A 66,489-nucleotide genomic window follows, 5' to 3' on the forward strand; every position below is an offset into this window, starting at 1 on the left:
AGAATAAATCCATCTATTTGATATTTTCAACTTGGAGTGCTGCCTCTTTCTCTTGTTCTTCTCTGATGGGAGTCGTTCTCTTTTCTTTTCTACTTCATCCGATCAGGGGCGTCGATAGCACTGGGCACTCGGGGCTCATGCCCCGGATTTTTTACCTTGTGCCCCGGATCTCCAGTAAGTGCTTCTTTCACATAAAATAAAATTGGAAACTGTGGCTCCATGCCCCGCATTCAAGTAGCTGCATCACTGCTATGGAAGTTAAATCTGTCTGTCGTGCACCAGGTATATCTGGCAGTGTATTTGTTCAGACAGATATCGGAATGAAAGTTAGTGACATCAGCACAGGCGCCTGGGTGAGCAGAGCTGTAAATACTGTCATCGGGCGCTAAACTGCGTGGGGAAGTGCAGATAAGGATTAACCCCTGACCTATCCTGTGTACACTTCAGCTCTCAGCAGACAGTCTTTGTTAGTTTACCAGAGCTGAGATACATCTTCTTACCACAGTCTCTGCCCGTCAGACCTCTGTTTGTGATCATATAACAGGAGTCTGTGAGTTAACAACCAGTTTTACACTGCACACTTGCTTCTTTTTTTCCTTTGCTATTTCTTTTACCCTCCCTCTCTGCCCCGTCTCTGCCCACTGAGGCCTCCTATAAGCAAGTGACTATAGACACTGCACATAGTGCATAGTGTGATAAGGTCGCTGTCTATTTTATGTGCACCATCTATTTTCTTTGAAGTGACCTCTGCTGCTTTAGGAAAAGCACTTTACAACAACCATTGCTCACTCACAAGCACATCAGAGTCTTGGCATGTAATATTGCAAAAAATGTACAATAATCTAAGTGCTCTTTACACTAAAACCTGATTCTTCACAGCATACGGCACTTTTTAAGGCCTGCACTTTTTATTCACACAGTGCAGTTTTGGTGCAATTTTTTTTATGCCATTTTGAAACCACACCCAGGAGTTGATTATAAAGAGGGGGGAAGTACATAGGAAAGATTCTACTTCTTCTCTATTTTGTTTTTGTACTAGCTAAATAAAATGAATAGCACTCTGTGCAGTCTAACCTCCACTTTTTAGATAAGGGGAACAGGTCCTGTACATTTACTTAAGAAAATCTGGCAAAGGAGCCAGGGGAAAAGGCCATGAAACAATAAAAGACCCATTACTCACCTGACAAATCCCCCGACGTTTCAAGGCAGCCACTCTGGTGCACATATGTTCTTTGTTGATAGTGCTGCATCAATGACATGCCCATACCCAAGTTATTACTGCACCCAAAGGTCAACTAAGGTCAGTGATTTGCTGCAGAAATCACCTGCGTATACAGGCATGTTACTGTGCAGCACTGTCAACAACGAGCGGCAAGGAGCACCAAAACGTCACTATGTGGTGGTAATATGTGGTCTCGATGTGGAGGTATTCTTCAGTAACAATATGGGGTATTATTCAGTCACTGTGTGGTTATGGTGTTGCAGTATTATTCAGTATCAGTATGGGGTATTATTCAGTCACTATGTGGTTATGTTGTGGCGGCATTATTCAGTAACAGTATGGGGGTATTATTAGTCACTATGTGGTTATGGTGTGGAGGTATTATTCAGTAACAGTATGGGGTATTATTCAGTCACTATGTGGTTATGGTGTGGCAGTATTATTCAGTAACAGTATGGGGTATTATTCAGTCACTATGTAGTTATGGTGTGGTGGTATTATTCAGTAACAGTATGGTAGTATTATTCAGCCACTATGTGGTTATGGTGTGGCGCTATTGTTCAGTAACAATATGGGGGTATTATTGAGTCACTATGTGGTTATGGTGTGGTGGTATTATTCAGTAATAGTATGGAGGTATAATTCAGTCACTATGTGGTTATAGTGTGGCGGTATTATTCAGTAACAGTATGAGGGTATTATTCAGTCACTATGTGTTTATGTTGTGGTGGCATTATTCAGTAACAATATGGGCTATTATTCAGTCACTATGTGGTCATGATGTGGTGCTATTATTCAGTAACAGTATGGGGGTATTATTCAGTCATTCTTTGGATATGGTGTGGTGGTATTATTCAGTAACAGTATGGGGGTGTTATTCAGTCACTATGTGGTTATGGTGTGGAGGTATTATTCAGTAACAGTATGGGGTTATTATTCAGTCACTATTTGGTCATGATGTGGTGACATTATTCAGTCACTATGTGGTGGTAATATGTGGTTATTCTGAGGAGGTATTATTTAGTAACAGTATGGAGTAATATAAAGTCACTATGTGATTATGGTTTGGTGGCATTATTCAGTAACATTATGGGGGTATTATTCAGTCACTATGTGGTTATGATGTGGCAGTATTCTTCAATAACAGTATGGGGGTATTATTCAGTCACTATGTAGTTATGGTGTGGAGGTATTATTCAGTAACAGTATGAGGGTATTATTACTTCAATATGTGGTTATGGTGTGGTGGTGGTATTATTCAGTAACAGTATGGGGGTATTATTAATTCACTATGTGGTTATAGTGTGGAGGTATTATTCAGTAACAATATGGGGTATTATTAGTCACTATGTGGTCATGATGTGGTGATATTATTCAGTAACAGTATGGGGGTATTATTCAGTCACTATGTGGTGATGATGTGGTGATATTATTCAGTCACTATGTGGTGGTAATATGTGGAAAATATATATAGAAGGAAAACCTCCAGCTCACCTTCAGAAGAATTCAACTGCCAGCTGTGCCCGGGTCCTCGTGTCGGCACACGGTGTATGGAAGTAGGTAATAGTATAAGGCGGATTCCAGCGCAAGAATAATTCCTGGAAGGTTGGTAGTTTAAAATGGAAACATGTTTCAATTTTATTATGAAAATAGTGAAACAGGGAGACAATATCCCACGGAGAAAGGTGGATGTAAGATTGTGGTAATATGTGGTTATGGTGTGGCAGTATTATTCAGCAACAGTATGGTGGTATTATTCAGTAACAGTATGGTGGTATTATTCAGACACTATGTGGTAGTAATATGTGGTCAGGATGTGGAGGTATTATTCAGTAACAGTATGGTGGTATTATTCAGTCACTATGTGTTGGTATTATTCAGATATTATGTGGGGGTAATATGTGGTCATGATGTGGAGGTATTGTTCAGTAACAGTATGGTGGTATTATTCAGTCACTAGGTGGTGGTAATATGTGGTCATAATGTGGAGGTATTGTTCCGTAATAGTATGATGGTATTATTCAGTCACTATGTGGTGGTAATATGTGGTCATGATGTGGTGATATTATTCAGTAACTATGTGGTGGTAATATGTAGTTAAGGTGTGGCGGTATTATTCAGTAACTGGATGGTGGTATTGTTCAGAAACAGTATCGTGGTATTATTCAGTAACTATGTGGTGGTAATATGTAGTCATGATGTGGAGGTATTGTTCAATAAATGTATGGTGATATTATTCAGACACAATGTGGTGGTAATATGTGGTCATGATGTGGAGGTATTATTCAGTTACAGTATGGTGGTATTATTCAGTCACTATGTGCTGGTAATATGTGGTCATGATGTGGAGGTATTATTCAGTAACAGTATGGTGGTATTATTCAGTCACTATGTGCTGATAATATGTGGTCATGATGTGGAGGTATTATTCAGTAACAGTATTGTGGTATTATTCAGTCACTATGTATTGGTATTATTCAGTCACTATGTGGTTGTAATATGTGGTCATGATGTGTGGAGGTATTGTTCAGTAACAGTATGGTGGTATTATTCAGTCACTATGTGGTGGTAATATGTGGTCAGGATATGGAGGTATTGATTTGTAACAGTATGGTGGTATTATTCAGTCACTATGTGGTGGTAATATGTGGTCATGATTTGGAGGTATTGTTCTGTAACAGTATGGGGGTATTATTCAGTCATTATGTGGTGTTATTATTCAGGCACTATGGGGTGGTAATATGTAATCATGGTGTGAAGGTATTGTTCAGTAACAGTATGGTGGTATTATTCAGTCACTATGTGGTGGTAATATGTGGTCATGATGTGGAGGTATTGTTCAATAAATATATGGTGATATTATTCAGACACAATGTGGTGGTAATATGTGGTCATGATTTGGAGGTATTATTCAGTAACAGTATGGTGGTATTATTCAGTCACTATGTGCTGGTAATATGTGGTCATGATGTGGAGGTATTGTTCAGTAACAGTATGGTGGTATTATTCAGACACTATGTGATGGTAATATGTGGTCATGATGTGGAGGTATTATTCAGTAACAGTATGGTGGTATTATTCAGTCACTATGTGTTGGTATTATTCAGTCACTATGTGGTGGTAATATGTGGTCATGATGTGTGGAGGTATTGTTCAGTAACAGGATGGTGGTATTATTCAGTCACTATGTGGTGGTAATATGTGGTCATGATATGGAGGTATTGATTTGTAACAGTATGGTGGTATTATTCAGTCACTATGTGGTAGTAATATGTGGTCATGATGTGGAGGTATTGTTCAGTAACAGTATTGTGGTATTATTCAGTCACTATGTATTGGTATTATTCAGTCACTATGTGGTTGTAATATGTGGTCATGATGTGTGGAGGTATTGTTCAGTAACAGTATGGTGGTATTATTCAGTCACTATGTGGTGGTAATATGTGGTCATGATATGGAGGTATTGATTTGTAACAGTATGGTGGTATTATTCAGTCACTATGTGGTGGTAATATGTGGTCATGATTTGGAGGTATTGTTCTGTAACAGTATGGGGGTATTATTCAGTCATTATGTGGTGTTATTATTCAGGCACTATGGGGTGGTAATATGTAATCATGGTGTGAAGGTATTGTTCAGTAACAGTATGGTGGTATTATTCAGTCACTATGTGGTGGTAATATGTGGTCATGATGTGGAGGTATTGTTCAATAAATATATGGTGATATTATTCAGACACAATGTGGTGGTAATATGTGGTCATGATTTGGAGGTATTATTCAGTAACAGTATGGTGGTATTATTCAGTCACTATGTGCTGGTAATATGTGGTCATGATGTGGAGGTATTGTTCAGTAACAGTATGGTGGTATTATTCAGACACTATGTGATGGTAATATGTGGTCATGATGTGGAGGTATTATTCAGTAACAGTATGGTGGTATTATTCAGTCACTATGTGTTGGTATTATTCAGTCACTATGTGGTGGTAATATGTGGTCATGATGTGTGGAGGTATTGTTCAGTAACAGGATGGTGGTATTATTCAGTCACTATGTGGTGGTAATATGTGGTCATGATATGGAGGTATTGATTTGTAACAGTATGGTGGTATTATTCAGTCACTATGTGGTAGTAATATGTGGTCATGATGTGGAGGTATTGTTCTGTAACAGTATGGGGGTATTATTCAGTCATTATGTGGTGGTATTATTCAGGCACTATGTGGTGGTAATATGTAATCATGGTGTGAAGGTATTGTTCAGTAAGAGTATGGTGGTATTATTCAGTCACTATGTGGTGGTAATATGTGGTCCCGGTGTGGAGGTATTATTCAGTAACAGTATGGTGGTATTATTCAGTCACTATGTGGTGGTAATATGTGTTCATTGTGTGGTTGTATTATTTGGCCCTTCTATAGTGGTTTTACATGGTAACTGTGTGACCGTATTACTTAGAGGCATACTATCTTACATAGATTCGTTTTTATAACAGGGCAAATTATTTGGGGACAGGTCTACTATGAATACATGTTTCAGGCAGCAAAGAAATTATTTTAATTCATCAGTGTACTATGCCCGGACAGTTTACTGCTGAGACATTGTTTTTGTCAGCCTATGATGTGTTATCAAAGTTGTCTTCGCTATCTATCCATCTCTCTATCTATATTTGAAGGAGGGCATATGTCTTGGGCCTCTGATCTTTCAAGACCTTAGCAACGCTCCTGCATCTGACACAGACCGCTATGGCAACTTCTCTTGATGACTGCATAGTTTCCTGATGAGAAAACTTTGCCCCTCACTTCTGCAGCCATTTCCAGCCAGTATAGAAACACAAAAATTCAGACACAAAGGCCGAGGCCCATACATTAATAAAAGGTTTGTCCGGGCACGGACCAGTTTTTCATATTGGTGACCTAACCACAGGATACGTCATCATTATATGATCGCTAGGGATCTGACACCCAGACCCCGCACCGGTCAGATGCTCCAGCTGCCTCTGGGCATCAGATTTCCGTGCCGGAAGCAGATCTGCTTGGTCACAGTATAGTGGGCATACTGCAATACTGCAGCTCTGCGCCTATTCAAGTAAATAGAAGCTGAGTTGAAGTTCTGCAGCACGGTCGCTATGCAGTGTATGGAACCATCTGCTGCCAGCACTATGAGCACTGAACACGGCATAACATCTGATGCCCGGAGGCAGCCACATCAGCTGATTTGTGCGGAGTCCGGGGGTCGGACTTACACTGATCATATACTGATAAACTATCAGGCACTAGAGGAAAATGAACACATAGATATTGGCTGTAAACAATAAAAAATGGAGATATAGTAGTAGACTCACTTGTGTGATTATTGTAATAGAATTCGGCCCATGAAAGAAGATGCACCCAATTGTCGTGTTGAACAGATATATAAAGACAAAGATAATTTTCTAGCACTTGATTAATCCTTTCAACTTGGCCGTTGGATTGTGGGTGATATGCAGAAGAAAAGTTACATTTTATATCCAAACGTTTACATAGGGCTCTCCAGAACTTAGACGTGAATTGTACACCCTGATGAGACACGATATGTAGGGGAAATCCGTGCAAACGTAAAGTATGTTGAACAAATAAATTAGCCAGGCGAGCAGCTGAGGGAAAGCCAGACAGAGGAACAAAATGTGCCATCTTGAAAAAACGATCCCCCACGAACCAGACAGTGGTAAACCAGCAGAAGGAGGAAGGTCTATAATAAAAATCCATGGCAATATGTTGCCAGGGACCATCAGGAACAGGCAGACTTTGGAGTAGACATGCAGGCTTGGAATGGGTAGCTTTGTTTTGGGCACAGTTTGTACACAAGGAGACATAGTCCACAACATCTTTGGGCAGCGTGGGCCACCAGTAGTGCCGAGAAATAAAGTCCAGAGTCTTACGAATGCCCTCCCGACTTAGTATTATGACCCCAGATGAGAAATTTCTTCTTGTCAGTAGGACGAACAAAAATCTTTACAGGAGGAATGTCTTTAATCTGCAGAGGGCTAACAGAAATAATCCTAGAAGGGTCAATGATATGCTGAGGATCCTCTTCAGAGTCACCTGTCTCAAATGACCGAGAGAGTGCATCGGCCTTTATATTTTTATCAGCAGGATGGAAATAAAGGAGGAATTTGATTCTGGCAAAGAATAGCGACCATGTGGCTCTACGATGGTTCAATCGTTGTGCAGCCTGTAAATAAGTGAGGTTCTTGTGATCAGTGTAGATGATAATATGGTGAGCCGCCCCCCTAGCAAATTCCTCCACTCTTCTAAGCCTAATTTTCCGGCAAGTAACTCACGGTCCCCAATGGAGTCGTTTCCTTCTGCAGGAGAGAAGAGTTTTGAGAAGAAGCCACAGGATGCCGCTTTACCCTTGGAGTGTCTTTGAAAGACAAGTGCTCCAGCACCAATGGAAGAAGCGTCAACCTCCAACGGGAATTTCCGAGCCACTTCAGGATGGTGAAGAACGGAGGCAGAAGTAAAGGCTCTCTTGAGGTTGGTGAATGCTGACTCTGCCTCAGGGGTCCAGACTTTAGCTTTCACTCCCTTCTTGGTGAGAGCAGCAATAGGACAGGTGAATAAATCTCTGTATGGCACGGTGACCTTGAGTATGTGGCCACTCTAAGACAGACTTCACTTTCTCTGGATCCATCTGGAGTCCAAGATCGGAAACGATGTAGCCCAGAAAGGGCAAGGATTTCCTTTTGAATACGCACTTTTCAAGTTTGGCGTAAAGGTTATTCCCCCTTAACGACAGGACTTGGCGAACATGCTTCCGGTGAGTCGTCAGATCTGGCGAATAAATCAAAATATAGTCCAGGTATACCACCACGCAGACATACATTAGATCCCGGAAGATGTAGTTTACGAATCCCTAGAACACAGCTGGAGCGTTACACAATCCAAAGGGCATCACAAGATATTCATAGTGACCATCTTGGGTGTTGAATGCAGTTTTACATTCGTCACCTTTGTAGATACGGATTAAGTTATAAGCCCCGCGTAGATCCAGCTTTGTGAAAATCTAGGCCCCATGAATTCTGTCAAATAGCTCAGAGATTAGTGGCAAGGGGTACTTGTTCTTGACAGTGATTTGGTTTAAACCACCATAGTCAATACATAGCCGGAGAGATCCATCTTTCTTTTCTACGAAGAAGAATCCGACTCTGGCTGGAGATGTAGACTTGCTGATAAACCCCCTCTCGAGGTTCTCCTTGACGTATGCTGATGTGGCTTGGGTTTCGGGCAAGGAGAGAGGACAAACCCGTCCACGAGGAGGTGAGGCTTCAGGGAGCAATTCAATAGGACATTCGTAAGGACAATGGGGAACTAACACAGAGTTAGACACAATATTTCTCAGACAATGTGGAAATGGACAGAGTTCTTCTTAAAGTCCCGGGTGTGCTGAGATTGATCAGGGATAAAGTTCCTGGTGCGCGCACTGGCCCTTTAAGACCGGGGACGAGCGCGCGCACACACACCATCCAGGCATCAGCAGGAGTACAGAGCAGTGTGCACCAGCGTCTCTGGGGAAGAAGACACCGACCATGTTTCAGAGTACTGTGGTCGCGGCTCCCGGTAAGTGGGAAATGCCTGCAGTCAGCGACCGCGGGCATTACACCAGGCAGCAGACGGGAGATTCCCGAAGCCCCACATTGTACTATGGCTGCAGCCTGGCAGTGTGCTCCTGCATCTGCCACGTACCATATATTTGCCACGGACTGGTGGAAACGAGGTCCACTTCTAGTACAGACACAAGGCACGGATCACTCAGTTTTGATGCAGTTTTTTTACTGTTTTTTTTAGCCAAACACAGGCGTGGACACAAAACAAAGGAAATGCATAAGTCTTTTATCTATGCCTCTTCTGGCTTTGGCTCAAAAAACTGAGCCAAAAACTGCATATAAACTGTGTGTTTGAAAAACAAAAGACAAGCCAAGTAAGATAAGTGACTTCTATTTCTTTTAAGGAACAGACAGATACAAAAATAGTGAAGATTATTTTCAATCCCCATCTTTTAAAGAACATACTGTTGAACAGCCAACCAGAGACGAAAACAAACTTGCAGAAATTTCTCAAAAATATGTTTCCAGCTTGTGACCCAATTGAGCTCACAATTGACAGAACCCATAGAGTTTCCCTTCCAAAAGGTCTCCCTGATGCCACATAGAAAGATGTTTTTCACATTAATGAAAATCTGTAATATGTTGTGTTAATCACCCTAAGATATACCACAAGAAATGACCACTAGTGGTTTTGGCCAACACGTTCAAGGGACTCCAGAACTTCTGCCGACATCATTGTCAATATATGGACAGTGACAATGACGTTGGCAGAAGTTGTGGAGTCCCCAGGCAGAGCATCAGCTGATGCTTTGCTCGGGGACTCCAGTAGTGCTGCCGACGTCATTGTCCATATATAGACAGTGACAGTGACATCGGCAGAAGTTGTGGAGTCCCCAGGCAGAGCATCAGCTGATGCTCTGCTCTGGGATTCCAGCGATAGGAAACCCCTGGATTGACCAAATATGGACGTTGGGAGCAGTGCAGGAGTCCCAAGTAAAGCGCTAGCTTATTCTCTGCTCGGGACTCAAGCAATAGGCAGTGTGACAGCCCCTTGCGGTCATGTTCACGAACACCACATGAAGCAAGAGCTCAGTCATGTGGGGCCGTCTCGGAGAGTCATCACTATTAGAAAAGCTCCAGTACTTCCTGAATAATTCATGAGATTTGGACTTCACCATTTAGTACAGAATTTTTAATTAAAGTATATTAGTAAGTTACTTAGTTTCACATAAATATATTATTGCAATGCAATTTTTGGTTCCCAGATAACCCCTTTAAGTCCCCTAGTTGGACCAAAAATAACATGCGAAAAAAATATTATTAAATTACAAAAAATATTAAAAGTTTAAAAAAAAAACTTTTCTCATTTTTTCCTAAAGTAATGTAAAAAATAAACATAATTTGTATCGCCATGTCTGTAAAAGTCAGAACTATTACAATATAACATTATTTAACCCACAGGGTGAACGCGGTAAAAAAAAATGGCCACACAAAACAATGTTTTTTTTAACAAATAAACATTATTTTGTATAAATCTGGCATCGACGGAATTGTATTGACCCACAAAATAAAGTTAACGTGTCATTTTTATTGCGCGGTGAACGCTGTAAAAACCAAACAGAAAAATCAATGGAGGAATCGCTGTTTTGCTCCATTCCACAAAATTATTTTCAAATATTTCTCAGTACATTACATGGTTCATTTAATGTTGCTATTAACAACTAAAACTTGTAACGAAATAAAAAAAAAAAGCACACGTCTATGTCGATGGAAAAATAAAAAAGGTATGGCCTTTGGAAGGGAGAAGGAAAAAAACTAAAAAAAAAAACTAAAAAAGTGGCTGCGACTGGAAGGGGTTACGGGTGGCACAGTCATAGGATGTCACCTTTGCCACAATTAAGTTCATGAAATTTATGATCTGCTACATCTGCCTCAGTCAACTGTAAATGCTATTATGGGGAAGTGGAAGCATTTAGGAGTAACAGCGTCTTAGCCACAAAGCGGTAGACCACACAAACTCACAGAGTGCCGCCGAGTGCTGAAGCGCACGGTGCATAAAAATAACTCCTCCTTTGTTGCATAACTCACTACAGAGTTACAAAGAGTTACAAATTTCCTATGAAAGTGACACCAGTCAAGCACCTATACACAAGCCTAGGGCTCCATGCACACGAATGTGCTTTTGCGGCCGCAATTGCCCCGAAAATCCACGGGAGAATTGCGGCCCCATTCATTTCTTTGGGCCAATGCACAAGACCGTGGTTTCATCGGTCCGTGCATGGCCTAGGAGCCTGGACCGCAAAAAGAACGGACATGTGTTATTACGGCCGTGTTCTGCAGTCCAGGCTCATAGGAAATAATGGACGTGGCCATGTGCACGGCCCGCGATTTGCAAGCAGCTCGGGGGTGTCACTCCGCGACCGGCCGACCCAAAAATCACGGCCGTGCACATGGCTACGGTCATGACTATCTGCAGTCTGTTGGACAATTCCGGGTTTGGCGATAGTTTTTGAAACATGCTGGACTGTTGATCAGAGTCCTTCTCACTGCAGTTGTGCAGATGAGGAGGAATGAGATATTTCGGAACCCTGTTCTAGTGATTGTTGGAGGTCCCGCTGATCATACACTTATCACCTCTCCTGTGAATAGGTAATGAATGTGATTAGTGGGAAAACCCCTTAAATGAAACTGTGAGGAATTGATACATAGTTAGTTAGTTAGTTAGTTAGTACGGCTAAAAAAAGACACATGTCCATCAAGTTCAACCAAGGGAAGGGAAAAGGGAAGGAAAAATTTCTACACATAGGAGCTAATATTTTTTTGTTCTAGGAAATTATCTAACCCTTTTTTAAAGCCATCTACTGTCCCTGCTGTGACCAGCTCCTGCGGTAGACTATTCCATAAATTCACCGTTCTTACTGTAAAGAAGCCTTGTCGCCTCTGCAGCTTGAACCTTTTTTTCTCCAGACGGAGGGAGTGCCCCCTTGTTTTTTGAGCGGGTTTTACAAGGAACAGGATATCACCATATTTTTTGTATGTGCCATTAATATATTTATATAAGTTAATCATGTCCCCCCTTAGTCGTCTTTTTTCAAGGCTAAATAGGTTTAATTCTTTCAATCTTTCCTCATAACTTAAATTCTCCATGCCCCTTATTAGCTTCGTTGCTCTTCTTTGTATTTTTTCCAACTCCAGGGCATCCTTTCTATGAACTGGAGCCCAGAACTGAACTGCATATTCTAGATGAGGCCTCACTAATGCTTTGTAAAGTGGCATTATTACATCCCTGTCCCGCGAGTCCATGCCTCTTTTAATACACGACAATATCCTGCTGGCCTTTGAAGCAGCTGATTGACACTGCATGCTGTTATTGAGTTTATGATTTACAAGTACACCCAGATCCTTCTCAACAAGTGAATCCGCCAGTGTAGCGCCCCCTAGGACATATGATGCATGCAGGTTGTTGGTACCCAGATGCATAACTTTACATTTATCTACATTAAACTTCATTTGCCAAGTGGACGCCCAAACACTTAGTTTGTTTAAATCTGCCTGTAATTCATGAACATCTTCCATAGTCTGAACTATATTACATAGCTTGGTGTCATCTGCAAAAATAGAAATAGTGCTATTAATCCCTTCCTCTATATCATTAATAAATAAGTTGAATAATAGTGGTCCCAGCACTGAACCCTGGTGTACACCACTTATAACCGGTGACCATTCAGAGAAGGAATCATTGACCACAACTCTCTGGATACGGTCCTTGAGCCAATTCTCAATCCAATTACAAACTATATTTTCTAAACCTATAGTCCTTAATTTACCCATTAGGCGTCTATGGGGGACAGTGTCAAATGCCTTTGCAAAGTCCAAAAACACTAAATCCACAGCGGCCCCTCTGTCTAGACTTCTGCTCACCTCTTCATAAAAACAGATTAGGTTAGTTTGACAACTTCTGTCCTTAGTAAAACCGTGCTGGCTGTCACTTATAATGCTATTTATTGTCACATAATCCTGTATATAGTCCCTCAATAGCCCCTCAAACATTTTCCCCACGATGGATGTTAAGCTTACTGGTCTATAATTACCCGGGGAAGACCTAGAGCCCTTTTTGAAAATAGGCACCACATTTGCCCTGCGCCAGTCCCTTGGCACTATACCAGTCACTAGAGATTCTCTGAATATTATGAAAAGGGGGACAGAAATAACTGAACTAAGCTCTTTAAGAATTCTAGGGTGTAACCCATCTGGTCCCGGAGCCTTGTGCACATTTATTTTATTTAATTTAGCTTGGACCATCTCTACATTCATCCAATTCAGTATATCAACTGATATATTAACAGCACTGGCACCGGCTACATCAGCTGCTCTTTCTTCTGTTGTATATACAGAGCTAAAGAACGCATTTAGTAACTCTGCCTTCTCTTGATCCCCTGTGATCAACTCCCCATTACCACTATCTAGGGGTCCTACATGTTCAGACCTTGGCTTTTTTGCATTTATATGCTTGAAGAATTTTTTAGGATTTGTTTTACTATCCTTGGCCACCTGCCTTTCATTTTGTATTTTTGCTAATTTTATTACATTTTTACAGATTTTATTAAGCTCTTTATATTTTACAAAGGCTACAGCTGTACCCTCAGATTTGTATTTTTTAAATGCCCTTTTTTTGTCATGTATTGCCCCTTTCACAGAAGGTGTAAGCCATGTGGGGTTTAATTTGAGTCGTTTATACTTATTACCTGTAGGAATAAATTTTGCACTATAATAACTCAAAGTAGATTTGAAAATCTCCCATTTATCATTTGTTCCATTATTTGACATTAGTTCTTCCCAGTCTATATCCTGAATTGCAGCCCTCATCCTGGGGAAATTGGCTTTCTTAAAATTAAATGTTTTTGCCCTCCCAGCCTGCGTTTGTTTTTTACAGTATAGGTAAAATGTAACTATATTGTGATCACTGTTACCGAGGTTTTCACGAACATTGACATTCCCAACAAGCTCTGCATTATTAGAAATGACCAGATCCAACAGAGCTTCACCTCTAGTCGGGTCTTCCACAAACTGGCCCATAAAATTTTCCTGCAACAGGTTGAGGAAATGTCTCCCCTTTGCAGTTGAAGCCGAACCATGACACCAATTAATATCCCGGAAATTAAAATCTCCCATTATCACTACAGTACCCGCCTGTGCAGCCCGCTCCATCTGTTTATATATCTGACCTTCCATCTCCTCAGTTATATTGGGGGGTCTATAGATTACACCAAAAGTAATTTTTTCAGTGTTTACCTCCCTTTCTAGTTCCACCCACAAGGTTTCAACCTCCTCACAGTCTTCACCCACTATTGTCTCTTTCACACTCGCCTTCATATCACTTCTCACATACAGACATACACCACCACCTTTCCTATTTGTCCTGTCTTTACGAAAAAGTGTAAAACCCTGTAGATTTACAGCCCAGTCATGTGAAGAGTCCAGCCATGTTTCAGCAACACCAACTATATCTATATTTTCTTCCAGTATCAAGGCCTCCAGCTCCCCCATTTTGCTTGCTAGACTTCTGGCATTTGTGAACATACACTTTAACTTGCCTGTCAGTTTTTCACTTTTATTATCAGAAATGTGATTTGACATTAATCGGTCCTTTTTATTTCCACTGATGTTTTGTAACGAAAGGATCTCCTTATCTTGTTGTCTAGTCCTCTCCCCACATTCTGTTTCTCCCCCCACCAATATAGTCTGACCCCTCTCTAACCTGGCTACCCCTTTTTTTTCTACATTGACCTCCCTCCTCAGCCCTAGTTTAAATACATGAAATATAATAGAAAATTGTATAACTTTTCATTATACTGGTATAACAAAGTGTATGACCTGTTATGGTATCTAATAAACCAGATATTAAAACCAAGAGATGCACCAAAATGGACTATTATTTTATTTATTTATTTTTTATTTAAATATTCAAGCTATGGAAATAAAAATATCTTCTTTTAAAGCATTCATTTTTAAAATATACAATACAGCAGCAAATATATGATATATGCATTCAATATTTTAGGACTTTTACAATAAAATAGACTATGTAGTCCTGTCCCCATGCATATTCCCAATATGTATAGGCACAATGATATTTGCCCACTTGTGTATAACAGGGATAAATAGAAATATGGACCCAAGAACTGAAACCAGAAGAAAAGTCCATAGGAACACCCGGTCCAGAACTTGGGCAACAAACTTCCAGTCTTCAACAACCTGCAAAATAAACAAAATCACATGCTTTGGTGAGCAGCACCGCTATATTTGCAATGTATGACAGCGCAGAATTTAAGAACATTTCTCATAAAGTGAACTGTTCGTTTTGAACATGTTCATATAATGGATCCATGTGGTATGGATAATATGGCGTTCATAGACTACAATGGGCCCATACTGTACTGTACCATATAAAAGTGGATTGTTAAAGTATTCTCCTCTAAGGACAGATTATATAGGACTAAGACAAAAGTAAAGTGAATTCACCCACTTTGTTCACATACCATAAAGTCAGCCTATGTGGCAACTATGGGGCTTATGGAGAACTCAATTAAGCAACATTCACCTTCTATAGAGACATGGTTAATTAACATGTGGTTTTCACTCTACACACCCCTGATGTTACAAAACAAGGTATAGGGGTACTAGTATAAGGGTTAGATAAGGATGGAGAAAACGAAGGAAAGGCTCCTCAGTCCGAGAATGAGAAAATGACAGAAATGTAAAGATAACCTGTTATCTCTCCTGACATGTCTGTCTTGCTGTTAATAGTTGCATTCCCCACAGAATAACAATTTTGGAGCATCTTTTCTTAAAACTTTTCATTGTGTCGTTCCTGTTTATAAATAATTTGACAACTGGGCATTTCCTTTTCCCTTTTCAATAGGGTATGTCACTACACCGTTTAACACTGTCAGCACTGATTGGATAGTTTCAAAGTGTGTATTGATACGCCACATTGAAAAGATTAATGGTAACACCCAGTTGTCAATTTATTTATACATTTCCAGCGGAACCACAGGGGAACAGAGTAGAGTTTTAAGTAAAAGATGCTTCAAAATTATTATTCTATGCGGGAAATGCAAGTATTCACTAATAGAGACATGTCAGAGGAGATAACAGGTTCACTTTTATTTCTTTAAAGAGTAACTGCACTTTCCTCAAACATTTGATATGTCATAGAGACATATCAAAAGTTTGGATCGGTGAGGTCTGGGTCCTGGGACCCCCACCGTTGCTGAAACCAAGGTGCAGAAGCGCTCAGGTAAGCGCTTTGCACCTTTGGCTGAGATCAGCGATCCATGTCGGCCTGAAGATGGCTCTTATAGAACATCTATGTGAGCTGTCCTCAGGCTGACGAGGAGCGTTGACCACAGCCGAAGGTGCAAAGTGCACATCTGAGCAACGTTGGGGGTCTCAGCACCCAGACCCCCACAAATCTAAACTTTTGATATGTCTCTATGACATATCCAAAGTATGATGAAAGTGCAGTTACTCTTTTAAGTTTCCTAATTTTTTCACCCTTGAAAATACTACCATTTGTTCCCTGATGGTAGTAAAGAACAGGCTAATGGTAGAATTTACTCAATACTTTACTACTCCGGCACATTGTATAACATTAAAGTTTGCCGACCTAGGACAAACAGGAAGGCTCACAGACAATATTTGTAAAATAAATATATTATGTGTGTATGCATAGTATCAGTCAGGATATACTTTTTTTTTGGTTATTTATTATTACATATAGTTGCTGCCTTCCCGTTTATGAAGCACTGCAGAATATTTTAACGTAGTATAATGCTGAGTGATAATGCTTGTGTTATGGTGTATAAAAGACAAGAACAAATGTATTAGTATTACAGATATACTGTCACATGGTATGTGGGATACCATAGCTGCAAGATGAGTACTCCCAAGAAATAACTAAGCAGGATTCTTTAAGTGAAACATTGCTATATTGCATTAAATTTGTACAATTTAGTATATTATAAAGGTGTACCTCAAGTAAAAGGGCAGTATAATGAAGCAGAGTTACCTTTAAAGTGTAACTCCTGTTTCAATAAAAAAAAAAAGTAGGACTTTACTAAACGTCCTCTGCCGCTGAAATATATATCAGCAGCCAGTCTACACAGGGACCATGCTGCATTCAGTATGGGAGCCTAGATGTAATGCGCCTTTGCCCCTTCTTGTAATAGGAATCATAAAGAAAGGTTTACCTTGTCTACGTGTTTACGTGTCTTTGAAAAGTACTTGTAAACCGATAACAAATAAAGTTTGATGTAACCTGTATAACTGTATAGAAAGGTATACATACCTCACGAACTTCATTTTCCTTTACCACATGCCTCGTTATATAACGAATAGAATCCAAAGCAGCTTCTAATGTGTTTCTAGACTTATCTGGTCCATTCACTATACCAGTGTCTTCATTACGTGTAAAGTACCTGTCTACATGGCTCCTCATACAAAGCAGTTTAGGAAGTCTGTGAAGAAAGATCTTCCGGACCCATGGTGCCATTGCATTATGTGTTGAAGAAGACCGATTGTGAATATTTATGGCAAAAACTGTTATAACAATTGATAAAGTCACAAATATCATAGTAAACACTAAGTATTCTCCAATAAGAGGGATGACTTTAGAGGATGAAGGAATGATTTCTTCAATCACCAGGAGGAAAACAGTCAGAGACACAAGTACAGAGGTGCAAAGAGAAATCTTTTCCCCCTCGTTGGAAGGAAGATAAAAAACAAGAATTGTTAAAAAGGATAGTCCAATACAAGGAATAATAAGGAAAAGAGTATAAAACAGTGGCAAACGTCTGATGATGAATGAATAGGTGATGAAGGGGTACCAACAGCAGCCATCTGTTCGGTTCCCCTTGTTTCCTGTAGCAGTTACTATTTCCCATTCTCCGTTATCAAAAAAGTCTCTCTTGTCTACATCAAAGTCTTCAAGGATGATATCAACTTGTGATCCATCATAAGTCCAAGAAGCAAACTTCATGGAACAGTTTTGTAGATCAAAAGGGAAAAAAGTTACATCAATTGTACAAGAACTTTTGTAATTTGCAGGTGGGGTCCAGTTTATTGTGCCATCATATCTCACTACGGCTTTTGTCACGGATCCTTCAAAACGACCGTCAGCACTAAAATATAAGACAATTATGAACATTTAATTGTAATGCACAGCCACCAATTTTTTCAACTTTATATTCACTTTCCATTCTGTAACGTGTTTTTCTCATTTGTATTACTTTTATATGAAGTGTACTTTAAGGCGGGATTCACACGACCGGGTCGTTCCCGAGCCCGAGTGTCGGCCGGTAAAATCGGCCATTTTGCCCGGCCGGTTTGCATTAAGTTTTGCATCCGCGCCGGGCCGGGCAGATCCGGACAGTGACATCAGCGGCAACTCCTGAAGGGGAATCCCCATGTGTTCGGGGATTCAGCTTCAGGAGTTTCCCCTGATGTCACTGCCCAGATATGGACAGAGACATCAAGCGCTCTGTCCAGGAGCGGAATCCCCGAAAACACGGGGATTCCGCTCCTTCAAGGAGCTAAAGTGCGGCTAGCACATAGCAGAGCGGGGAGATACCTCCCCGCTCTGCTATAGTGGCGTCGCTACAGTAGTAGCAGCCGCCGCAGCAGCAGCAGCTGCTAGCGGCGCCATTGAAGGTGTCGCCAGGCCAGGGTGCTTTTAAAACAAGCAGGAGAAGGGAGCCAGCGCAGAGCTCCCTTCCACCTGCTGTACATCCCGGCCCTGCCACACAGTGTACAGCGATGCCATTCGTCAGAATGGCATCAACTCCTCCTCCTCACATGCACTCTGCGCTGTGAGGAGGAGGAGATAGAGCGCAAGCTCCGGAAAACCCGACCATCACTCGGGACACATCCCGGTGATGGCCGTGTATTACCCGGCCCCATAGACTTCTATGGGAGCCGGGCGGCCGGGTACCCGGGCGAAGATAGAGCATGTCCTATTTTTTGACGGCCGGTTTTCCCGGCCATCAAAAAATCGGTCGTGTGAATAGCCCCATTAGGGGTCTATTATTCCTAATGCAGCCGGGTGCCGGCCGGGAAACCCTGCCATGTGAATGAGGCCTAAGGGTTTCCCGGCCGGGTGCCGGCCATTCATAAATCGGCCGACACCCGGCTGCATTTGGAATAAAAGACCCCTAATGGAGCTATTCACATGACCGATTTTTTGACGGCCGGAAAAACTGGCCGTCAAAAAATGGGACATGCCCTATTTTCGGCCGGCCCCCATAGTAGTCTATGGGGCCGGGTAATACACGGCCAGCACCGGAATGTGTCCCGAGTGATGGCCAGGTCTACCGTCGCTCGCGCACTCTCTCTCCTCCTCCTCCTCACAGTGCAGAGTGCATGTGAGGAGGAGGGTCTTTTTTTGCTCCCTGTAGGAGTCGGAATCCCCAATCCCTGGCCGGGGATTGGGTATTCCGCTACAGGAGAAGTGAGTGACTACACTGTCCATATATGGACACAGCGAAGTCACTCATTTCTGCAGCGGAATCCCCGACTCTATGGCCGGGGATTCCGCTACAACAGAAGTGCGTGACTACACTGTCCATATATGGACACAGCGAAGTCACGCACTTCTGCAGCGGAATCCCCGACTCTATGGCCGGGGATGCCGCTACAGGAGAACTGAGTGACTACACTGTCCATATATGGACACAGTGAAGTCAAGCACTTCTGCAGCGGAATCCCCAACTCTATGGCCGGGGATGCCGCTACAGGAGAAGTGAGTGACTACACTGTCCATATATGGACACAGCGATGTCACTCACTTCTGCAGCGGAATCCCCGACTCTATGGCCGGGGATTCCGCTACAGGAGAAGTGAGTGACTACACTGTCCATATATGGACACAGTGACGTCACTCACTTCTGAAGCGAAATTCCCGACCTGTGGCAGGGAATTCCTCTTCAGGAGAAGTCAGTGACAGGGGGGGGTGCAACCTACAGGGGGCAGAGTGGCATCGCCTACAGGGGGCAGGGTGGCATCGCCTACAGGGGGCAGGGTGGCATCGCCTGCAGGGGGCAGGCTGGCATCGCCTGCAGGGGGCAGGGTGGCATCGCCTGCAGGCGGCAGGGTGGCATTGCCTGCAGGGGGCAGGGTGGCATCGCCTGCAGGGTGCAGGGTGGCATCGCCTACAGGGGGCAGGGTGGCATCGCCTACAGGGGGCTTGGTGGCATCACCTATAGGGGGCTTGGTGGCATCACCTACAGGGGGCTTGGTGGCATCACCTACAGGGGGATTTGTGGCATCACCTACAGGGGACTGGGTGGTATTACCTACAGGGGACTGGGTGGCATTACCTACAGGGGACTGGCTGGCATTACCTACAGGGGGCTGGGTGGCATTGCCTACAGGGAGCTGGGTGGCATTGCCTACAGGGGGCTGGGTGGCATCGCCTACAGGGGACAGGGTGGCATCGCCTACAGGGGACAGGGTGGCATCGCCTGCAGGGGGCTGTGTGGCATCACCTGCAGGGGGCTGTGTGGCATCACCTACAGGGGGCTGTGTGGCATCACCAACAGGGGGCTAGGTGGCATTACCTACAGGGGGCTGGGTGGCATTACCTACCAGGGGGGCTGTGGCACTATCTACAAAGGGCTGTGTGTGGCAACAAATTTAAATGAAATTCATCCGATTTTAAAACGGACAGGGAAAAAAACGGATGCAAATCGGGTCCAAATCGGCCGGTAAAAACAGCAACTTGGCCCGGAACGGAATCGGAACGGATGCAAACCGGCCGGGAAAATCGGCCAAAAACGGCCGATTTTCCCGGCCGACACTAGGACCCTGTCGTGTGAATGAGGCCTAAGATGTTGTCCGATTTAGCAAACCCATTTTCAAATACCCCATTAGGGAATATTGAGTTAATAGAGGGAGGTTCTAGTTCAGTCCATTATTTAACCGGTATAATGAACAAGCACAAAGAGAGTCTCTCTCTGGGGGACACAGTATGTGCATCTAGTACATGGCAGCCCATTTATTTCAATGAGAACGGTGTAATGTGGGGGCACTGCAAGGAAACTGAATGCTTGCAGATGGTTATTGGAGATCCCAGCAGCAGAAAAAACCATAATCAGCTTTTTTTTGGCCACCCTTCTAACAAAAGTTTTCACCAAATGCCAATATTAATGGCATTTGGTGAAAACTTTTGTTAGAAGGGTCTCCAAAAAATAAGTTCTACATTTTAAGCTAATGTAAGACTTACTGTCATACAGTTATTATTTTTTTATATATTAACATATTATTTACATATATATATATATATATATATATATATATATATATATATATATATAAAGAAAGAAGATTTGCAGCACTCCAATGTGAAAAAAGTGGTGGTTTATTCAATCCAAGAACAACAGCAACGTTTCAATCCTACAATAGGATCTTTATCAAGCCTATTGTAGGATTGAAACGTTGCTGTTGTTCTTGGATTGAATAAACCACCACTTTTTTCACATTGGAGTGCTGCAAATCTTCTTTCTTTATATACCAATACACGTCCGAGGATCGGGACGTTTTGCTGGGCACCTGATCGATTGATTCCGTGTGAGTGCTGCTGCTTTCTTGTTTGCTACATATATATATATATATATATATATATGTGTGTGTGTATATATATATACAGTGAAGGAAATAAGTATTTGATCCCTTGCTGATTTTGACAATGTGATTTTCTTTTTTTTTTATATATATAATCTATCTCTCACTGGTAAAATTAACCTAGCCTAAAAATTATAGACTGTTCATGACTTTGACAGTGGGCAAACTTACAAAATCAGCAAGGGATCAAATACTTATTTCCTCCACTGTATATATATATATATATATATATATATATATATATATATATATATATATATATAGTGACTGCCTTCATTTTTTGATCTTGCACTCCTCCCATTCTGCCCTCCATGATTTTAATTAGTTTAATGTTGGTTCATACCGTCCCCAGATATATGTAGGCTTAGTCCCAGTTCTGGGTGTATGTGCAGAGTAGGTCCCCACCTATGGAAGACGCCTTGTCGTGGCAGGTGGGCAAATACAATTTGATCAAAATATGCACTAAGAACCTCCCTATTGTAAGTAGATTTAGCAGTAATGCATATTTATTTCTATTTAGTGGCTTAGGTGACATTGGTGTTCCCAGTGTTCTGTCGCCATTATCTTGTGTGCTGTATAAATTTGCAGTCACAGGTGTTCTTGCACCTGTAAACAAGTTTTGTTTCATTTTGTTGGAATGTGCTGTTCAAACTTTGTGTTGTTTATGTGATTCATATATGTGGGGTTAGTGACTGCCTCCATTTTTTGATCTTGCACTCCTCCCATTCTGCCCTGCGTGATTTTAATTAGTTTAATGTTGGTTCCTATCATCCCCAGGTATATATGTAGGCTTAGTCCCAGCTCTTGGTGTATGTGCAGAGTAGGCCCCCACCTTACAGAGGTCGCCTTGTCGTGGCAGGTGGGCAAACACTATTTGATCAAAATGTGCCCTAAGAACCTCCCTATTGTAAATAGATTTAGCAGTAATGCATATTTATTTATATTTTGCGGCTTAGATGACATTGTTGTTCGCAGTGTGCTGTCGCCATTTCTTGTATTACATTATATATTAGGTGGCCGTGGATATTATACAGATAGATTGTTCTATCATTTAGCAGCTAATGTAATATTGTGATGTTTCTAATGCAACACAAGAGGCGTCATTGTCATTTTCTTTATTTTAAAGATGTAATGAACTTACTTATCATAAAGAACGATATCAGGAATCCAGATAGAATCTGATGGAACACGTATTGAAGTTATCCCAGCAAATTCACTAGGTGCCCATCTTAGTTTGACATCAACCCATTCCTGATAAGAAAACAAAAGAAAAAAATATATAAGAAAACTAAAAATGTTATGAGTTTCTAAAAAATCCTAAAAATGTCCTCTGCTCCGATAACTAGGAAGATAAATAAAGGGGTATATTCACATTAAAAGATTGTTTTGCTGATACAATAATTTACCATTGTTGTAACAATAAAGACAAATAATCATTATAGCTTTGCTAATAATCAATTGCCAACATTTTATGCTTATGATACATATATGTATACTTTGCTTCTGAAATGTATTTTATATAATCGTGCTAGCTAAGGTTTGTTCATAAACAAATATCAGACTTCTGGTCTCCTTATCAGGCATTCAAGGCTGTTCTGATATAAGATTTCCAAGTTTACTGGAGACAGACAGGATATTCTAGACAACATATAGCTTGTAAATAGAATGATGTGTTATTCGTACGCATTTCTTGTGTGGCCAATAACTTGTAAGGAGGTTCATTGATGGCAGTTAGCCAGACAAGACCTTTAAATGGCTAATCTAAAAGACAATTTTTAGATCTTTCTAAGTCTTGAGAGGATCTTTCTTATTTCCTACTTCTCTCTCTCTCACACAAACTTTTATTTTAACCTTACTTTATAATAAACTTTTTATTTCATTTCAGTATTGTGTCTCCAGGTTGTGTTTTATTTCTGGGTATCTTTTAGTATTTTCTGCTAATAAAATCCCAGAGTATATATAGTCATATGCTATGCAATTCTAAAAGGATACTTATGATTTATTTTTCCCCTGATGCGTTTACACTAAAATGCCTCCAAATTGGTATTGTGGCTATAAGGCATAACAGTTTTTACCCTAAAGATTGAACTGGTGTTTGTACAATAGCTAAGTTATTAGCAGCTTTCTAGATGACCTCCCAAAATAAAATAAAAGTTATAATTTTTGTTTGATAACGGGACTCAAGACATTTTGTGTGAATATTAAATGCTGAGGTTAAGTTTCATGTAAAGTTCTGGATCAACGTGCCATAGAATTGGACTATTTGAGGCATGTGTAAGATAAAAGTTGTAGCAGTGTGTTATAACTGTGTAATTGATAACTTCGCAGAAAGAATGGATTCCCATTTGTAAAAAAAAATTGTTGTGAAAGGAAAATTTTAGAAAAGAAAATTCAAATCAGAAACTAAACCTGGAACTTGTCTCTTGTATGCACAATATTATTTTGATTTTGCTGGGGATTGACCAGCAGTTTTATAAGAAAATTATGTGACCTTTATGGTGCCATGACTTGGATCAGAAAGTCATCTGAACACCAGCCATAAGGTCCGGGGGCAGGAGGATTGTGAGACAGAGCCACTGTATGCGGTAACCTTTTGTACCCATATTTAACGTCTCTCTTTCCTACTGCTCAGGTATGGCATGGTGCAAATCATCTTCTGTTTACACTCTCAAAATGAATTTACTGTTTAAATTGAGTGATCAAGGGAAGGTTTGAGGACGTTCCAGCCTGAGACTTGATTTTTTTACTTCTATGCTTTCTATCTCATCACTAAGGAATTCTTCGTACACGAGAGATGCCCCAACAAGTTAACCTTAAGTTGCATGGACCATTGGAGGCAAAGATCATGACTAAGTTTGAACCAGTTGTGGGAACTGGGTTTTTGGGCTTTGGAAGACACAGATATTAGCTCAATGGGGCAAAGTCGGGCACTTCCGTTTTAGAGGTATCGGGAACCAGCCCGCTCACTGTGTTGAGACATAGACATGGTCTGGGATCTGTAAAAGCATGAAACCAATGGAGACAGAGGGCTCCAGAAATCCATAAATGATTGGTTCAGTGGCCTAGGAGGTTCAGGTATTCTGCATGTGTAATACAGATTATTATATTATATCATCTGTTTTATGTCACATGTCACGTGTTCATAATGTACATTTACAGAGTCTGGACAAGTAATGGACCAGACTCAACGCTTTCTCTGTATGTTAGATTAGTCTCCATTTTAAGAACACAAAATGAGTTCAGATCGTATATTACAGAATGTTCCTTATGTTCTTGATAACTAAATGTTCCTGAATGGTTCAGTATGTATTTCTTTTACTATAAACATAGCTACTTTTACTGCACCAATTTAAGGACTGTTATGGCTAGATATAGAATGCTGCGTTTATATGTGTTAGTAAACAATGTTTCATTTTGGCAGGAAATCTGTATTTCCTTAGTGGTTACAAGGCCTGTAAGTTGGACCTATATGTTCAGTAGGTAATTGGACTTTAGGAAATCTAGTTCCAGCTGGATCAGATAAAATCTGACCCTTTTTGAGGAGTTCACTTTCTCTTTTCATCACACAGGTTTCTGACTTAAACAGGACATATAATCTAGTATGGAGATGACTAATTATTTAAATCCAAGATGGAGAGGATGAGGTATTAACATTATGAAAAGTTAAATCTGTACTCTCACATAATGGATCAGGGTATTATCTAAACATATGATGCCCTTACAGAGATATCTTTAGAGCTAGCAAAGTCACGCAGGGCAGCTTTGCAAAATTGGATAGCAGATGATTTTTTTTTTCACTGGCCGCACAAGGTGGTATGCGTGCGCTGGCGGGGAATGAGTGCTATAGCTCTGGTATTGTACTAGGGCATTTACAGAAGGTAAAAGCGCTTCAAAGGTTATCATCGGAGTTTGGCTAACTAGAGTGAGACCCATTCTCGTGGATGGGTTCAACAAACGCTTGGTTGAGTGTTTCTTTTTGGCACTTTCCTCAAACCAATAGTTGCAATAATTTCTCTTATTTTTTAATATTTATGTCGCATAGCATTAAGATTGTGTTACTAATGGTGTTTATGTAATAAACAAAAGGGGGAGTTGATAAAGAAAAATAATCATTATAGCTTTTGCTAATAATCAATTGGCAATATTATATGCTTATGATACATATATTTATACTTTGCATCTGAAATGTAAGTTATATAATCTTGCTAGCTAAGGTTTGTTCTTAAACAGTATTCTCTGAATATCAGACTGCTAGCCTCCTTATCAGGCCTTCAAGGCTGTTCTGATATAAGATTGCCAAGTTTACTGGAGACAGACATGATATTCTAGACAACATAAAGCTTGTAAATAGAATAATGTGTCAATAGTACGCATTTCTTGTGTGACCAATAACTTGTAAGGCAGTTCCTTGATGGCAGTTAGCCAGAAAAGACCTTTAAAATGATAACCTAAACTGAGTCTTTAGATCTTCTGTCTAAGTCTTGAGCAGATCTCCGTGGCCATGTCTTTCTATTTCTTACTTCTCTCTCTCTCTCAAAATTTTTATTGCAACCTCCCTTCTTAATAAACCTTTTATTTAATTTCAACCTGAGTTTGTTCAGGAGTTCCTTATCACAAAGTATGCTGCCTTAAAAAAACAACAACAAAAAAATGGCACCATGGCCCCTTGTTGCAGATTTGCCTCGGGTTTCCCCCATTCACATCAATAGGGAAAGCCACAGGATTAAAAATCACATAAAAATTCATTAAACCACAACCACTGATCACAGAAAAAACAAGGAAAACCTGCATGTATGTACCCTAACTAGGCAAATCTTTTTTGGAATACATTCTATTTTTGGCCAACTCTACCTCCCACATCCACTATAGTAAAGAACTTATGTATGCATGCTGTACAGAGCTGTAGAATATGTTGGTGATACAGTGTATAAGCCACGTAAAATGATTTGCTGTGGAAGCAAGTATAGAAGTACTGTGAGGAGCAAGTACTGTAAAGAAGCTGAACATAGGTTTCTATCATATAGGAATATTATTCCTTTCCATTTCCTTAGGAAAACAAGACTGGATGATATTAGAAGACACAGAAGTGTTCAAAGGCTGTTTTTGACACATTTGACAGATTTTCTTATGGATCAATAGAGTTGTACACTGCCCTATTATCCTTATGCAAATTAATAAAAAATCTGTCAAGAACTGTCCTCTGACATCCCGCATACTCTCCAATGTCCTAACATTCCAATGTGAATAAAGTGAATTCATTTGTGACACCGTGGACTGCTGGACAATATACAGGGTGGGCCATTTATATGGATACACCTAAATAAAAAGGGAATGGTTGGTGATATTAACTTCCTGTTTGTGGCACATTAGTATGTGGGAGGGGGGAAACTTTTCAAGCTGGGTGTTGACCATGGCGGCCATTTTGAAGTCGGACATTTTGTATCCAACTTTAGTTTTTTCAATGGGAAGAGGGTCATGTGACACATCAAATTTATCGAGAATTTCACAAGAAAAACAATGGTGTGCTTGGTTTTAACGTTACTTTATTCTTTCATGAGTTATTTATGTCATTATGGGTGTCAGGTCCGAGCATTCCTAGATGAACAGTTTCCTGGAAAGTGGATTGGTCGTCGTGGGCCAGTTGAATGGCCCCCTAGGTCTCTCGATATGACCCCCTTAGACTTTTATCTTTGGGGTCATCTGAATACAATTGTCTATGCTGTGAAGATACGAGATGTGCAGCAACTGAAACTACGGATACTGGAAGCCTGTGCTAGCATTTCTTCTGCGGTGTTGCTATCAGTGTGTGAAGAGTGGGAGAAGAGGGTTGCATTGACAATCCAACACAATGGGCAGCACTTTGAACACATTTTATAAGTGGTCAGAAACTTGTAAATAACTCATGAAAGAATAACGTAACGTTAAAACCAAGCACACCATTGTTTTTCTTGTGAAATTCTCGATAAGTTTGATGTGTCACATGACCCTCTTCCCATTGAAAAAACTAAAGTTGGATACAAAATGTCCGACTTCAAAATGGCCGCCATGGTCAACACCCAGCTTGAAAAGTTTCCCCCCTCCCATATACTAATGTGCCACAAACAGGAAGTTAATATCACCAACCATTTCCATTTTATTTAGGTGTATCCATATAAATGGCCCACCCTGTAGATGTGTGGCCCATATGACAGTTTTGCTCAGCTAAAAAATGGTTGTTTGGGAATTAAAAGTTCATTCAAAATGGTGGAAATCAGTGGGTGAGAAAGCTGCCTGTACACTTTTGGAAGGAAATGTTTTTTTGTTTTTTTTTATAAATCAATGTGTTATATGTTTTAAGCAACGTTCAAATTGACTTTTATTAAAAATATTGTTTGACTTTTTAAGATGCAGTTTATATGTATTCTGTATAGCTAGAAGCTGTATAGTTCTGTCTCAGCCGATTCTGTAAGTTCAGCTGAACTGACTGCTCGGCTGAGAGTGAATCCTGCATGTCTCTGACATGCAGGATCCATCTAATTACTATCATATATAAGTTCATAACTTAGATGTGATCGTTATTAGCTGGATCCTGCACGTTAAAGACACGTAGGACCAGCTCTCAGCTGAGCCGTCAGTTCAGCTTAAGTGATGGAATCAGCTGAGAGAGAACAATACAGCTTCTAGCTACACCGGATACATAGAATCTGTATCGTAAAAAGTCTAAATATTTTTTTTAATAAAAGTCAATTTGAAAGTTGCTTAAAACATATAGCACATTGATTTATAAAAATAAAAATTGTAATAAAAGTCAATTAAAAAATTTGCTTTAAAACACCTAATTAAAAAAATTGAAAATAATTATTTCCAAAGGTGTACATAGGCATTAATTAAATTTCAGCAGGTCTGAAATATGTGTGTTAGTAAGGTTACATTTCCACCACGTCTGTGCTGCGTGGTTGGCTTATATGCCAGAAAAAAAACTCCCGATCTATACGCCAGCAAGCCCACTGACTTTAATAGCCAAACATCTGCCATTAGAGAGTCTTTTTGAGATTTCTTTGGCCAGTATATGGGATCCTGCACCCCCAACTGTATTGAAAAGCATAGTCGACTATGCTTTACAATACAACTGTATACAAGAAAAACACATACCGCGCAGTGTGGGAGTCATTAGGGTATGCTACTGTATAAGTATACCGTTCCATACATCTGGCCATACATTAATTTCAAATCATCTAAATGATTGGTAATAGTAAGGCATAATGAGAAAAAATAAGTGACTAATTGTGGAACAATGCTGTCAGATGAAAACATGCTTCATATTTAATTTGGGTCATTTATAGTCTATTTACTCTGTTCAATCTCATTTCATTGAAAATGCTTACGATGAGAATGACTTGATTTCTCCTCCGTGTAATTTATTTTGTCAGTAATACAGTAGAAATATTTTGACAGTTGCATATAAGCCATTAAAGGCAAGGCACACAAGCCATATACAGTCTAAGGTAAAGGCTTGCCCATATGCAATATTCCCCTATATTATCCAGTGGAGAGTCGTTGCAAACATTAGCTCACTTTACTGGAGGTCTCAGCGCAACAATGTATTACGTACTGATTTCAAGGGGCAGCATGTAATACCACATTTCTCCTGCAGCTGATCACCGTGTGTTTCATTTCCTGGACCCGTAGCAATCAGCTGGTCACCAACAGTCCTCAGTTAAAGAAGGGGTTGTCTAGAAGAGTAACATGCCATTTCAGTGCAAAGACAAATACATACTTGTTTTAGCCAAACATTAGTGGTCATCAGTTGATTTTTTTCATCCTGTTAAGAAAGAAAAAGTATTATCTGCAATTAGTGCTGTTTTTTTCTACAAATATATTCTACTGAATATATACCAGCAGAGAAGACAGCAGCACTCAAGTACAATCAAGGAAATCTTTTACTTGTAAACGGGTGCCAAGCAAGTAGTCCCAATCCAAAGACTATATCGATATCCAAAAATAAATCTTGCAGCACTCCAATTGAAACGTTGCACCTTGATGTGTTCGCTTGAATAAACAACACTTTTTTCCATCTACCTCATTGGAGTTCTGCAAGATTTATTTTTGGATTTCTACTGAATATATATATATATATATTGATATCTTATTTAGCAAAACTGGGAATTAATTATAGGTAAATATTTATTGTAGCATATAATTAAAATAAAGAAGTGGAAGATTAAACATCTGACATCTGTAATTCTAAAACTAGTAGTAATGAAATATACTATACGTACTACGTCCACGAGCTGTGTAATAGCAAGGCCAAACTTCACTTTCACAGTGTCATTTAAGTGCTCAACTGGACGAACCCACTTCTGGTAATCCTGTTGTTGAAATAAATATTTGAACAATCTGTCCTCACTTTTTGCTATATACGATGGTTCGGATATTCCTATATGGAAAAAAAAACAATACAAGAAAACTAGATAAGTGTTGTATTATAGCGGCGCTGTGGCTGTCATATTTGTATGAATGCTGTCCTAGTTGGCACATTAGCTTTGACTGTTCTTTGGCTGGCATATTTTTATGTGATTGGAACAATTTTGTAGACACTGCTTCCACGACAAGGAGACCTCAATTATAAGGTGGTTCCCTACGCTGCACGTACACCCTGTTCTGGGACTAAGCCTGCAAAATATACTCGGGGAAAGAGGGAACTAGCATTAAGTTAATTAAAATCACTCTAAGGCAGAATGGGAGGAGTGCAAGATCAAAAATGGAGGCAGTCACTACCCCTACTGAAAATGATAGTTGCTCAGCAGTATGGTTATGCAGAGACGCTAGGTTCTCCAGCACCCGGGGCAAAGATTCAGTTTGCCCCCCCCCCAACCTCTTTCCCGATATCTCCTTCCCCCTCGCCATGTTTGTTTTCTCTACCAATCAATGACGTGTCATTTCTTTTCCAGATTTCTTTTTATGTAACTCGAGCATAAAAACATTTGTACATTTTACAAGCAATATAGTTCTATACACAACACCAAAATAGTGCTCAGTACATAAATACAACACCAGCACAAATACAGCTCAATTTAGTGCAACCCCTGCCGTATAGGTTTGCACTAATTTGTTTCCTGCTCCCAGCATGGCCCGAACAATGGCAAGGATATGCTGGGAGATGCTGTTTCACAAAAAATAAATCCTATCATAATCATACCACCCAACATCTCGCTGCAGATCATACAGTGACTACAGTACTGAATAGAGGCAGAATAAACATTTACATTAAGTGACTCACCGGTGACGTCTCAGATTCTAGTTCTTTTTCTCCATCCGATCCAGACCTCTATGATGACTTCTCCCGGTCACAGCCCATTTCTGCAGTTTGCCGCTCAGATGTCTTCAGCTTCTCACTTTTCCAACATTTCTACACCTATAAACAAAGATAAAGCTCTCATTATACCACACACTACACTGCACCTCTAATTATAATAGCATCATACACTGTGTCCCCCACACACACCGTGCCCCCTGTATATAGTGCCCCCATAGAGCCCCCTGTATATAGTGCCCCCATATAGCCCACCCCTGTATATAGTGTCCCACAAATAGCTCCCCCTATAGTGCTCCACAGATAGCCCACCCCTGTATATAGCCCCCCTGTAGATATAGCCCACCCCTGTATATAGTGCTCCACATATAGTCCACCCCTGTATATAGTGCTCCACACATAGCCCACCCCTGTATATAGCCCCCCTGTAGATATAGCCTACCCTGTACATAGTGCTCCATAGGTAGCCCACCCCTGTATATAGCCCCCCTGTAGCTATAGCCCACCCCTGTATGTAGTGCTCCACAGATAGCCCACCCCTATATATAGCCCTCCTGTAGATAAAGCCCCCACATAGATAAAGTCCCCCCGGTAGATAAATCCCCCTCTGTAGATAAAGCACCCCTGCAGATAAAGCCCACCCCCCTGTAGATAAAGCCACACATTTTTTTATTACGATAAAATAACAAACTATTCAAACTCACCTTAATCCCGTTCCTGCGATGTCCGGCAGCAATGGAGACCTGCTCTCTTCTGTGCAGGTCTCCTGGGGTTGAAGGAAGCATCTATGAAAGGCGATGATGGCAGGGCAGAATGACTTTGCCTGTCATTCAGCACCTTTCAATGCCGCAAGCAGAGCAAAGTATCGTGCCTCTTCACTTGTAGAAAGGCGCTGAATAGCCGGGCACGGAAGATACCCAGCCATTCATTGCTGCTAATTGTACCTGTGTCCTATAGACGCAGGTATAATTATAGTGTAGGAGGGGGTGGCGCTGGCACATGCTCCGCCTGCCCCCCCCTAGCTACACCCCTGGGTTATGACTCATATGGAAATGTATTTCTATGTACTTGGATACTTAGATTGTAGCCTAAAGTCTGTGTAGTGTCAGCCCCTGTTCACTGAAGAGCAATTAAAGGCTTAATGCTTTTAATGAAGAAGGAAAAGCAAGTGCATATCTAGCAGGCTACATTTACCAGTTGCTGTTTTCTAATGTATTTCATTAGGGAGTCACTAAGGGCAAACCAGTGAAGGAGCTGCAGCGCTTAACCAATCCTGCAGCCCTTTATTCTGAAAATTGGTCCCGGCAGTCAGAACCCCATGCCATTACTTCTATAGTGGGAAAATCCATTAAAACTAATCAATATGGTTGGGATTCATACATATCTCATGCATAGTAAACAATCCCAGCATTGTGAGAAACTAGACATGGACCGCACAATCCACAGTATATACGTTGATCTGAGCCGCTAGGCATAATTTAGAAACATGAACATGAGGTTCTTTGTAAACATTTTGATCAAACTGTATAAGCCCACTTGCCACTTCACGGCGACCTCTTTAAAGTGGGTCCCTACTCTAGCGGTTGCAGCACCACATGGCGGCTACCGCCACCGCAGCACCGCTCCTGCAGAGGGAGCAACCCAGGGGCCCAAAAGCACCCATGCCTTCAGACCATGCCAAGCCTCCTTGGCTCTGGGCCACGTCCCCCCACAAGTGCAGCACTACAGCAACAGACACCACCATACGGCACCACAACAAGTGAACAGATGGAATGAGCTCACCTTGCCATGCGCCCCCAGTGGCCAAACTGAGAGCACAAGCAAGAGCAGGAACACTTATGAGGTCATTCCTGAATTAAAATCAGCTGGGTATTTTTTCAAATGCGTGGAGTGCTGGTACCAAGTAAAACAAAGGAAATGAGGAGGATAGACTATACAATATCAGCACGGTCTGAAGGCATGGGTGCTTTTGGGCCCCTGGGTTGCTCCATCTGCAGGAGCGATGCTGCGGTGGCGGTAGCCGCCATGCGGTGCTGCAACCGCTAGAGTAGGGACCCACTTTAAAGAGGTCGCCGTGAAGTGGCAAGTGGGCTTATACAGTTTGATCAAAATGTTTACAAAGAACCTCATGTTCATGTTTCTAAATTATGCCTAGCGGCTCAAATCAACGTATATATTGTGGATTGTGCGGTCCATGTCTAGTTTCTCACAATGCCGATATTGTATAGTCTATCCTCCTCATTTCCTTTGTTTTACTTGGTACCAGCACTCCACGCATTTGAAAAAAATACCCAGCTGATTTTAATTCCAGAATGACCTCATAAGTGTTCCTGCTCTTGCTTGTGCTCTCAGTTAGCCACTGGGCGCGCATGGCAAGGTGAGCGCATTCCATCTGTTCACATGTTGTGGTGCTGTATGGTGGTGTCTGTTGCTGTAGTGCTGCACCTGTGGGGGGACGTGGCCCAGAACCAAGGAGGCTTGGCACGGTCTGAAGGCATGGGTGCTTTTGGGCCCCTGGGTTGCTCCCTCTGCAGGAGCGGTGCTGCGGTGGCGGTAGCCGCCATGCGGTGCTGCAACTACTAGAGTAGGGACCCACTTTAAAGAGGTCGCCGTGAAGTGGCAAGTGGGCTTATACAGTTTGATCAAAATGTTTACAAAGAACCTCATGTTCATGTTTCTAAATTATGCCTAGCGGCTCAGATCAACGTATATACTGTGGATTGTGCGGTCCATGTCTAGTTTCTCACAATGCCGATAGTAAACAATCCCCCTACAGTCGGGTGCCCGAGATCTGCTGACAAAGACCCATTTAAAATGAGAATAAGTTCACCATAATATAGCAGTAGGACTACTATCCAATTCAGGATCCTTGGGAACAGGTTTTTCTATTATTTTGACTTGCCCCGATCAGCTGCTTGCCAAGGAGGCTTTCAGTATGAGGAGGGGTTATCTATAAGGTATCTGCAAGCAGGGCCAGATAAAAGTTGGTAATGGGCAAAAAAATTGATTGGGCTACTTTACCCAGTACGTTTTATATAATGTGTGACTAAGTTATAAAATAGACATAATTATTAGCAGATCCCGCCAGCTTCAACAAGACCCAACAACAATCTAATGTCTAATGTGTATAGGGGCAGCCCCAATGTCCTCTCACGTACGTAGTAAAAGAAAACCATATACAGAAGTTTGATATTAACATGTGAAATTCATTGTTCAGTCAGGGGATAAGAGGATCCAGATGTACCGTATCTAACATCTGCTTTTCCTTCTCTCCCTTTGGTAATACAAATGCATGCTGACCACCAGATTTCTTCTAATTACCGCTACAGACATCAAAGTTCTGTGTAAAGAGAATGAAGCTCAAATATAGTAAAATATTAGTAAAAACTGAATAAGCGTCTATTAGCTACGCTTTCATTTTTTTCCGACTCCCATGTCTTACAGCCATCTCATTCTGTTAAAAAAAGGGCCTGAGGAATCTGGTTGGTGGGTGCCCCTGGGCAATTTTCTCTTTAGGCCCCATGCACATGACCGTATTTTCATCCATCCGTAAATACGGATCCGTAGTCATCCACAACTTATCCGCATATATGGAACGGTATCCGCAAATACGGTCCGTAGTGCATCCGTAATGCATCTGCATATATGGATCCGCAAAAAGAAGAAAAACACAAATCATGTGCCACATTTGCAAACCTGGTGTCACGTAGCAACGCTATCCGTAATTACAAAAGCACCCATAGACTTCTATGGGGAGTCCGTGCCGTAATTACGGACAAGAAGAGGACATGTTTTATATTTTACGAATGATTTCTACGGAACGGACACACTTCCGCAAAAATAGGTGCCCGAAGCCCATCAAAATTAAAAAGTACACAGGTATATAATAGGAGTTCAGCGTCATCATTAATTCCATTATATACCCTTGCTAGCTGAATCTATGCTAATCAAAAGAAGTGTTGGAGAAATCAAATTCCCAGCAGTCATTGAAGTCCGCTGACAAAGTATAGATCGCTATAGTAAAGGCTATCCTGCGCTAGCGTTGGATTACTCGTGGTTGCCATAGAGTAAGTATTTTACAGTTTTGACAGAGTAGGTATAAAATAGATCCCCTTATTCATATTAGCCTGTGTACCTACTAACCAAAGTTACGCTTTAAGACGCACTTCTACAGAATACGTTATATAAATAGTACTGATCTGAGCAGTCATTTAAGTAGCAGAATTGTAATAATGTTCATTTCATTCTTCAGCTCATTTAAGCTACGTTATACCATGGCTTAGTAAACAGCAAAAGAAATTGAATTAAGATTTGAAGCAGTACACTGAAAATTGAATTTAATAGACCAAGTCAGAACTGTAATTTTAATATCTAGAAATTGCTTATCATTGTTTCCTCTGGATTTTTCAAGCAAAGCTGAGATACTCAAGCTCAACAGTGTCACGTATAACTGATATATGGATAGAAATTATTCTTCACTGATGGTAAAATGGCATTTGTATGTGGCGAAATGATATCTACAGAGTCCTAAGTAGGAACTCGCAGTGCACATGCTTGGTTTTGTTTAGTGCTAATGCGGTTCATGTCATTTCACACAGTATATTATTTACACTTGCTAGTGGGGCATCAGTATAACGCCAGAGGTTTCTATACTTTAATCTTTACTTTTTCATGGTGATAAAATAGATTATGCCAGGCTTGAACAAATCTTTGCCAGGTTTAAGAGCCAGTTCTAAAAGTTAAGAGCCAGCAAACAACACGCTGTAAGGCTACAGAAGGTCTACATGCAACTGGAAGGGTGCAAGCCTGGCCTTACATGTCATATGAGGTCCCCAAGTAGCCTGAATAAAACTCCCCTCAGTAGTTACACCTGTTCCCTCTAGCAGTGAATATTATGTCCCATGCGCTCCTCACTTCCCCAGTAGTCACAGCATTCCCCTCACTTTACCCAGTAGTCACAGCAGCCCCCCTTCCCTAGTTGCCATCTCCCTGAGTTGTTATTAACAACAAGCTGTCCCTCCCAGTTGTCACAGCCTTTCTCTTTCTGCCCTATCCCTTCTTAGGTCTTATTCACACGAACGTGTTATATGTCCGTGCTATGTTAATGAATGGGGCCGTTCAGACTGTCAATGAATTTCACGCAGCGTATGTGCGCTGCGTGAAACTCATGACATGTCATATATTTGCCCGTGTTTCGCGCAGCACGCACCCATTGAAGTCAATGGGTGCGTGCAAATCGCGCTCGGCACACGGAAGCACTTCCTGGTGCCGCGTGTGATGCGCGCAACAGTAGTAAAGACAATGAATGAAAACAGAAAAGCACCACGTGCTTTTCTTTTTGTAAACATAAAACCAGAGTGTCATCATGATGCAATCATGCAGCCGCGCACCATATGCTGATGCCACACGGACCTTTTGCGCACGCAAAACTGACATGTCGGTGTGAATAAGGCCTTAGTAGCCAAGCAAGACTACTACAGTCCCACCCCCCGCCCTCCATGATCAGGGGACTGTAGAGTGCGTACACTCCTACCGGGGGGGGGGGAAGTGGCTTCACCTACTCACCTTCCCCATTAATGGCCATACCTTTTCCCAAACCCCCTGTCCCTCTAATAAGACTCAGACACTTGGGTTGGATAAATTTGGCCACAGCAGCCATTTTATTTACAAACAAACATCAAGAACAACAATTTACAAATAATAATAACAATGGAAGGGGAGTCCTTGGAGCTACAAAAGTCTGTCACGAAACAGCCCACCTGCATAGTATTTTACTCCCAGCCGTCACCCTACTGGCTCAGGGGCACCGTTATACCTGCAGTTGGCTGACCTCAACCGCAACCACTCCCCGGGACACCACCCAGCGGGAGCCCAAATTGACCACTCCCCGGGACACCACCCAGCGGGAGCCCTAATTGACCACTCCTCGGGACACCACCCAGCAGGAGCCCAAATTGAGCAGACTACCAACCATAATAAATTGGAGAGGGACCATACCCCCTATGAATCCCCCCCCCCACAGTAATTTACCACCAACTCCAAGGACCCCCAATCCGCCATACAACTGCTGCGACATTGCAAAACTGTTCCACAGCATCCTCTGGTACCTGCGGAAAAACAAAAACAACGAGCAACAAAGCGAAATACCAAAATAGTCACACAGATGAACACATCATTTTGGGAGGGAGGGTGGGACAAGCTTCCCTGTGCTGTTACTAAAGATGGCGACGCCTTTCCCTCTCCTACCCTTAAGTAAACTGACCTCGCCCCCCTCACATCCGCCCCCTCCTAACCACACCCCTAACTCCTTAACTCCTTCCCTTCCTAACATCCCTGATCATGGTGGCCTCCCCCTATGGCATTCTGCCGGGTCCAGCCTGTACTTGATCAGGGGACTGTAGAGTGCGTACACTCCTACCGGGGGGGGGGGAAGTGGCTTCACCTACTCACCTTCCCCATTAATGGCCATACCTTTTCCCAAACCCCCTGTCCCTCTAATAAGACTCAGACACTTGGGTTGGATAAATTTGGCCACAGCAGCCATTTTATTTACAAACAAACATCAAGAACAACAATTTACAAATAATAATAACAATGGAAGGGGAGTCCTTGGAGCTACAAAAGTCTGTCACGAAACAGCCCACCTGCATAGTATTTTACTCCCAGCCGTCACCCTACTGGCTCAGGGGCACCGTTATACCTGCAGTTGGCTGACCTCAACCGCAACCACTCCCCGGGACACCACCCAGCGGGAGCCCAAATTGACCACTCCCCGGGACACCACCCAGCGGGAGCCCTAATTGACCACTCCTCGGGACACCACCCAGCAGGAGCCCAAATTGAGCAGACTACCAACCATAATAAATTGGAGAGGGACCATACCCCCTATGAATCCCCCCCCCCCACAGTAATTTACCACCAACTCCAAGGACGCCCAATCCGCCACACGAACATACTTAGACACCTTTAAGTATGCGAGCCCCCACCCAATGAGAGGGCCCTTTCAATACCTTCCTGCAGGCGCAGAGTCCACAGGTCGATCCCCACGGCCGTCAGGTGCACACCATCACCTAGCCAATAATTACCCTGGCCATCCTCGAAGTCATAATGACGCACGAAGACCCCCCCCGTTTCTCACCACGAAACCCGAAACTGCCCGATTAACCTTAACCCTGGCTTTATTCAACCGCTGCACCGATCTAGCATGCCGCCAAACCTTCCGCGGGACAATCTCTGACCACACCACCTTAATAGCCGGGAAAACGGACCATAACCTGAGTAGATCGTATTTTATATCCCTGATCAATTCCCGAAAAGGACGACTACCCAAATCGTTACCCCCGACATGTAACACCAAGACATCCGGGGCCCTGTCCATCAGCGCAAACCGATGCACGTCCGGCAACACCCGACTCCACAGCATCCCCCTACTCCCCAGACACCGCACGACTACATCCTCCCGCTGAAAACCCAACTGCCGCCCGTCTGGACGAACATCCGCCCGCTCCGCCCCCCAATGAACGTAGGAATGCCCGACGATCCACACCAATCGGCCCGCGGGTCCTGAAAAATAAAACCACTGATTAACAAAACGAGTAAGGATGCAAGCGAAACATGGAGGAGGAGAGAAAAACGATGAGGGGAGCCGGAGGGAGTGTAGAGAAGGAGGGATTACGACTGGACTATCATATAAACTGAGGGCGCACATACAGCTGGAAGCGGCGGGAATCCCATCGACCTATCTGCTTTACCACTTCCTCACCCAACCCCCATGCCACCGCCTCCGTCGCTGCCCCAATCCGAAAAGAATGGGGGGAAAACAACGCCTCCTCCAGTCCCAACTTCCGCAGACACCTACGAAAAACCCACGTAAACTGATACCGGGACATAAAGGACCCAACCTCATGACACAACAACTGTCCCCTACGCACCGTTGAGACCTCTCTGAACCCCGCAAAGCAGGCGACCGGGCACATCCTGACCCCCTTGGCCACCCCCAACACCACTCTCTTACCCCGACCCCCTTGATCCGTCTTAGACCGCCGGATCCAGAATTCCACACTCCGATCCGTTACCAACACATCTTCCATTCTCAACCCCCCAGGTCTCCTTGTGCTGGGAGCCACCAGCTCCCCGACCCTCAGGGCCCCAAAAAATGCCCACGAGAATGCCAACCTATACAGGGTCACCTCGTAGCTGGAAAAACAAATGTCACACAACACCCCCCACAACTGTTCCAACAACATAAACGACACAGGGCGCCGCCGATCCGGCAACATCCTCCCTCTCCTGTACCCCCTCAGGGCCTGGCCAACCAAAAAACTTTTTGTAACATCCGTGTACCCCCGGACCTTAAAACCAAAAGCCAGGGCTGCCACAAAACAATTCACCTTGGACACTGACCAGCCCGCGATAGAGACTTGCCCCAGAAAAACTAACAACGCCACCACCCGATCCTCATCCGTCACTACACCCTCCAGAACTGCCAACCAACTCTCCCACTCCCGCCATGCCGAATCATAAGCAGCCCAAGTACCCTGCGCAAGCGAAGCCTGAATCAAACCTCCTGCGGCTCGTAACCCAGCCCCCACAACCATTCCGGGCAAGCGATCCCGTCCTCCTCCGCGTCCGGAGCCACCATCCTGAACCGCTCCCACTGCAAGCGAGAAAGAGAATCTGCGATGTCATTTTTGATCCCTGGCACATGAACCGCCACAACCCAAGCGTTCAAAGACAAGCAACGTAAAACAAGGTGCCTCAAAAGCCGGACGACCGGGGGGGATGACGCTGACTTGTTGTTAATAGCCCCCACTACGCCCAAGTTGTCACAATGGAACCGTACCTTGCTGTCCCGAAACCTCTCCCTCCAAATTTCCACCGCCACTACTATGGGAAACAGCTCTAGGAATGCCAGGTTCTTCACCAAACCCAACTCCGCCCATTCCTCAGGCCACCGCGCCGCGCACCACTGACCCTTGCAGTAAGCCCCAAATCCCACGCCCCCCGCAGCATCTGTAAACAGCTCCCAATCCACGCTGTCAACCACCGGGGCCATGATCAAGGACCTCCCATTATAACGATGCAAAAACACAAACCAAACTGCCAAATCTGCCCTCAGCGTCTGTGTCAGACGAATGAAATGATGAGGGGCTGTCATCCCAGCCGTCGCTCCCGACAGCCGCCTGCTGAAAATCCGGCCCATGGGCATAATCCTGCAAGCAAAGTTAAGCTTACCCAATAATGACTGTAAAGCACGTAACGTGATCTTACGCAAATGTCTAGCCCGGTCCACCTCCGCCCGTAACGCTACCAATTTATCTTCCGGGAGCCGACACTCCATCCTCAAAGAATCAATGGTGATTCCTAAAAAGACCAGACAGGAGCTAGGTCCTTCCGTTTTGTCCTGGGCCAAAGGCACACCGAACCTCTTTGCCACCCACTCTATCGTGTTCAACAACGTAGCACAAACCGAAGACCCGCCTGGACCAACACACAGGAAATCATCCAAGTAATGTATGACCGATGAGACCCCCGCAACCTCACAAACCACCCACTCCAGGAAAGAACTAAAAGCCTCAAAATAGGCACAGGAAATAGAACACCCCATAGGGAGGCAGCGATCCACAAAATAAGCCCCGTCCCAATAACATCCTAACAGCCGTATGCTGTCAGGATGCACAGGGAGGAGGCGAAAGGCCGACTCAATATCCGTTTTTGCCATTAATGCACCCACACCATAGCGGCGCACCCACGCAACTGCCGCATCAAACGACGTGTAAGCCACCGAGCAAAGTTCCGGAGAAATCCCATCATTAACCGATCGCCCCCTCGGGTAAGATAAATGATGTATGAGCCTAAACTTATTCGGCTCCTTCTTAGGCACCACCCCCAGTGGTGACACCACCAGCTCTGGTAAAGGGCAACTCTCAAACGGACCTGCCATGCGCCCCAACTCCACCTCCTTCCGCAACTTATCCCCTACTACCCCTGGATACTGCAACGCTGAACGCAAACTACGCAAGGTAAACGGCACCTTGTGAGCAGGGGCAGGGATCCGGAAACCAACCCGAAAACCATCCAACAACAAACTTGCCCTGGACCTATCAGGGTACCTATTTAGAAAGGGCTCCATGTCTTCCCACCTCACCGGTGTCCGGCCCTTGACTAGCGCCCCCGGCCCCTCGTCCTTTTCCCTTCCGAAAACATTTAACCGCTCCGTGAGAGATCCCCCCGCAGGAGGAGCAGCTATGTTTGAACTTACAACCCGATCCGAACTTACACTGGCCCTCATTAAACTGCCAGCAGAACCCGGATTTTCCTCCTGCCCCCCCTGCTCCCCCCCCGAAGGCAATGAGGGGCCGGCCACCCCGGCCCCACCCCCTTGAAAGGACTGGCCAAAACGCACTGGAGCCATGACCCGCAACCATAACCCTATGTCTTTGTTATCCCACCTAATGTCAGGTCTCACTGCCTTCCGCTGCCGGAACTGCTCATCATAGCGCAGCCACGTCTGCCCGCCGTAAACTCGATGAGCCTCTCCGATAGCATCCATATAACAGAAGAGGCCGGAACAATGTTCCGGCGTCTTCTGTCCAATGACGCTTGCCAAAATAGCAAAAGCCTGCAACCAATTAACAAAAGTTTGGGGAATCAATCGATACCGACGTTTTTCCTCCTTCTCCTTCTTGCTTTCCAACCACTTCCCTTTATCTAAATTGAACTTCTCCAACGGCAACAATGAAAAAATTTCCACATATTCATCCCTCCATATCTTTTCCCTTACTTCCGGTTTCAGATGCGCCCCCAATGGGCCCTCAAAACAAACATAGACCTCGCCCTTCGCCTTATCGTCCAACCGCACCTCATCCACTGCCACATCCATTTCTGTCTGCACCGACACTGCCACGCCCGATTCCCTAGACACTACCCCAGCTCCCCATAGCGTGCTATCCACCACTGCAGGCCCCGACGGCCCCACCCAAGCTGCAACCGGGGATGGAGAACCTATCGCCCCCCCCCTCCGCATCGCGCCAAAAGGTTACGCACACAACACAACAATTCCTGAATCTCACCCCCACCACCCGTACTTCCTGTAATCCCCCCGCTACACCCCGGCAATCCCGTAGGCAAAAGTGAACCCCCACCCCCTACCCCTGGGGACCGAAATACAGCAGGCAATGAAAAAGTAGGAGACAGCGACTCACCGGGCTGCGCAGGTGCTGTGTCCCCACCAGCCGGGGCGAAGGATCCATCCAGACGTCCCTCTTGGTCACCGAACTCACGGTCGTCCACTTCATCCTGCCCAGACGGGCCAGGACAAGCGCCGCATGCATGACATCCCCGACCTTCTGATGGAGCGCTCCGTAACTGCGCCGATGAACTGGGCCTCTCCGCCCGTCTGTTGGGGGGCTCGACCACCCCGCGGCCCGCAAGTAGCCGCCCTCCTGCCCGCCGTGTCACCACCGACCGTGGCACACGCCTGAAATTGGTTGCATCATCCTGGGTACAGGTGGGCCGCCCGACTGGAGCATCGCCAGCACGGCCCACCGCAAATCCTGGGTCCCGTCGTCTGGAGGCAGAGGGAGGTCCCGGATGCATGGGCGCCTGCCCTACCACCTCCGCTGAGCCAGGCCGGCTTCCAGGATTCCTCTCAGACCAGGCCGTCCTGCTCACGGCAGCCGAGCGAGGGGCCCGGCCTGGAGGGTCCCTCGTGGGGCTCCTTACCCTGCGCCTGGCTCGTGGCATCACTTCCTGGCTCAACCTCTCTGGAGGCCTCGTGCGACGTGACCGCCGCCGGGGAGGAGAGGACTGCACCGCCTGCGCCCCAGATCCAAACACGGCCGCGTCCTCCGTACTCGCCCCTGAACCAGGGGGCTCCCCATCTTCCTCTCCTCGTCCGCTCACCGCCGAGCTCGGAGCCCCAGACAGCGGGCCGGAAAGCCCCCAGCCCCTCCGCTAGCCAGGCCATGCCTCGTTCTGCTACTGCTGCCCGGAGCTGGGTAAGTAGTGCATCCATTGTCAAGTCCTGGACAAGCTTCCCTGTGCTGCTACAAGCTTCCCTGTGCTGTTACTAAAGATGGCGACGCCTTTCCCTCTCCTACCCTTAAGTAAACTGACCTCGCCCCCCTCACATCCGCCCCCTCCTAACCACACCCCTAACTCCTTAACTCCTTCCCTTCCTAACATCCCTGATCATGGTGGCCTCCCCCTATGGCATTCTGCCGGGTCCAGCCTGTACTTTCCAGTGGTCATAGCAGTAGCTGCATCCAGTCTTAGGCTGGGTTCACGCGACCTATTTTCAGGCGTAAACGAGGCGTATTATGCCTCGATTTACGCCTGAAAATACAGCTCCAATACGTCGGCAAACATCTGCCCATTCATTTGAATGGGTTTGCCGACGTACTGTTTCGACGACCTGTAATTTACGTGACGTCGTTTGACAGCTGTCAAAAGACGACGTGTAAAATTACAGCCTCGTCAAAAGAAGTGCAGAACACTTCTTGGGACGTTTTTGGAGCCGTTTTCTCATAGACTCTATTGAAAACAGCTCCAAAAACGGGCGAAAAAACGGCACGAAAACGGTGCGAAAAACGGTGCGAAAAACGTGAGTTGCTCAAAAAACGTCTGAAAATCAGGTGCTGTTTTCCCTTGAAAACAGCTCCGTATTTTCAGACGTTTTTGGCTCAGCGTGTGAACATACCCTTAGGCTTTAGGCATTGCTTTTGGCCCAGCCTTGGTGTAGGGTGTTTAAGACGCCTTATGAACAAGACTTAAAAAAGTTTCTGCATGCTTGTAGATGTTCAACAAACCTATTGGGCTATTAAGTAGTGTGACTCTTTAAAGGGGTTATCAAGCTAGCCACAGCGGTTACATGCCTTACTTACTGGCATCACTGCTGAATCCAGGTATAGCACATCATGACTGATGCAATGTAAAGAGACCTGTGGGGGATCACATGAGCATTGGTACTGGAGAGGGAAGGGGATTTAACAGGTGAGTATTGTCTGTTATGGTATTTTAACACATATTCAGACCACCCCATTAAGCAAAATATATATTCTCAGCAAAAAATACTTAATAGTATGGGTGGATTCACACGTGGCATAATTTTCGTAGTGGACAAATTTGCTGCAGAAATTGACATCATGTTTTTCTTTGTTATCAGATATTATGAAAAATACAGAAAACGACCTGTCTGTGTCGGAATGCTCACCAGGTGATGCCACCAGGGCTCAGAAGTAGTTATTATTTAATTTCATTATCTTACCCAACTCTCTGCATTAGTGATGTTTTGTTGCTGGCAGGGTTTGCTGTGAGCGGTATTACCATGTAAAGAACTACAGTTCTTATGATTCTACTCTTCCACTATTTGCTTCTGCCTGAATGCCCCTCTATTATAAGGATAAGGTAGTGCTGGAATTACTTACTGCCTGCTACTGAGACACAGCTCTGCACTATCTGTTACCCAGCATGTCAAACAACATGGCTCCAGAAACAGGGAGGGGCAGTGGAGATAAGAGACATGTGAAGTATGACCCTAGGTACACTACAGGAAGGGGAAGAGGGGAGATAACCACGTGTTAAGAATACGAAATGTCACAAAAGCAGGAGTTAAACACCAAGAGAATGGTCATGTGACTACATGTGAGACTGGTTTACAGGGGCATTCCAGCTACAGACAGCACATTAAGGCCCTTTTACACTGGTCGATTAACGGGCGAACGAGCTAGCTTTCAAATGCTTGTTTCCGATCATTGACCCATGTAAACATGGAAGTGATCAGCCAACAAATGAGCAAAAGATCTTTAAGGGTATGTTCACACGGCAGCGTCCGTTACGGCTGAAATTACGGAGCTGTTTTCAGGAGAAAACAGCTCCGGAATTTCAGACGTAATGGTAAGTGCAGGCGCTTTTCGCTGTGTCTATTACGGACGTAATTGGAGCTGATTTTCCATGGAGTCAAGGGAAAACGGCTCCAATTACGTCTCAATACGGCACTTCTTTGACGCGGGCGTCTTTTTTACGCGCCGTCTTTTGACAGCGGCGTGTAAAAAAAATGACCGTCGGCACAGAACATCATAAAACCCATTCAAATGAATGGGCAGATGTTTGCTGCCGCTTTGGAGCCGTATTTTTGGACGTAATTCGGGGCTAAAATGCCCGAATTACGTCCGTAAATAGGGTGTGTGACCCCAGCCTTAATCTCCCTGTGTAAACAGAGGATGCTTTATCTATGAGATGCAAAATGTATGGGGATGGACAATCGTATTGACAATCGTTCATCGCCATCTTAACGATCAGTGCTCGATGTAAATGGAGCAAACAAGCACCGATCATCATGCTGTTATCATTGATCTGCACTGTTACCGGGTGAAAATCTGGCCATATAAAAGGGCCTTTAAGAGGGTTGTATTCACATCTGCGTCATAATTTTTAAAGACCGGATAGGTATTCTGAGAAATTTGTAATTCAGTTGCTCATGATCTCACAGTAATCTTCAAGAAATATGCATATTTTTGCACATTGAAGATTGTGAGACACATAAATAAATAGCGTCTTTTGGTCTTCATATTCGTGTCTGCAAAAATTATGCGGATTTTATTGACCATGCATCATATTCACAGAAATGTTGCACTTGCTTATGTAAATTTAGCACAAGCACTATATATATTCCTGTAATTTAACGTAAAAGTATTCACTAAGGTATAGGACATTTTCTAATACCTAGTATGCCATACATTTGTGGCAAACTCTATACATAACCCCCTATATTTGTTCAATAAATCAAAACACAGTACTCAGGGGCATAACTAGAAAACACTGGGCCCCATAGCAAACTTTTAACTGGGGCCTCCTCACCTGGGTGCCACACACAGCCTGCCTATGTAGATAGTTCCCCCTGTAAATAGTGCCATACATCCCCCTCCTGTAGACCGTGTTATAAAGCCCCCCCTGTAGGCAGTGCTATACAGCCCCCCAAAGACAGTGCTATAAAGCCCCCCCTGTAGACAGTGCTATACAGCCCACCTTATATACAGTGCTATACAGCCCACCCTGTAGACAGTGCTACACAGCGCCCCCTGTAGACAGTGCTATATAGCGCTCCCTGTAGACAGGGTTATATAGCACCCCCTGTAGACAGCGCTACACAGCCGCCCCTGTAGACAGTGCTATACAGTTTCCCCCATAGACAGTGCTATACAGTGCCCCCTGTAGACAGTGCTATACAGCGCCCCCCTGTAGACAGTGCTATACAGCGCCCCCTGTAGACAGGGCTATACAGCACCCCCTGTAGACAGGGATATACAGCCTCCCCATACAGTGCTTAACAGCCCTCCCTGTAGACAGTGCTATACTTTCAAGTATCACAAAGAGGGACAATCGATGCGGCACACAGCTGCAATTTTTTCATTTTAAGCCACGCCTCTAATCCCACCCAATCCCCGCCCATACACACACGGTCAGCCCACACAGTATAATGCCCCCATAGCTGCCACCATGCAGTATAATGTCCCCATACAATATAATGCCCACACAGATGCCTCTTATAGTGTAATGCCCACACGGATGCCCCATAGAGTATAATGCCCACACAGATGCCCCATACAGTATAATGCACACACAGATGCCCCATACAATATAATGCACACACAGATGCCCCATACAGTATAATGCCCACACAGATGCCCCATACACTTCAATGCCCACACAGATGCCCCATACAGTATAATTCTCTCCATAACTGCCCCCACAGTATATTACCCCCATAGCAGCCCCACAGTATAATGGCCCCCATACAGTATAATGCCCCCCATAAAATATAATTCCACCCATACAGTATAATGCCCCCCATAGCTGTCCCCACAGTATAATGCCCCCACAGTATAGTGCGCCCCACAGTATAATGCCCCCATACAGTATAACGTCCCTCATATAGTAAAATGCTCCTATAGCTGCCACCATATCAGCCCCCCTTCCCTACCCAGTATAATGCCCCATAGTGCCTAATAGAAATATAATAACATAATTACTTACCTATCCCCGTTCCCACAACGATCACGGATCCTTCTCCCCGGTCTGTGCTGAGAGTAACACTGCGTAGACAGGCACGATGACGTCACTACATTGCGCCTGCCTGCGCCGAGCTGCTCATGGGAGAGTGAATGCTGGAGCAAGGAGCCCCCCAGGCTAAGGGGCCCTGTTGCAATTGCAACCGTTGCAACCCCTGGAGCTACGCAACATACAGTAGCCTATAGCAGATCAGGGAGATACCTCCCTGCTCTGTTATAGTGACCGAAGTACGCAGACACTATTGAATGTGGTGTCGCTACCGCTGTAGCAGCCATAGCGGGCCCAAGCCGAGGACCCCTTAGCAGCTGCTATGGCTGCTACAGCGGTAGTTACGCCACTGACTGTACTATTTTTCCAATTATTAATGCAAAACGCTACCAATGACTTGCTCACAGTGAGAATGGACTAATTTACATGTTACAACATAATGAATTCAACAATTGTATACAATATATAGATTATGTGATATCTAGATGTTACATTCAAACCTTTAACACATTCTGTTTCTTTTTTCCAAATTAGATTTTATTAAAGATTTTGAAACATAATACTGTTTACATATCAATGAACACATTCTGTTTCTTATGTTTTACTTAAACTCCTTTGACAGTGCAAACATCAATACACAGTAATTGGATTGACAAATCAATAATATATTACACAATGCATTACTGTTGTTTCTAAAGCCGTCATTTATCCCAGCAACTTAAACCTTTCCTTTTGCCTGCAGAGCAGAAGTTATTAATGTCTCTGCAGTGGGCAAGTATCAACGTATGAAGAAATTATTATGCCAGAAATAAAACTGGCCTCTTTTCAACAAGGAGTATTGATTCTACAACTTAAAGCCGGTTGCACATTACTACAATATTGTTGATTTTAGGGTCCATGTTACGGCCTCAACACCCTGACATCCCACAGTTCTACTGAACTAAACTTAGATCTTCACAGGGTTAAAAGTTAAAGTCTAAGTCTAAGTTAAATTCAGTAGAACTGCAGGGGTTCCAGGTGTTGCGGCCAAAATACAGATCCTAAATTGAATCAATTTGTATCACAGCATTTTATAAATATAACACGAAGGCGGTATATACAGTAGGCTTGACCGGTGGGAAATATTCAGTGTTTATAAATTGCGCATACACAGTACTCATGCATAAAAGCAGTTTGAGATATTTGTTATGTTGTTTAAAATGTGTCAGTCGTCTCCAGATGTGACATATGCGTAAACAAATGGAGTCATTTTCACATAAACAAAAGTGTTGTATATAAAATAGCCAATATTTGCTGCAAAGTTTTAGGTGTCATACATTCTGTATAGATTTTGGGACATTTTATGCATATATCACATGGTTGAACAAACCCGTAAGGCATACGAAATGTACATTTTCATCCAATCTAATGCTTGACAAAACAATTTCCCAAAGATTGTACACATGAAATGTTAAAAATAGAAATAAATATTGTATTAAAAACAAGGCTTCAAAATAAGAACATAAGTGTTTATAAATAATAACCAACGTTATTATATATTTAATAATGCAGGACCTGTTAATGTGGCTGAACATCAAAACAATTATAATGACAACAATGAAAGCCTTGGTAATCGAGTATTACAGGGTATAAAAGCCAGACCATTTATAATGTTTCCTACATACAGAAGCACATGCTAGAATTTCCATTCTCCTCTAGAGCCCTATTATTACTTCTATTATTATAATTGGTTCATTTTCCAGACAGGAATTGTATACGACTGGGCTGTCATAGCCATATGTCATGTTCTATGTGTCATAGGCAACATGCAATACAATGACGACAATTTCGAAAAGGCTAAAACTGACTTACCAAAAGCACTTTTCAGATCCCAAATGATGAAGAATAGCCAAATAAGGCACTTTCCGCACCCAATCATCTTCAGACATCAAAGAGTCCTTTTGTATAACAGAGGAATAGGGATGACTGTAGCGTTCGCCTCTTGCTAATAGGTACAGGGAATGTTCACACACCTTCTTTGCACTAAGACCTCAGCATTTACCATCGTGCGGTGATAGAAAATGCAGAATGGAAATATACTATTATGGATAACAAGTGTAAAATCATTTTCCTTGCCATGTATGAGCTAGTGAAACCAGCTGTGACTGCCTTCTGCTAAATTCATTATGTGTCAATAAATGCAGGAGGATAAGGGGGATGGGATTAGATGTTCTTGTCCTCCGCTATGGTAGCTCAGGAGGCACATTTTTCTCTCAAGCTTTAAATCTTTGCAGAGAATAGGACCATATATACAAGACTGGCGTGCTGTAAATGCCAAGGGTACACAATGGTGTCTGATTTTACAACCCGGCGCATTCATTTTTTAAAAAGGTGATCTTAATTTCTTTTCATTCACTTCCCACTATAACACTAATATATGTAAACACATTTTTAATAAATCTCAGCTCTGTTAAGAAGAACAGTATTAAATGGTCTCTTCAAAGAAACCGCACTATGCAATTTATGTCTTTGTTTCAAATAGTTTTCTTTCCACAATAATATTCATAGGAGGGTGAGTACACGTACAGTGATGTGAAAGAGTATTTACCCCTCATCAATTTTTGCTAATTTGTCACATTTAATTATTTATGATCATCTAACTTATTTCAATATCAGATAAAGACAACACGAGTAAACTAAAAATGTGGCTTTTACATGATCATTTCATTTAAAGGCATGGTGTTGCCCTAAAAAACATGTTTTTTTTTTTAAATTTAAACATTTAGTGTGTGGGTGATTAAACATTGTTCAAATTTTTTTTATTTTTTTCGCGAGTCAGGAAATATTATAAATTTTTTCTAATTTATAATACTACCCATTTTTGGTCACTAGATGGAGCTAGTTCCCAAAATTGCAGCATTGCAACATTGGGTTAAAAGCTCTCGCTCTAGTGAGCTCTCAGCATCCCCCCCCTCCTTTATCCTGGCTAGTGCCGGGATAAACGAGGGGTTTGAAAGGTTTAACCTCCTACACTGTGTGTCGCCATTTTTTGAGGTAACCCACAGTGTAGTAGGTTTACATACAGTAGTAAACACACACAAACACTAACATACATTGAAATCTCTTACCTGCTCCTGCCGCCGCGGCTCCCTCCGGCCCGTCCGCTCCCTTTGCTGCCGCTGTTCCATGTGCACAAGTCCGGAAGCCGCGACCGGAAGTAGTAATATTACTGTCCGGCCGCGACTTCCGGTCCACAGTAAAATGGCGCCGGACGGCGCCAATTTCGAATAGGACTGTGTGGGAGCGGCGCATGCGCAGTTCCCACACAGACGCCGTACACGGACGTGAATGGGACGGGAGCCGTTCACAGTCCCTATGGGACTGTGGCTGCCGTACTCCATGTCTGTGTGTGTCGTTAATCGACACACACAGAAATGGAACAAAAAATGGCAGCCCCCATAGGGAAGAAAAAGTGTAAAAATAAGAAACAGTAAAACACAAACACACAAATGAATATAAACGTTTTTATTAAAGCACTAACATCTTTAACATATAAAAAAATTATTTGTGATGACACTGTTCCTTTAAGGATAAACATTTATTCCAAACCTATATCATCCATGTGAAAAAGTAATTGCCCCCCCTTAAACCTAATAACTGGTTGTGCCACCCTTGGCATTAGCAACTGCTGCCCTCAAACTTTTGCGATAACTTGTGATGAGTCTTTTATATCCCTGTGGAGGAAATTTATCCCACTCTTCTTTGCAGAATTTATTTAATTCGGCTACATTGGAGGGTTTTTGAGCATGAAATTCCTGTTTAAGGTCTTGCCACAGCATCTCAATGGGATTCAAGTCAGGACTTTAACTCAACAACTCCAAAATCATAATTTTGTTTCTTTTTAGCCATACACAAGTGGACTTGCTTGTGTGCTTCAGATCATTGTCCTGCTGTATAACCCAACTGCGCTTGAGCTTTAGGTCAAGAACTGATAGGTGGACATTCTCCTTCAAAAATTTTTGATAGAAAACAGAAATCATGGTTCAATCAATTATGACAAGTCATCCAGGTCCTGCAGAAGCAAAGCAGCCCTAGACCTTCACTCTACCACCACCTTGTTTCACTGTTGGTATGATGTACTTATAGTGGAATGCAGTGATAGCTTTCCGCCTGATGTAATGAGACCCATGTCTTCAAAAAAGTTCCGCCTTTGACCGATCAGTCCAGAGAATATTATCCAAGAGTCTTGGGGGTCAGCTAGATGTTTTTTGGCAAATGTGAGATGAGCCTTTGTGTTCTTTTTGGTCAGTAGTGGTTTGTGCCTTGCAACTCTCCCATGGAGCCCATTTTTGCCAAGTATCTTTCTTATTGCGGACTCATGTACAATGACCTTAACTGAGGAAAGTGGGGCCTGCAAATTTTAGTAGTTCACCTGGGTTCTTTTGTGAACTCACAGATGAGTCGTTGATGCATGATTGGTGACATTTTGGCACTGTAGGCTTGTGACTCATGAGAAGGTTAACAACTGTTCCAAGTTTTCTCCATTTGGGAATAATGACTCTCGCTGTGGTTTGCCCGGCACCCTAGCTATGGATTTGCAACCCTTTCCTGACTGGTAGATTTCAGTGACTTTGTTTGGCATCTGTATTTGAATCTCTTTAGAACGCCTGTTTCACATTGCAAGACAGCTTCTCATTAACCCCTTCCCGACATTTGCCGTACATGTACGTCATGGAAAGCATTGACTTCCCGCATCTTGCCGTACATGTACGCCAAATGTTTGGGACCGGCTCAGAAGCTGAGCCGGTGCCATCATCACCGGATCTCAGCTGTATCTTACAGCTGACATCCGGCTGTAACGGCGGGGACCGAAATTAGCTTCGATCCCCGCCATTAACCCCTTAAGTGCAGCGCTCAAACGCGATCGCTGCACTTAAGGTGTTTGCAGCTCATCGGAACCCCAGTAATGAAATTGCCGGGGTTCCGGTGGCTGCAATGGCAACCGGAGGCCTAATACTGGCCTCCCGGTCTGCCTAGCACCGAAACCGGTCAAGATCCGCCCGGCGGCGGAGCCTGATCGGCTTCCGTAGCTGCCGGCAAGATGACGCCGGGTCAGGAGCTGATCCGGCGTCATCAGCGGTGGAAGTCAGCTGTATGTTACAGCTGACATCCACCTGTAATGGCAGGAACTGGAGCTAGCTCCGATCCCTGCCATTAACCCCTTCGATGCAGCAATCGAAAGCGATTGCTGCATCGTAGCGGTTACTAGCAGATCGCCAGCCCTGACAGGCAATCAGGACTGGCGACTGCTGTTATGGCAACAGGAGACACAATGGTCTCCTGCTCTGCCATTACGGAAGCCGATTTAGGCCCCGCCGGGAGGCGAAGCCTAATCGGCTTGCTGTCAGTGAATGACTGACAGATTTAATACATTGCACTACATAGGTAGTGCAATGTATTAGAAAAAAAAAAATCTGACCGTTGGACCTTCAAGTCCCCTAGTGGGACTTGAGAAAAAGTGTAAAAAAAGTATAAAAAAGTGTAAAAAAAAGTGCAAATAATGAAAGTTTGAAAACAATAAAAGTTTCAAGTAATCAAATAAAACACAATCCCCCTTTTACTCTTATCAAGTCCTTTATTATTGAAAAATAATAATAAACCATATGTATTTGGTATCGCCGCGACCGTAACGACCTGAGGTATCAAAATATTATATTATTTATTGCACGCGGTGAACAGCGTAAAAAAAAACGTAGAAAACGTTACCAGAGTTTCTGTTTTTTAGTCACTTTGCCCTACAAATGTTAGAATAAAAAGTGATCAAAAAGTCGCACGTATCCAAAAATGGTACCTATAAAAACTATAGCTCGTCCCGCAAAAAACAAGCCCTCATACACCTCCGTCAACAAAAAAATTAAAACGTTATGGTTCTCACAACTTGGCGACAGAAAAAATACATTCTTTTTACAAAAGTAATTTTATTGTGCAAAAAGTTGTAAAACATAAAAAAGTGCTATAAATTAGGTATCGCCGGAATCGTACTGACCCGCAGAATAAAGTTAACATATAGTTTATAACGCATGGTGAACGCTGTATAAAAAAAAAACAAAAAAAGCTGTGCCAGAATTGCGTTTTTTTGTTTACCTGGCATCCCAAAAAATAGGATAAAAGGTGATCAAAAAGTCACATGTACCCCAAAATGGTACCAATAATAACTACAGCTCGTCCCGCAACAAACCAGCCCTCATACCACTACGTCTATGAAAAATAAAATTAGTTATGGCTCCAATAAGTCAGGAAATAAAAAAATATGCAGTTGTGCCCGAGGGGAACATTTCTTCTGTTTGAAGAGGCGATTTATCAAGGACCTAAAATTAGGGAACCAGGAAAGGGAGAGCCCAAACATATCCGCTGGAAGCGACGGTGCCCGTATTATACAAGGACAACACTTCCTAGCAAAATTCCCCAAACTACAAAGGCGCGGAGTGTGGATCAAAAGGGGGATAATAAAGGACGCCATATATCAGTGCGACACCGGCCTGTGCAGAAAGAATTGTGTCACAGCGTAACACACATCTATGGATTATTTTATTGGTTTTTTTTTACCCCATTATTATACCACCTGACTATGCCCCTTATATACTCCGCCCGGCTTACATATGCCCTACATTATAAACGGAAACACCAGTAAGACTCCAAACAAAACTACTACCAAGCAAAATCCACGCTGCAAAAGCCAAATGGCGTTCCCTCCCATCTGAACCCTACAGCGTGCCCAAACAGCAGTTTCCTTCCACATATATGGCACAGTCATACCCGGGAGAACCCTTTTAGCAATTTTTGGGGTGTGTGTCTCCAGTGGCATAAGCTGGGCACGACATATTTGCCACTGAATGGCATATCTAGGGAAAAATATACATTTTTAATTTGCACCATCCACAGCGCATTCATTTATGGAAAAGACCTGTGGGGTGAAAATCCTCACTACACCCCTTAATAAATGCCTTGAGGGGTGCAGTTTCCATAATGGGGTCACTTCTCAGGGGTTTATTTTTATTATTTCACATCTGAGCCTCTGCAGTTGTGAACCAATACTTTGTAAATCGCCAAATTAGGCCTCAATTTTACATGGTACGCTTTCACTCCTGAGCCTGGTCGACTGTCCAGGCAAGAGATTAGGGCCACATGTAGGGTGTTTCTAAAACCAGGAAACCCAGCATAATAATTAGAGAGCTGTCTTGTTATGGTGGCACAAGCCGGGCACCACATATTGTCCACATATCTGTGGAAAAAATCCCATTTTCACTCTGCAACATCGAGTTCACACTAATTTCTACAAAACACCTGCAGGGTTAAAATGCTCACTACACCTCTAGGTAAATGCATTGAGGGGTGTAGTTTCCAAAATTGGGTCACTTCTGGGGGGTTTCCGCTGTTTTGGGCCCACAGGCGCCCAAAAACCAATCCAGCAACATCTGCACTCCAAATGGCGGTCCTTCCCTTCTGAGCCCTGCCGTGTGCCCAAACAGCAGTTTATGACCACATATGGGGTATTGCCGTACTCGGTAGAAATTGCTTTACAAATGTTGGGTTCTTTTTTTTCCTTTATTTGTTGCGAAAATGAAAAAATTTGCGCTAAAGCTACGTCTTATTGAAGAAAAAGGATTGTTTTTATTTTCACTGCCCAATTCTAATAAATTCTATGAAACATCTGTGGGGTCAAAATGCTCACTACGCCCCTAGATGAATTCCTCAAGAGGTGTCGTTTCCTAAATGGTGTCACTTTTTGGGCGTTTTCATTGTTTTTTCCCCTCAGGGGCTTTGCAAATGTGACATGGCCTCCGCAAACCATTCCTGCTCAATGTGATCTCCAAAAGCCAAATAGCGCTCTTTCCCTTCTAAGCCACGCCGTGTCTCCAAACAGCCGTTTATTACCACATGTGAGGCATTGTTTTACTCGGGAGAAATTGCTTTACAAATTTTGTGGTGCTTTTTCTCCTTCAGTCCTTGTGGAAATGAGTAAAAATAAGCTAAACCTACATTTTCTTTGAAAAAATGTAGATTTTTATTTTCAGGGCCTACTTCCAATAATTTCTGTGGGGTCAAATCGCTCACTATACCCCTAGATAATTTCCTCAATGGGTGTAGTCTCCAAAATGGGGTCACTTGTGGGGGGTTTCCACTGTTTTGTCTCCTCAGGGACTTCGTAAATGTGACATGGCCTCCGCAAACCATTCCTGCTAAACTTGAGCTCCAAAAGCCAAATAGCGCTCTTTCCCTTCTCAGCCCTGCCGTGTCTCCAAACAACCGTTTATTACCACATGTGGGGTATTGTTTTACTCGGGAGAGATTGGTTTACAAATTTTATGGTGCTTTTTCTCCTTCAGTCCTTGTGGAAATGAGAAAAAATTAGCTAAACCTACATTTTCTTTGAAAAAATTTAGATTGTCATTTTCAGGGCCTATTTCCAATAATTTATGCAAAAACCTGTTGGGTCAAAACGCTCACTATACCCCTAGATAATTTCCTCAATGGGTGTAGTTTCCAAAATGGGGTCACTTGTGGGGGGTTTCCACTGTTTTGTCCCCTCAGGGGCTTTGTAAATGTGACATGGCCTCCGCAAACCATTCCTGCTAAACTTGAGCTCCAAAAGCCAAATGTCGCTCTTTCCCTTCTCAGCCCTGCCGTGTCTCCAAACAACCGTTTATTACCACATGTGGGGTATTGTTTTACTCGGGAGAAATTGCTTTACAAATTTTACAGTGCTTTTTCTCCTTTAGTCCTTGTGGAAATGAGAAAAAAAATCGCTAAACCTACATTTTCTTTGAAGAAATGTTGATTTTAATTTTCACGGCCTACTTCCAATAATTTCTGTAAAAAAACTGTGCGGTCAAAATGCTCACTGTACCCCTAGATAATTTCCTTGAGGTGAGTAGTTTCCAAGATGGGGTCACTTTTGGGGGATTTTGACTGTTTTGGCACTGCAAGAGCCCTTCAAACCTGACATGGTGCCTAAAATTTATTCTAACAAAAATAAGGCCCCAAAATCCACTAGGTGTTCCTTTGCTTCTGAGGCCGGTGCTTCAGTCCAGTAGCACACTAGTGCCACATGTGGGATATTTCCTAAAACTGCAGAAACTGGGCAACAAATATTGAGTTGCATTTCTCTGGTAAAACCTTCTGTGTTATAAAAAAAATTGTACAAAATATTTATTTCTGCAAAAAAATATGAAATTTGTACATTTCACCTCTACTTTGCTTTAATTGGGGTTACTTTTTGGGGGTTTCTAATATATAAGGCCTTCAAAACCACTTCACAACTGAACTGGCCCCTGTAAAAATGGCCTTTTGAAATTTTCTTGAAAATGTGAGAAATTGCTGCTAAAGTTCTAAGCCTTGTAACGTCATAGAAAAATAAAAGGATGTTCAAAAAACGATGCCAATCTAAAGTAGACATATGGGGGATGTTAGTTAGCAACAATTTTGTGTGGTATAACTGCCTGTCTTACAAGCAGATACATTTAAATTGAGAAAAATGCTAATTTTTGCAATTTTTCGCTAAATTTTGGTGTTTTTCACAATTAAATACTGAACATATCGAGCAAATTTTGCCAGTAACTTAAAGTCCAATGTGTCACGAGAAAACAATCTCAGAATCGCTTGGATAGGTAAAAGCATTCCGGAGTTATTACCACATAAAGTGACACATGTCAGATTTGAAAAATGAAGCCCGGTCAGGAAGGTCAAAAGTGGCTAAAGAGGGAAGGGGTTAAGTGATATTTAGATTCAACATGTCTGGCAGTAATCATGCCTGGGTGTGGCTAGTGAAATGTAATCCAATTGTCAATTGAATTTTGTTTATTTGTTGATTTAGTAGCTAAGGGGGCAATTACTTTTTCACATAGGACCAGGTAGAGCTAAGCAGCATTTTTCCTTAATAAATTTAATCATTATTTAAAAATAGAATTTTATGTTTACTTGGGTTATCTTTGAGTAATATCAAAAGTAATTTGATGATCTGAAACTTTTAAGTGTGACAAATATGCATAATTGGAGGAGTTTTTCAAAGCATTGTAAGCTTCCCTATTAATGTACTCACCCATCTCCATGTTATCTAACTATAAAATAAACTAACCTTGAATAAAAGAACTACTAGTACAGTAAATCTTCTGGTGCATTTCAGCAATAGAGGCATGGTATATGGTCTCCTTCATAGAAACTTTTTTTCCCACATATGGTTTTCTAATACGTTTTCATTAAATGGACACTAACTTTTCAAATAAAATATGTTAATGTAATAGTATACCTGATATAGATCAACATTGTAATTTACTAAAGGCTCTTTTACACCAGTTGATAATCGGCCAGTGCAGCAAGCGCAGATCAACGAGACATCATAATGCCCCCATAGCTACCCCATACAGTATAATGCACCCATAGCTGCCCCATACAGTATAATGCACCCATAGCTGCCCCCACACAGTATAATGCCCCCATAGCTGCCCTATACAGTATAATTCACCCATAGCTGCCCCCATACAGTATAATGCCCCCATAGTGCCTAATAAAAAATAATGCAGGAAATAAGAATGCAGTGTCGTACCATGGTATGTTTGTACTGTATGTAGCGTTATGTTCTTACTGCAATATAACTAAATGCTTCTTAAGCTGTAGTGCTACTGCTGTAGTTTGTCATGACCTCCGTCCTAATCATGTCTCCTTTTTTGCACCAGTTTGGGCTGTTATTATTATAATGTTGCCAACTGTGTAGAATGGTTATTATTAGGTCTCTCATGTATTATTTAAAAAAAATATATATTCAAATACCAAAACATACACTTTTCTAAAACCTTTTTATTAACTTTTTTTTTTTTTACTTTTTACACTTTTTTTTTAACCTGCCTAGTAGTGTAATGTATTCCAACTGTCAGTGTGACGTCACAGTCACTCTGACAGTAAGCCTATGAGGACCAGCCAGAGACTAGTCCTCATAGGTTTCCCCATACATGGCAGACCTGGATGCCAACACAACCATTGGCAACCCCCACAATTGGGGGCTACCGATGTGCTACAAAACCCCTAAATGCGGCGATCGGAATCGATCACCGCATTTAAGGGGTTAATTGCCAAAATTTAACAGGAAGCCTATGAGGAGGCTGGTCCTGATAGGCTTCCGTACATGGCAGACACGGAGGCCATTGTGAGTTCTCCCGATGTGCTAGAAACCCCTAAAAGGCAGCAATTGCAACCGATCGCCGCATTTAAGGGGTTAATTGCTTAAATCAGCGGCAATGAGCCGCTAATCGGCAACTGTGGAGTGTCAGCTGTCGGTTACAGTGTGCATCGGGATCCACGCAGTAACTGTAAGTCCTGGTGTGCTAAGACACTGGCCACCAGGACGTACAGTTGCGTAGTGGTGTGCCTACGGGTTAAAACCACCTGCCTACTGTTGTGCTGTCAAAATAGCTCTGACTTTACGAGGCATGGACTCTGAAGGTGTACTGTGATAACTTGCACCAAGACATTAAAGCAGAACATTTAGGTCCTGTAAGTTGCAAGGTGGGGCCTCAATGGATTGGATGCTTGATCGGATTAAGATCTGGATAATTTTAAAACTTTAAACTCTTGGTCATGTTTTTCAAACCATTCTCTAAAATTTGCTCAATGTGACAGAGCACATTATCCTGCTGAAAGAGGCCACTGCCATTAGTAAATACCGTTGCCATGAAGGAGTGTACTTGGTCTTCAATAATGTTTAGGTAGGTGGTACCTATCAAAGTAACATCCACATGAATTCCAGTACCCAAGATTTTCCAGCAAAACTTTGCCCAGAGCATCACACTACCTCTGCCGCCTTGTCTTCTTCCCATAGTTAATACTGGTGCCATCTCTTCCCCAAGTAAATGACAAATACGCACCTGGCTGTGCACATAAATCGTAATTCATCAGACCATACCACCTTCTTCCATTGCTTAATGGTCCAGGTGAGATTCTCACGTGCCTATTGTAGGTGCTTCCAGCGGGTGGACAGGGGTTGGCATAGACAATCTGAACGGTCTGCAGCTACACAGCCCCAAACGCAGCAATCTGCGATGTATTGTGTGTTCTGACACCTTTCTATTATAGCCAGCATTAACTTTTTCAGCAATTTGTGCTACAGTAGCTCTTTTGCGGAATCAGACCAGACAGATTACCATTCGCTTTCCACACGCATCAATGAGCCTTGTGTGCCCATAACCATATTGCCGGTTTATTGATTGCCCATCCATGGACCACATTTGGTAGTTATGAAACATTGCATACGGGGAACACCCCACAAGACCTGCTGCTTTGGGGATGCACTGATCCAGTTGTCCAGTCATCACAATTTGTCCCTTGCAAAGTTGCTCAGACCCTTACGCTTGCCTATTTTTCCTGCTGCCAACACATCAATTAGAACTTACTGTTCACTTGCTGCCTATATCCCACCCCTTGATGGGTGTCATTGTGACCAGATAATCAATGTTATTCCCTTCACCTGTCAGTAGTTTAAATGTAATGGCTAATTGGCGAATATTGGGGGCTCTTTTAGACTCTGTACTTATCTGCATCATGGACATGCCCTAAATCTCAGAGATTAAAATACTGCTTTAATAGATAGAATACGAAGACAGCAATGATGATAATATAACATTCTGTTAAGAGGATGGACATCAGCTTTGAATATTCATATAAGGCTCATTACAATTTGAAGTAAATGTAGAAATAAAAGATCATTTGTTTTTATTCTTCAAGTTTTGTGGAACCTACAGTAGGTATTAGTTGCTATTTGGTAAAATTATTCAGAATTGCATTAACTATAATGGAAACAGTTAGTTGGGCAATTATGAAGGACCTGGAGCAGTGAATCAGTACATATCCATAGCAAGAATATGTTCTATGTGCTGAGTGCAGCTTTTCTTTTTCAAGAGCAGGTTAACAAATGCCAATAATTAAATCAAAGTAGTTGTGAAATGTACAAATTTCATTTTTTTCTGCAGAAATTCATATTTATTCCTTTTTTTTTCTGTAACACAGAAGGTTTTACTAGAGAAATGCAACATATTTAGATTCTGTAGTTTTTAGAAATATTTGGCTCCAGTTTGGTAATGGAGTGAAGCACAGGCCTCAGAAGCAAAGGAGCACTTATTGGATTTTGGGGCCTTCTTTTTATTAGAATATATTTTAGGTACCATGTCAGGTTTAAAGAGGACTTGTGGGACCAAAACCGTGGACACCCCCCAAAAAATACATAATTTGGCAAACTACACCCCTCAAGTAATTTATCAAGGGTTATAGTGGTAATTTTGACCCCACAGGTTTTTAGCTGAATTTAGTTGAATGAGGCCTTGAAAATGAAAATCTAAATTTTTTCCAATAAAACGTAGAAATGTTCCATTTTACAAGGCATAAAGGACAAAAAACACCCCAACATTTGAAAACCAATATCTCCCGATTACATCAATACCCCATATGTGGTAATAAACTGCTGTTTGGACACACGGCAGAGCTCAGAAGTAAAAGGAGCACCAAATTTTGGTGCTCAAGTTTTGCTGTAATGGTTTTCGGGTGTCATGTCAATTTGTAAAGCCCCTGTGGGACCAAAACTGTGGAAAATCCCAAAAAGGAACCCCATTTGGGAAACTACACCCCTCAAGGTATTTATTGAGGCTATAGTGAGCATTTTGACCCCACAGATTTTTTTGCTGACTTTAGTGGATTTAGGCAGTGAAAATAAAAATCTATGTTTTTTTTCTAATAAAATGTAGTTTTTTTGGGTTTTTTTCTTCCTCTCTTCCTTCTTTTTCTCTCTCTTTTTTTTTTTTTAATCTTCTGAGAGAGTGGTCTTGAGATGTGTGTTTAGAGGAGATATTTGAGAGCATTTTTATGCTATTGTAATGTATCTAAAATTTTTGGAATATTGTAAATATGAATCAAATTACAGTGCTAAAGCACCGGTTTAATTTTTTTTTTCGTTTTAGCTCAGATTTTTACATTTTCACAATAAATAAAGGAGAAAAAGTACCCCAAAATTTGTAAAGCAACCTCTTTTGAGCACAGCAATACCCCATATGTGGCAATAAACTGCTGTTTCCACCCACAGCAGGGCTTAGAAGGGAAGGAGCACCATTTGGTTTTGGAGCTCAAGTTTTGCTGGAATGGTTTGCGGCGCCATGTCACATCTGCAAAGCCCCTGCGGGACCAAATCAGTGGAGACCCCCCAAAAGTGACCCCATTTGGGAAACTACACCACTGAAGGAATTTATCTAGGGGTGTATGGAGCATTTTGACCACACAGATTTTTTGCTGAATTTCGTGGAATTAGACCATGAAATTGAAAAGCTACATTTTTTCTGATAAAATGTTGATATTTTCAATTTTTACAAGGAATAAAAGAGAAAAAGCACCCCGACATTTGAAAAACAATTTCTCCTGATTACGGCTATACCCCATAAGTGGTCATAAACTGCTGTTTGGACACACGGCAGGGCGCAAAAGAGAAGGAGCATTATTTGGAGCTTAAATTTAGCTGGAATGGTTTTGGAATGGCATTTGCAAAGCCCCAAAACAGTAGGAGCCCCCCAAAAGTGACCCCATTTGGGAAACTACACCTGTTAAGGAATCTATCTAGTGTTATAGTGAGCATTTAGACACCACTGGTTTTTTGCATAATTTATTGGAATTAGGCCGTAATAATTAATATCAAATTTTTTTTCACTAAGAAGTTTCATTTTTTCATTTTCACAGGGGATAAAAGAGAAAAAGCCGCTCAACATTGGTAAAGCATTTCTCTCGAGTACGGCAATACCACACATGTGGTCATAAACTGCTATTTGGACATATGGCAGGGCTCAGAAAGGCAGGAGCGCTATTTGGCATGCAGCTCTTGCTGGATTGGTTTTTTCATGTCGCATTTGCAAAACCCTATGCCACCAGAGTACAGTGGAAGCCCCGAAGAAGTGACCCCATTTTGGAAACTACAACACTCAAGGCATTTATAATTTGTCTGGGCATGTGACAGGGCTCAGAAGTGAAGAGCAACATGCGCATTTGAGGTCTATTTTGGTGATTTTCAGAGCATTGACCCACAATTGCAGGGCTCTGAGGTCAAATAGTAAAACAAACCTCTTAGACCCTTATTTTGGAAACTACGCCCCTTAAGGCATTTTAAGGGTTGTAGTGAACATTTTGCCCCCACAGGTGTTTTTTCATTAGTAATTAATGCACAGCGGACAAAAAATAGTGATTCTGGTATTGTTTTTTTTGTTATGTTTTTTTGCGGTGTTCTTCGCGCGGGGACAATAATATTATAGTTTTATAGTTTGGGTCGTTACGGACGCGGGGATACCAAATATGTGTACTTTTTTAACGTTTTCATTTTCTCCTATAATAAAAGACTTATTTTAGGAAAGAAAAGTCAGTTTTTGTTTTTTGAACTTATAACTTTTATTTTTATACTTTTGTACAATATTTTTATTAACTTTTTTTTTTTTATCCCACTAGGGGACTTGAAGGCATGAAGCCCTGATCTTTATTCTAATGCATTGTACTACCCACGTAGCGCAATGCATTAGAGCTGTCAGTCATTCACTGACAGCAAGCCTATTAGGCTCCAGCTCCGGGCAGGGCCTAATGGGCTTCCGTAGGTGGCAGACAAGGATGCCATTGTTAGGCCTCCGGTTGTCATAGCAACCATCGGCATCGCAGTGAGATCACGCTGTGACGTCACTTACTCCTGCAATTCCTTCCCTGGAGTGACGGGAGAATGACCAGACATCGCCTCCAGCCGTGCAAGGACTGCCGCTGAGGAGGATAATTGTCCTGGCATTGCTGTAGGCGATGTCTGGTCATTCTTCTGTCGCTCCGTTGAAGGAACTGCGGGAGTAAGTAGTGTCATTGCGTGATCTTGCGATTCTAGCGGAGATCACGCTGTGCTGTGAATAAAGCTGGGCATGAATGAAGAGACGTGTATGACGCTGATTGGTCAGCGTCATACACTTTTCTTTACAACGCCCACTTGGTGAAATGAAAAAAAGAGCCCAGTTGGGCATTTAGAAAAATTGTATAAAATCCAAAAATGATCACAACTTTGTCAATAATAAACTATTTTTCAAAAAAAACAACAGTTATCTACATCAAAGGGTTTATTAGATTAGGTAGGAGATAGAGAAGTATTAAACTGGTGACAGAGCCACTTTAACCCCTTCCCGTCGTAAACAATTTCAGGTTTTCATTTTCGTTTTTTCCTCCCCACATTCCAGAAGCCATAACGTCTTTATTTTTCCGTCGATATAGTTCTATATGAGGGCTTGATTTTTGCGGGACGAGTTGTAGTTTTTCGTACCACCATTTATTTTGCCGTATAATGTACTAGAAAACGGTAAAAAATTATTTGTGGGGTAGAAAATGAAAAAAACAGCGATTCCTCCATGGTTTTTTGAGCGCCGTTTTTACGGAATTCACTGTGCAATTAAAACAACATGTTAACTTTATTCTGCAGGTCAATATAATTACGGCGATACGAAATATGTATAGTTTTTTCTATATAGTAAAAACCTAAGTGTAAAAAAGAAAATTTGTTTTGTGTCGCCAAATTCCGAGAGCCATACGTTTTTTATTTTTCTTTCGATTAAGTGGTATGAGGGCTTATTTTTTGCGGGATAAGCTGTAGTTTTTAATAATACCATTTTGGTGTACATGCGATGGTTTGATCACTTGTTATTTCATTTTTTTGTGGGAGATTAGGTGACCAAAAAATAGACATTCTGGCGTTTACAATTTTTTTTTTTAGGGCGTTCACCGTGCGGGTTAAATAATGAAATATTGAAATAGTTCAGACTTTTACGGACACAGCAATACCAATTATGTTTATTTATTTATTTTTTTACTATGCTCTAGGGGGAAAATGGGAAAAGTGGGGTTTTTTGAGCTTTTAATATTATTATTTTTTTTTTACACAAAAAAACCTTTATTTAACTCATTTTTACTTTTTTTATTAGTCCACCTAGGGGACTTCAACCAGCGATCGTTAGATCGCTTGCACGATATACTGCAACACTAATGTATTGCAGTATATCGTGATTCTGACAGGCATCTATTAAGCCCTGCCAGAGGCAGGGCTTAATAGGTGTACAAAGATGGCGGACCTGGGGGTCTTCATTATGCCCCCAGGCAGCCATAGCACCCATCGCCCCCCCCCCCCGCAATTGCGTTGCGGGGGGCGCGATGAGCTGATAGAGGGGGTCGCCCCTAGTTACTCTGAAGTGTTCCGGCCACTCCGTGAGCCCGCTCCATACTTCCCTTACCCGGCTATGACGTAACTGTATGTCATATGTCGGGAAGGGGTTAAAGAGGCTCTGTCACCACATTATAAGTGGCCTATATTGTACCTGATGTGATCGGCGCTGTAATGTAGATTACAGCAGTGTTTTTTTATTTCGAAAAACTATAATTTTTGACGGAGTTATGACCCATTTTACCTTTAGGATAATGCGTTTCTTAATGACCAACTGGGCGTGTTTTACTTTTTGACCAAATGGGCGTTGTGGAGAGAAGTGTATGACGCTGACCAATCAGTGACCAATCAGCGTCCTACACTTCTCTCCATTCATTTGCACGGCATATAGTGATCTTACTAGATCACTATGTGCAGCCACATTAACGTTACATAAGTGTACTGAGACTTAATAGACATCACTGCCAACCAGGATGTGATGTCTATTCAGAATCCTGACACTTCGCTAACGTTTGTGTGTCATTTACAGCACAGCAAGCGTAATCTCGCGAGATTACGCTGTATATGACAGCCCAGCGTGATCTCGATGTGCTGTGATGTAAATGACACACAAACGTTAGCAAAGTTAACTTTTTTGTTTACTTTTTTACTAGTCCCACTAGGTGACTTCAATATGCGATGATACGATTGGATTTATAATACACTGCAATATTTCTGTATTGCAGTGTATTATGCCTGTCTGTGTAAAACGGACAGGCATCTGCTAGGTCATGCCACAGGCATGACCTAGCAGGCATACACTATAGGCAGACCTGGGGGCTTTTATTAGGCTCCCGGCTGCCATCGGAGACACAGACACTCGGCGATCTTATCGCCGGGTGCCGGTGGGATTAGAGGAAGCTCCCTCCCTCTCTCCAAAACCACTCAGATGCGGTGCTCTCTATTGAGCGCTGCATCTGAGGGGTTAAATGGGTGAGATCGATACTAATATCGATCTCACCCGTTCGAGCAGGGATGCCCCACAGCCCCCAGCTACCTCTGGCAGCTGAGAGCAGGGAGATTTAACGGCTCCCTGCTCTGTTTATTTATTCCGATGCAGCGTCACTGTAAATAGCACTACATCCCTTCCCCTGTAGATAGTGCCACACACGCCCCTGTAGATAATGCCGCAGTGCCCTCTGTATGTAATGCCCCAGCTCAATCTCACACATGTGCGCGCTCTGGCTCCTTATGACTGGACTGAGCTCGCGAGCGCACCCTAGTGGTCACTTCGGAACAGAATGGCTGCATATGCAGACATCTCTGGAGAGAAGGGCGTCGACAGGATGGGAGGAGTTCGTGGTCAGCGACCACGGATGTTACACACTGACTATAAAAGCACCATACACTGTGTCCCTGATTATAATCGCACCATAAACTGTGTCCCCCCGCACACACACAGATAGTGCTCCCTGTAGATAGTGCCCCATAGAGCCCCCTGTAGTTAGTGCTCCCCATAGAGCACCCTGTAGATAGTGCCCCACATATAGCCTTCTCTGTAGATAGTGTTCCACATATAGCTTCCCCCCTATAGATAATGCCACTCACACTTTTAGGTGGGAAAAAACCCAACTTTACATACTCGCCTTGATCCAGTTCCCACGCCGTCCTGTGTCAATGCAGGCCTGCTCTCTTCTGAATGGGTCTGCTGTAGCTGAACGACGGCGCTGATTGGCAGGGCAGAATAACTTGCATACACTATAGGCAGACCTGGGGGCTTTTATTAGGCTCCCGGCTGCCATCGGAGACACAGACACTCGGCAATCTTATCGCCGGGTGCCGGTGGGATGAGAGGGAGCTCCCTCCCTCTCTCCAAAACCACTCAAATGCGGCGCTCGCTATTGAGCGCCGCATCTGAGGGGTTAATCGGGTGAGATCGATACTAATATCGATCTCACCCGTTCGAGCAGGGATGCCCCCAGCTACCTCTGGCAGCTGAGAGCAGGGAGATTTAACGGCTCCCTGCTCTGTTTATTTATTCCGATGCAGCGTCACTGTAAATAGCAGAACATCCCTTCCCCTGTAGATAGTTCCACACACCCCCCTGAAGATAATGCCGCAGTGCCCTCTGTATATAATGCCACAGCTCAATCTCACACATGTGCGCGCTCTGGCTCCTTATGACTGGACTGAGCTTGCGAGCGCACCCTAGTGGTCACTGCGGAATAGAATGGCCGCATGTGCAGACATCTCTGGAGAGAAGGGTGTCGACAGGATGGGAGGAGTTCGTGGTCAGCGACCACGGATGTTACACCCTGACTATAAAAGCACCATACACTGTGTCCCTGATTATAATAGCACCATACACTGTGTCCCCCCCCCAGCTGGTCCGGTGCCTCCGTGCACCGGACATACATGCCGGAAGCAGTTGTCTCTGGC

At 42.9% G+C, this 66,489-nt stretch overlaps 1 protein-coding gene across 1 annotated transcript; it reads right to left on the reverse strand.

Moving 5' to 3' along the window:
- Positions 1-14,777: 14,777 nt before the first annotated feature.
- Positions 14,778-49,044, reverse strand: LOC142749608 (neuronal acetylcholine receptor subunit alpha-5). Its single transcript, XM_075857867.1, has 6 exons — positions 48,690-49,044; positions 29,746-29,903; positions 29,244-29,288; positions 22,629-22,738; positions 17,160-17,991; positions 14,778-15,064 (listed from the first exon to the last, which is right to left on the reverse strand). Exons 1-6 carry the CDS (start codon positions 48,754-48,756, stop codon positions 14,891-14,893), a joined length of 1,386 nt encoding a protein of 461 aa, XP_075713982.1. The 5' UTR covers positions 48,757-49,044; the 3' UTR covers positions 14,778-14,890.
- Between the last annotated feature and the right edge of the window lie 17,445 nt (positions 49,045-66,489).

Source organism: Rhinoderma darwinii, chromosome 3 (assembly GCF_050947455.1).
Source record: "Rhinoderma darwinii isolate aRhiDar2 chromosome 3, aRhiDar2.hap1, whole genome shotgun sequence".
NCBI lineage: Eukaryota > Metazoa > Chordata > Amphibia > Anura > Rhinodermatidae > Rhinoderma > Rhinoderma darwinii.

Bases quoted from the DNA above. Each gene is read 5' to 3' on its own strand.
- LOC142749608 (XM_075857867.1), bottom strand. From the start codon at position 48,756: ATGATTGGGTGCGGAAAGTGCCTTATTTGGCTATTCTTCATCATTTGG. The intron at 22,739-29,243 runs GTATGTATTTGT...TTTTCTTATCAG, and splicing joins CTAATGTTTGGCTAAAACAA to GAATGGGTTGATGTCAAACT. The intron at 17,992-22,628 runs GTAAGTTCATTA...CTTATATTTTAG, and splicing joins GATATCGTTCTTTATGATAA to TGCTGACGGTCGTTTTGAAG.